This window comes from Dendropsophus ebraccatus, chromosome 9 (genome assembly GCF_027789765.1).
Source record: "Dendropsophus ebraccatus isolate aDenEbr1 chromosome 9, aDenEbr1.pat, whole genome shotgun sequence".
Classification (NCBI taxonomy): Eukaryota; Metazoa; Chordata; class Amphibia; order Anura; family Hylidae; genus Dendropsophus; species Dendropsophus ebraccatus.
The window spans coordinates 115,311,802-115,383,890 of NC_091462.1; the positions used below are offsets into that span (position 1 = coordinate 115,311,802).

Genomic DNA, 72,089 nt, shown 5'->3' on the forward strand with positions numbered 1-72,089 from the left:
TGTCAAGGGAACAGCTATGTATGGCATAGACGAAGCTGATATGGGACTGTGTGTATATCCAACAATCGGACACATTAAGGTCTTCATTTAATATTATGTGATGTTTTAGAAACGTATTGTCCCACTCATTATTAAGTGTCCTGTAAAGGTCCATCGTCAGGACCATCTGTAGCAGCTTCAGGAGAATCTTCATCTTTTGGTGTCGACATCTTCTTGCAATGTGAAGCGTGAATCCAATTAAAGGGGTTATCCAGCGCTACAAAAACATGGCCACTTTCCCCCTACTGTTGTCTCCAGTTTGGGTGGAGTTTTGAAACTCAGTTCCATTGAAGTAAATGGAGCTTAATTTCAAACTGGAAGTCAGGAGTACTTGGAAAGGACCATCAAACCTTGGCTCTAAGGCTTTTCTCATGTGTCTCTTTACCACCACGCAGTCTCCTGGTTCGAGCCAATGAGTCCCTTGTAGGGAATTAGGATTTGGAATGGAAGAAAACACTTGATCATGTGTCCTTTTTAACCTGTTCTGGAGTGCCTGCACATAAGAGGTTAATGGGCCATGTTGTATTTGCATCTGCTGAGGGTAGAAAAGTCCTAATCTTGGAGAGTTGCCAAAAATTATTTCATACGCTGACAAACCAGTTTTCTTATTTGGCGCGTACTGTACAAAGCTAAGGGAAGACTCTCTGTCCAGGGTTTCCCTGTCTCGTTCATGGCTTTTGGATTTTTAATTTTAATGTCCCATGTAGTCTCTCACTGCTCTGAGGGTGATAGGGTGTGTGAAAGGCTTGTGTTATACCCAGCGCTGACATTATGGGTCTCATAACTTCCCATCTGAACTGGTTACCTCTGTCAGATTCGATTCCCTCTGGTTCTCCATATCTACACACAACCTCACTTAGGATCTTACCAGCAGTAGTTTGAGTATTTGGACTCGTCACAGGAAATGCTTCAGCCCATCCTGAAAAAAGATCGACACAAACAAGCCCATATTCATACTTGTCCACTCGAGGAAGCTGAATATAATCTATTTGAAGTCTCTGAAACGGGTAGAGTGGCTTAGGCGTGTGCTTCCTCGGCGTCTTCACAGCTTGTCCTGGATTGTTTATTGCACCAATCATACAACCTTATACAAGTCTGGAAGCTGCTGGGCTGAATCCTGGAGCCATCCATAGTTTGTCCACTATAGTGATCATAGCTTCTTTCCACAAATGTGTATTTCCATGGACTGCTTGCGCCATCATCGGGAAAAGGGCTTGTGGCAGGCAGGTTCTGGTAGAGGTCCCCCATAGGCCATCCATCTCCCTGGCTCCCATCTCAGTCCATTTCTGTTTCTATGTTGGTGTAGCCTGTGTAGATAGAGTCTTTAAGACACTTACCTCCAAGTCTTTGGTTGTGATCATTTGCACCAGCTTTGTGTCTTCAGTCTTCTTCTTCTTCTGCAGTTTCTTGTTGCATTAAGGATACACAATCATGTTCACGTGTGGCATCATATAACGCTTCATCATTTAGAGATTTTAAGAACATGCTCTCCTCTCCCCCATTTGAATCCAGATGATCTATAGGAAGAAGAGTGGGTGGATTCAATGTGGTACACCTTTTAAAGGTGATGTTGGGGGCATTAACAAGGCACATTGCATTCTAACATGTCTGGCAAGGGAGAGAAACAGTTAGAGAAGAGTTTGGTGCTCCAAGAGCTGGAGAAGAAAGAACGGCAATCACTATAGAAATAAACAATTATTATTAATGGCAAGCTTCAGAGAGTGGATGTTGTCAACGGCCTGCGGAGAAAGAGAAAAAGGAACAGAAGAGAGACGGTCATACAATGGTCTTATCCAAGGTCTGCAATGGGAGACTAACACCCACTGTCTGCTAGGAATGGGAGCAGACTAATGGTGGCCGTCCGGCAGATTAGCAAGGTTTCTGCTCACAAAAGCAGATCATCGCCCATATTGTAACAGCACCTTGTGGCTGATCCCATGATTGCAGAAGTGACTGTAGGGCCTGAGTGTACATGTAGTGGGCCTGAGTGTACATGTAGTAGGCCTGAGTGTACATGTAGTGGGCCTGAGTGTACATGTAGTGGGCCTGAGTGTACATTTAGTGGGCCTGAGTGTACATGTAGTGGGCCTGAGTGTACATTTAGTGGGCCTGAGTGTACATGTAGTGGGCCTGAGTGTACATTTAGTGGGCCTGAGTGTACATTTAGTGGGCCTGAGTGTACATGTAGTGGGCCTGAGTGTACATGTAGTGGGCCTGAGTGTACATGTAGTGGGCCTGAGTGTACATGTTAGGGGAGTTGTGCGCCCCTTGTGGCAAAACAGTCCACGTGTATTGTTTACCCCTGAAGGAAAATGTGGAAAGGTCCCGGCACCTGATATCCAGGGGAACGCTGAAATCTGTCAAATCTATGACACTAAAATGAGTGTCAGTAGGTGGCACTTGTGCCAGGAGTGTATGTGGGTTTGGGACCACCGGTGTGTCTAACACTGTGACTTTGTTGATTTCTCTCAGATCATGTACCATCCGGAGTGTGTCTGGGGTACCTTTTGGAGTCTTTTTCTTTATTGCAGAGGACATTGTTTCCTTTAAAGCTTTGAGTTTCATAAACTCATCAACATGTTCAGCGATAGCATTCTCTTGGGCAATACTGAAAGGATATTGTTGGATTCTGGGAGGAGTACAGCCAGGTTTTAAGTATACCCTCTGGGGTGGTACCTGCAGTCTACCAATATCTGTTTTTGACCGTGTCCATAATTTGTCAGGTACCTGGGAAAGCCAGATGGACTCACCGTCAGTACCACCTAAAGAGACTGGTGTATCATCATCGTCAATGACAAGTAAGCGAGCGCTTCATTGAGGGGCGTTGGCACATTGATCGGTGTCTCGTGGAGGGGGTTGTCCAGCCTTGAAGGCTCTGCAATCCCTTTTAAAATGACCAGGTTTTCCACAATAATGACATTTAAAAGCAGGTCTTGTTGTGTTTGTTGCCCTGCTATAATTTTTCTGGCCAGAATCTCTACTCGCAGAGGCAAACAACACTTTCTTCTCCTTCTCAGACCTTAGATCTAACTCAAGTCCCTTGGCAGCTTGTAATAGACCAGGAGATTCACTATGCCGCCATTCTGGTTTACAGGCTTTTAGACCTCAGAGGCTGAAGAAGACCCTCAACAAATGTTTCCCAGGTCATCATATCCCAAATCCCTCCACCTCATCATATCCCAAATCCCTCCACCTCATCATATCCCAAATCCCTCCACCTCATCATATCCCAAATCCCTCCACCTCATCATATCCCAAATCCCTCCACCTCATCATATCCCAAATCCCTCCACCTCATCATATCCCAAATCCCTCCACCTCTGTTGTAGCCTGGCAGAGTACTGTTCTACAGACTCTCCCGTACTCTGAGTTACATCAGTGAGAGCTATAGATGTCTCTTTCAGTTTTTCCTGTGCCAAAGTCCATTACACAGGTGTTTACCACTGGAAACAGTTTTGCGTTCAGCTGTGGAGGGTTCAGGTTCTATATTACTAATGGCATCCATTATCCCTTTACCCATAGCCTCCCCAGCTTTTAATGATATGAGGGGAGCTAGGTCTGCCCAGGTTGCATTATAAGAGGCTTGAATTTGCACCATATGACGGTAGAAAGCCATTGGTCTGGTAACAGGGTCGGGCATTTGAGAAATAAGACTAGTTCGTTCAGAGAGAGACCAAGGTTTATAGTCTACGGCATGTCTAGTTAGGATGCCAGTTTGCCTGGGTGTAGAGGAAGAAGGGCTTGATACTCCAGAAGAGTCTATTCCTAAATTAATTGCACCTGCAGGGGCCACATTATCAGGTGGTGGAGCAATACCTGCAGGAAGAAATACAGTTTTGGATATTACAGGATATAATCCTGTTTCTGGTCTGGGACGGGAAGCATTACAGTTAAAGGAGAAATCCAAAGAAAGTTTTTATTAAAGTATTGTATTGCCCCCCAAAAGATATAAAAATCACCAATATACACTTACTACGGGAAATGCGTATAAAGTGCTTTTCTCCCTTCTGTACTGCATCAAGGCTTCACTTCCTGGATAACATGGTGATGTCACTTCCTGGATAACATGGTGATGTCACTTCCTGGATAACATGGAAGTGACACTTCCTGGATAACATGGTGATGTCACTTCCTGGATAACATGGTGATATCAGTTCCTGGATAACATGGTGATGTCACTTCCTGGATAACATGGTGATGTCACTTCCTGGATAACATGGTGATGTCACGATTCGACTCCCAGAGCTGTGCGGACTGTGCCTGCTGGAGAGGATGATGGCAGGGGGACACTGAGGGACACAGGGCACTAGAGGAACACTGAGCATCCCCCTGCCATCATCCTCTCCAGCAGCCACAGCCCGCACAGCTCTGGGAGTCGGGTCGTGACATCACCATGTTATCCAGGAAGTGACATCACCATGTTATCCAGGAAGTTACATCATCATGTTATCCAGGAAGTGACATCACCATGTTATCCAGGAAGTGAAGTCTTGATGCAGTAGTAAGTGCAGGGAAAAAAAACACTTTATGTGCATTTCCTGTAATAAGTGTATATTAGTGATTTGTATAACTTTTGGGGGGCAATACAATACTTTAATAAAAAATTTCACCGGACTTCTCCTTTAAGACAATCCTCCCGCCAATCAGGATTCTGCTGACCACATCTTGTACAAGTCCGTCCTCCCGAGTTACATGGAACAGATGGCATTTTATTACTTGTGTAAGGGGGTAGATTTCTCTCTGGGGGAGCATAATACATAATCCCCTTATGTTCTTTATTTTTATACCCCTCTGCTTCTATTTCTTTACTCACTCTTATCCAACTCCGCAGGATCACACCCAATTTGTGCTGTTTGTTAGGGACAAAGTTTCCCTCAGAGTATGTTGTCAAGATTCTGATTTGATATTATAATTATTTGGAGGGGGGGGGGACAGGCACTAGGAGCCCACAGGACGTGGGAAAAAAAGCATCTACATTCATTGGCTGGCTAAACCATGTGACCCATAAAGTACAAGAATAGTGGTTTTCAGATTCGTTTTCAGATGCTACTTGGAGCTAGAGATACTGGGTGAAAACTTCAGATATAAGTATACAGCTATATATCGAGAGTGTGCCAAAAAAAAATTATAATGTGGTACTACTGTTTTGCATTTTGTGCGTAACATTAACCATTGGAACGCCTGTTACCTGAAGGCATTTCTAAAAAATCATATATAGGGTATACGGCTGCATACTGGGAATGTTTGGAGTGTATAGTTGAGAGGCTGTGATAGTGGCGTAATGCTTTGGCGTGTTAGATGCAACCAGGCATGCGCCCCCTGCAGTCCCAGTTGTATCCAGAGATGTTGGCATCATTTTCTGAGGTGTCATGGTGGACTCGGAAACCTAAATTCGACCACTTGGAGATCACCAAGTCACGAGCATTTTTTCCCATAGACTTTAATGCGATTCGATATTCAAGCATAGTCTACATGAATCGAATTTTGAACTTTAGAATATTTCACTACACGTTCATCTCTACTGTTGAGCACGGCCATCATGAAACCTAAACCGAAACAATGTACCATTGCAACTTCGGCCTCCAAAGTATATTAAACAACGGCCAATATTTGGTATTTGGTACTTAATTCAGTATAACAGACGTTATTTTGAAAATTAAATAATGGCTGTTGAAAACCGTTGTGTGAACATAGCCGTAAAGAGTAACCATCATTTAAAATAGCACTATGCTCCCCAACAGGCAAAGTCGTCTTCATAACAGAGGAGCAAAGGGAAGTCAGATTTGCTAAGTCCATTATAACCTGTGGAGGGGGATGAGTCAGCAGGAAGAGCAGACAAGCAGCTGTACAGTTTGGAGACTGTCTGGGCACATAAAACACTGGATTCACAGGTCAGAAAGGTCAGTGCTTATCTGGGAGCTCGGTGAGAGAAGATTGCAGGATTTAGTGTTTTGCAATGCTGAGTTTTCTCCTCTCTGTGCTCAGCCATCCCCCTCACCCCCTCCCCTCTCCATAGAGCATAATGGACACAGAAATCCTGCTTCTTCTCAAGTGTGTGTGTGGGGGGGGGGGGGGCAGGTAGGAAAACAGATTTTTGAGTACAGAAGGAAACTCTTTTGCTCAATAAAACCTATTACAGAGTTTCTCAAAATCGTTGTACCCTTCATACTTATTGATTTCTGAAAATTGACATTTAAATGACAGGTACACTTTAAGCTGCCTGTCATCCCATCACACATAAGGAAGCGAGAACACAAGGGTTACAAGTCATTTATCTCCAGGATTTCCCTAGTAGGCGCCATGGGCTGTAGGCGGCCGTAAGAAAAGACACAGATACAGAAACCAATGATAAAAGAGACATAGTAAGAACGTCTTGTCTTCTTTATTATAATTTGTCAGAATATAAATGATTTTGATTACTAATGATTTTTTTTACTTTAATCTAAAAAACAGTTATGGCAGCTATAACATATTTTTATTGGTCAGTGCAGGATGCTGCAGAGGACTAAATCACAAATCCCAGCATGCACCTGAATTACAGCCTGGGAAGTCTTTGTGACCATAGGCCGTAGGTTTATGCCCTCAGCTTCTGATAATTCTAATTATTCATACAACAACATTTATATTGATTACATGACAATCTAGGTACAAAGTGATTAGGAGTTATTGTTCCATATATTATAGATATCTGTCATATGGCCTAAAAATAAAATCTTACATTTTTTTTTCAACAGTTTAGATGATTCTCTATTTTAATCACAATTTAGATAAATAGATATAGAGAGAGCGATAGATGGATGGATAGATAGGAGATAGATCTGTATATAGACCCGTACCCTTGACCCTAACTGCATAGGACACAGGCCTGTTGGAAAGGTTTTTTTCTGTACGCAGGCACCTAGTTTCTAACTTCACCACACACTGCACTGTTGGCTCCCATGTGAGAGGCAGAGTTTCAGACGGGGACAGGCCCAAAAATTTAAAATTTAAAGGGGTACTCCGGGCTGGGTGCTTTTTACTGTATGGCCTTGGAGGGGTTGGATATAGATGCCGCCGTCCACTTACCTCTCCGGTTCCAGCACCGGGTCCCAGGTGCCGCCCCGTTCTCCTGTCCGGTCATAGCAGGGTCCTGCTTCGGCCGCTGAATGGCTGAGCTGCCTTGAGATGTCACGTCTCAAACCGCAGCTCAGACCAAGAAGCGGCAGTGGGACGGGAAAACGAAGCGGCCCTATCCGGGAACCGACGCTGGAACCGGGGAGGTAAGTGGACAGTGGCATCTCTATCCAACCCCTCCTCGGCCATACAGTAAAAATACCCCTAGCCCGGAGTACCCCTTTAAATTGATTGTCAGTCCCTGGGCCCAGCGCAATGTGATATACTATCGTGGTATTGAAAAGATTTTTGATAACTGTATTACGTGAAGGTAAAGAGATTGATTTTTGGTGAGCTGCCGCACTTCATCTTATCCTTTTGTGCAAAGACTTTACTGGACTGTTTTCTCAAGCTGAGCACCACCTACGGTACAGTTACACAAACCAAGGGAGAGTCACGGTGAGGTCCAAGTTTGGTTTCCTAAAACTGGGGACAGTGCCAGCATACACATCTTGTGTGAATCGAAAGATTGATTTTTAAATTTCATAAAATATATAGTGATGATTGTAGAAATTATTACTGAGAGTCGACACCTGAGATTCCATCATGTTACCAAGTCAATGCACATTGAAAACCTTCTGTAGACTCTCAAGCGCTTGGAGTTTAGTGATTTGATACCAGTCATCGGGCAGGTCCGCTGGTTTGGCTTTATATTTTTCAGCAAACTTTTCGTTAAATTTGGCAAAAATGTATTTCCAGTAATCTGAGGACTGGATGCTGGGGTCGGGCTGGATGGCCCAGTCTGGATATAAGGTGCGATACTCTTTGTATGGATGCCATTTACCATCTGTGGCTGAATTTTTAAAACAGGTTGCAGACACAACAGCTGTGGTACAAATATCTGTGACTAAAACGTCTACTTCATTCCATCTATATCGTCCTATACCTTGGGGTCTATGAACAGATGCAAAGTGGTCCTTGTGATCAGCCCCTCCGGCCTCACAGGGGACTTTACAGAACGGACACTGATGTCCACATCCAATCACCTTTCTGAACAATTCGTCTTGTGGTTTCATAGCGACCCTGGAGAGTACAGAGTCGACACTCATAGACATCAGCTCCGATAGTATTTCATCTTTCATTTCTCCCAGTAAATCCTGAATCTTGGAGGAAAACTGCTCCACCTTCGCGGTGTTATGGAAGGTGATGACTTTGACTTTCAGCTCTGAAATCACCAATTCTCTGCTCAACTCCTTGCAAACGTTTCTCAAAAATAATGAAACATTTTTACTTTGAAGACAAGTTTCATCTTGAAGAACATTCAGGGTTTTTACACAAATGGAAGAAAGAATATTTTCATATAAGGTCTCTAGTAATTCGGTAAATTGGTATTTTTCCGTAATATAATTTAGTATCCACTTTTTTGAATATGACTCATAAGAATGGATGTATTGTACATATTTCTTAAAAGACATTTCCTCCAGTAAAACTGTTAATAGGTTACACTGAAAAAAGGTCCTGCTGCTGAACATCCTATTATCGACACCACTTAAAATGTCGTCCACCATCTTCTCTCCCAGATGTTTGAATGTGTATTCAGTAATGGCCGGTTTTAGGCATTCCTCACAAAACTGTCTGGCTCTATTCCAACATTCGTCCTTTTCCTTAACCTCTTAAGGACATAGGACGTATGCGTACGTCATATGTCCTCACTTGCTCTTCAACGCGGCCCCGCTTTGAAGTGCCGCGATCCCGGGTGCCGCGAGTAGCCCGGGACCGCTGCTATTAGCGGGCACGGTCTGATCGCCGTGCCCGCTAATTAGCTAATCGGAGGCAGCTGTCAAAGTTGACAGCTGCCTCCGATTACCGGAGGCAACGTTTCCCTGGGGTCTAGTGGGGGAGATCGCTCCTCCGGGACCTTGTCCCGGAGGAGCGATCTCCGTTACTGATGCCGGCCGGGGACGCGTCCAAGATGGCGCCGTCCTCGGCTCGGCACTCGTTTGTTTTCGGCTGCAGCAGCCGAAAGCAAACGAGTGCCGATCTCATGGATCTCTGCAGCATATCTATGCTGCAGAGATCTCAATGAGAGATCCAAGTGTATATACTAGAAGTCCCCTAGGGGGGCTTCTAGTATATGTGTAAAAAAAAAAAAAAAAAGTGTTGTTAATAGTAAAAATCCCCTCCCCTAATAAAAGTCTGAATCACCCCCCTTTTCCCAGGTTTTAAATAAAAGTAAACAAATAAATAAATAAACAAACATGTTTGCTATCGCCGCGTGCGTAATGGCCCGAACTATTAATTAATCACATTCCTGATCTCGTACGGTAAACCGCGTCAGCGCAAAAAAATCCCAAAGTGCAAAATTGCGCATTTTTGGTCGCATCAAATCCAGAAAAAATGTAATATAAAGCGATCAAAAAGTCGTATATGGGCAATCAAGGTACCGATAGAAAGATCACATCATGGCGCAAAAAATGACACCTCACACAGCCCCATAGACCAAAGGATAAAAGCGCTATAAGCCTGGGAATGGAGCGATTTTTAAGGAACGTATATTGGTTAACAACGGTTTGAATTTTTTACAGGCCATCAGATACAATATAAGTTATGCATGTTATATATCGTTTTAATCGTAGCAACTTGAGGAACATGCATAACAAGTCAGTTTTACCCCAGGGCGAATGGCGTAAAAACACATTTCCCCCAAATAAAAGAAATGCGTTTTTTTTTTCAATTTCACCACACTTTGAATTTTTTTCTGGTTTCGCAGTGTACTTTATGCAAAAATTCAGCCTGTAATTGCAAAGTACAATTAGTGACGCAAAAAATAAGGGCTCATGTGGGTTTCTAGGTGGAAAAATGCAAGTGCTATGACCTTTTAAACACAAGGAGGAAAAACCGAAAACGTAAAAACGAAAATGGGCCATGTCCTTAAAGGGTTAAAGTGTCACTGTCTTTAAATTTATTTTTATTTTTTTTGCAGAAATCAATAGTCCAGGCGATTTTAAGAAACTTTGTAATTGGGTTTATTAGCCAAATCTGCCATTATCTACATGTAAAAAGCCTTTTCCCAGCCCCTCCCCCCTCCTCTCCTTTCTGTCATCCACTCCTCAGAATCAGGAAATCTCGACAGTTTTTTCATCAGTCGGATCCTGTCTGGTCTATGAAGAGGGGGGGGGGGGAGGGGGAAGGAGCGAGATTAGCGGCAGCTGAGAGCCGAGAACAAAGGATTGCTCAGCGGGGGAGCTATTCAGAGCCCTAATTAGAGGTCAGAGAGGTCAGTGCTGACTGTCAGAGGAGAGAGCCCATGATGGGGATGTAAATTAACTCTTTGTTGTCCTGTTTTGCTGCTTTTGCTTTCTCTCTCCATAGGAAAACCATTAAGACAGGGGGGAGAGCTTCAAACTGCTTTCTCATGATAAAAAATCATTTTCCGGCTAATAAACCAAATTACAAAGTTTCTTAAAATCGCCTGGACTATTGATTTCTGCAATAAAAATTTTAACGACAGTGACACTTTAACCCTTAGGGGACACAGCCTGTTTTCATTTTTGCGATTTCGTTTTTTCCTCCTTGTGTATATAAGGCCATAGCGCCTGCATTTTTCCACCTAGAGACACAGATGAGCCCTTATTTTTGTGCCACTAATTGTACTTTGCAGTGGCAGATTTTTTTTTTTTGTTTTTACAATGTTCCCCCTAGGGTAAAACAGACTTGTTATATATGTTCCTCAATTTGTTATGATTACAACAATGTGTAACTTGTATAACCTTTATTTTGTGTGATGGCTTTTGAAAAATTAAAACCTTTTAAAAAAAAATGTGTGCTCCTTTAAAATCGCTCCATTCCCAGGCTTATAGAGCTTTTATCCTTTGGTCTATGGGGCTGTGTCAGGTGTCAGTTTTTGCGCCATGATGTGATCTTTCTATCGGTACCTTGATTGCGCATATACGACTTTTTGATCGCTTTTTATTACAATTTTTCGAGATTTGATGCGACCAAAAATGTGCAATTTGCACTTTGGGATTTTTTTTGCGCTTACACCGTTTACCGTGCGAGATCAGGAACGTGATTACTTAATAGTTCGGGCGATTACGCACGCGGCGATACAATATTTATTTATTTTTATTTATAAAATGGGGAAAGAGGGGTGATTCTGACTTTTATTAGGGCAGGGGGCTTTGTATTAATACATGAACATTTTTTTTCACATATACTAGAGGCCCCCCTGGGGTTAGGGTTATTCCCCCCTGGGGTTAGGGTTATTCCCCCCTGGGGTTAGGGTTATTCCCCCCTGGGGTTAGGGTTATTCCCCCCCCTGGTGTTAGGGTTATTCCCCCCCCCTGGGGTTAGGGTTATTCCCCCCCCCTGGTGTTAGGGTTATTCCCCCCTGGGGTTAGGGTTATTCCCCCCTGGGGTTAGGGTCATTCCCCCCCCTGGGGTTAGGGTTATTCCCCCCCCTGGGGTTAGGGTTATTCCCCCCTGGGGTTAGGGTTATTCCCCCCCCTGGGGTTAGGGTTATTCCCCCCCCTGGGGTTAGGGTTATTCCCCTCCCTGGGGTTAGGGTTATTCCCCCCCTGGGGTTAGGGTTATTCCCCCCCTGGGGTTAGGGTTATTCCCCTCTGGGGTTAGGGTTATTCCCTCCCTGGGGTTAGGGTTATTCCCCCCCTGGGTTAGGGTTATTCCCCCCCCTGGGGTTAAGGTTATTCCCCTCTGGGGTTAGGGTTATTCCCCTCTGGGGTTAGGGTTATTCCCTCCCTGGGGTTAGGGTTATTCCCCCCCTGGGTTAGGGTTATTCCCCTCTGGGGTTAGGGTTATTCCCCCCCTGGGGTTAGGGTTATTCCCCTCTGGGGTTAGGGTTATTCCCCCCTGGGGTTAGGGTTATTCCCCCTGGGGTTAGGGTTATTCCCCCTGGGGTTAGGGTTATTCCCCTGGGGTTAGGGTTATTCCCCCTGGTGGACTTCTATTATTACTACTAGATCTATGGAGTATAGTTATACTGCATAGATCCAAGGCAATGCGCAGTTCCCAGCTGGGTGAGGATACAGAGATCACCCCTCCGTGACCACCAGGGAAGGGCTACAGCAAGTACTTAGATGCAGCTGTCAACTTTAGGATGTCAGTAATCCACTTCATGTGGATGTTAGATGCATCACCATCAATCAGCTCTAGATCAATCAATCAGATCAATCAGCTCAGCTCACAAATTCAGCATCATTGACATTGCTGTTTTTTTGTCTCTGGGTCCACAGTCTTGTCCTTACCTGGAGTTACAATGAAATAAAACTTGGTGTCATTGGGATTGCAGGATGATAGTAATCGGAGTTGTCTCTCACACATACTCTCAATGAATATAAAGATGGCCGATGAGATGCGAGTGAGAAATGTGAACTGTTCCCAGTTGGTCTCCAGGTCTCCTCGTAGATTGGCCACAGCAATGGGCTCTGAGAAGACATCAGATTTCCCACAAGGAAAGTACCAGGACATTTCCACCAGCCCATCAGATATCTTCCTCTCAATGTTCCCTCCCTCCATGTTGTCATGTATGAAGAAGTCATGATGTTGTTGAGCTGGGTTAAGGACCTGGTTTAGTACTTTAGATTTAGATAATTTATTTGGCCCCAGTCTGACGAAGGAGAAGATCGGCATCTCAATATTCACCACATTGTCTTCTCTGAAGCTGTTAGAAGCCTGACCGCGCACTCGGCTCCTGGCTTTGCCGCAGCGCGCTGCCAGGCTGATGGAGATCCCGACGGCATCCCTGACCACCTGCCTGGATGGTTGTTAGGAGTGCGCCGACAGCATCCTAGGTTATTGCCACGGCTGGGGCTTCACTGCCCCCAGCAGAACGGCTTAGGTAAATTGAATTAAAGAGACAGTAACTGACGGCTGACATCGCCAGTCAAATCACTGTATTTGTTGTGGAGCTGGAGTCTCAGCTCCAATCAGTTTTGGGGCTGGGACTCCGGGCTCTATATAACCCTCCTCTGTCCTTAGTTCCCTGCCTGCGATAGAGCCTAGTTACCTAGCAATTTATTCTGACTTATACTTCTGATTACCCGACTTTGGCTTGTACCCCAATTATCTCTATTTGGTGCTTTGTTTGACCGGCTGTTACTTACTTGGACCTCTGACTACCCCTTTTTGTGTGTACGTCTTGTCTCTGTTCTGTGTTTTCACTTGGATCAGGTTAGGGAACGTGGCCCAATTGTCCTCTGCCCATAAGGGCTGACGAGACAAATAGGCAAGGACAGCCGGGGTGGGTGTCAGTCCTAGGGCTGCACCTGTCTTCCCAGACCCCCCTTCCTGACAGAACCCCTGAGGTTTTCATTTCTTCATAAAGTCTCTCATTGCCCAAAGCAAAAAGGTGAAATCAGTACTTTACATTGTCTGCACAGTCTCTTTCATGCGTCCGCTGTTCAATGAATAGAGGCCGCACAAAATAGACACGGCAGTTTTCTGTGCGGCTGCATGGAATCCCGGCCGGAGTGTATACAGCGTTCACACATTGTTTTTTTAGTAAAATAATGGCTGTTATTTTCAATCTTCAATGATTGCCATTGAAGTCTATGGAAACAACAACCATTGATTCGCAATCCTAACATTCACAGCAGCCCTTAAAGTAATGTTCAGAACATTTATTGGCAGCCATTCACATACAGATTTTTTGGGGGGCTGTCCTTTCACTATATTTTAAATAAAATGCAATGGTCCTGTAAAAATAGCCACATCCAAAAGGGCGTTGAACACGGCCATCATTAACCCCTAGGCGACCAAGGGCATACATGTATACCCTGGCCGCCTGTCATCAGACGACCCTGGGCCCTGGGTGTCTAATCTGCTATGCAGCTTCATAGCAGGTGGGGGCCCTCACCATTAATGACTGGCTGCAGCGATCGTGCTGCAGCCTGTCAATGACCCATTCACGGTGTGATCGCAGTGTTTAAATGTAAGTGACAGGAGCAGCTCCTGTCACTTATCGATCAGGGCCCCTGAAGTGTGACTGCGGGGGTCCTGATCGCTGTGCCGGACCGCCAAAGATCTCTTACCTTCCTCCGTGCGGTCCGATCGACGCTCTACTCATTGAGTCTGCCACAGGCAGGCTTAATGAGCAGAGCGCCGATAACACTGATCAATGCTATGTTTAAGGCATAGCATTGAATAGTGTATGCAAACTAATGATTGCATGTAAAAGTCCCCCAAGGGGACTTAAAAAGTGTTAAAAAAAAAAAAGCCAAAATGTTGTAAAAAAAAAAAAAAATAAAGCTCCTCCCCCAATAAAGATTAAAATCATCCCCTATCCCATAATATAAATAACATATAAAAAGAAATAAATAAACAAGTTATATACCGTAGCGTGTGTAATTGTCCGATCTATTAAAATATAACAATTTTCATCCTGTATGGCAAACAAAAAGTGTAAACAAAAAGAGAGAAAAAAGCGCTGTGATTACTTATTTTTGTTACATTATATAAAAAAAGATTATAAAAAGTGATCAAAACATTGGATCTACACAAATATGGTATTAATAAAAACTAGAGATCATGGCGCAAAAAATGACGCCCCATACAGCCCTGTAGGTGAAAAACTAAAACCACAATAGAGTCACAATAGATAAGACATATAAAAATAAGGAAGAGAGAACACAAGGGTTACAAGTCATTTATATTTATTTTCCAAGATAAAACGTGCAGATAAAAGGTACAAGGAGCAAAACATCTCAGTGTCAGAAAATATAACAAGTGATTATCTCCAGGATTTCCCTAGTAGGCGCCATTGGCTGTAGGCGGCCATTAGAAAAGACACAGATACAGAAACCAATGATAAAAGGGACATAGTAAGAACATCTTGTCCGTTTTTATATAAATTGTCAAATTATTTTAATTACATGTAAAAAAACAGTTATGGCAGCTATAACATATTTTTATTGGTCAGTGCAGGATGCTGCAGAGGACTAAATCACAAATCCCAGCATGCACCTGAATTACAGCCTGGGAAGTCTTCGTGACCATAGGCCGTAGGTTTATGCCCTCAGCTTCCCATCATTCTAAATATTTAAAAAAAATATACATTACATTAAGCACACAACAATCAAAGTGCAAAGTGATCAGAGGTTATTATCATTATAATTTGTTTCATATATAGAACATATATGTGATATAACATTGTGGTATAGAAAGAATATTTTATTATTGTATTAAGTGAAGCTAAAGAGATTGATTTTGTAGATTTTATTAAAAAATATATAATAATAATAATTGTGGAAATTTACTGAGAAAGTCAACACCTAAAGTCACTATTACTATTACTAAAGGACCCACTGCAGCCCCCCCCCCCCTTTTACCAGCTCGCTATTGGTGCATGAAATAGCACCGTAAGATTCCATCATGTTACCAAGTCAATGCACATTGAAAATCTTCTGTAGACTCTCGAGTGCCTGGAGTTGTGTGATTTGGTACCAGTCATCGGGCAGGTCCGCTGGTTTGGCTTTATATTCTTCCGCAAACTTTTCATTAAATTGGGCAAAAATATATTTCCAGTAATCTGAGGACTGGATGCTGGGGTCGGGTTGGATGGACCAGTCTGGGTAGTAAGTGCGATACTCTTTGTATGGATGCCATTTACCATCTGTGTCTGAATTTTGAAATCTAGCATCAGATACAACACCTGTGCTGCATATGTCCAGGACCAGTTTTTCATCTTTAAGCCACCGATATTGTCCAAGCCCTCTGGATCTATGAAAAGATGCAAAGTGGTCCTTGTGATCAGCCCCTCCGGCCTCACAGGGGACTTTGCAGAACGGACACTGATGTCCACATCCAATCACCTTCCTGAACAATTCATCTTGAGGTTTCATAGCGACCCTGGAGAGTACAGAGTCGACACTCATAGACATCAGCTCCGATAGTATTTCATCTTTCATTTCTCCGAGTAAATCCTGAATCTTGGAGGAAAACTGCTCCACCTTCGCGGTGTTATGGAAGGTGATGACTTTGACTTTCAGCTCTGAAATCACAAATTCTCTGCTCAACTCCTTGCAAACGTTTCTCAAAAATAATGAAACATTTTTACTTTGAAGACAAGTTTTATCTTGAAGAACATTCAGGGTTTTTACACAAATGGAAGAAAGAATATTTTCATATAAGGTCTCTAGTAATTCGGTAAATTGGTATTTTTCCGTAATATAATTTAGTATCCACTTTTTTTAATATGACTCATATGAATGGATGTATTGTACGTATTTCTGAAAAGACATTTCCTCCAGTAAAACTGTTAATAGGTTACACTGAAAAAAGGTCCTGCTGCTGAACATCCTATTATCGACACCATTTAAAATGTCGTCCACCATCTTCTCTCCCAGATGTTTGAATGTGTATTCAGTAATGGCCGGTTTTAGGCATTCCTCACAAAACTGTCTGGCTCTATTCCAACATTCGTCCTTTTCCCTAAGTATATTCAGAAACGTTGACAAATACTGAGGTTTCAGGTTCTCTAGACATGTTGCAGGGTCGTTCTTTTGAATAAAGGTGTCGTGCATCTTCTGAAAACTTTGTGATGCCTTCGCGAAGATAGAAAGCTTGATATCCAATTCAAACTCTGGTGAGAAGTGAAGCTTTTTGGTCTTACTGTGAAGCTGTGTGTTAATCATGTGTAGTAGCTCCTGGCAGTAGGCATCATCGTAGTCTTCAGAGGTACTTATCTTCTCCTTTACATATTTGTTACACATCTCTATTAGGGAGTTGGCAAGATCTCTCACCTTGTCATAGGGTTCATTTCTAAACCCAAAGATGCTTTTAAAATCTGAAACAAGAGACGGGTCAACGTGGGCATCATTCATGACAAAGCCTTGGTTTGCATAAGGTTCAAAACTATTTAAGTGAATTAATGTCTCATTTATGACGGGCCCTCTTCTTTTTAGGTCACTCTTTACCTGGTGCAACATCATCTTACTGACATTTCTCCGTTGCAATGTCCCTATCTGTAACTGTGATAGCGTTGTCTTCCACATGGTTTCAAACTCCCTTTGTTTTTCTTGATCGCTTATTTGCAGGTTCTTCATTTTACCCTTCTCCAGGAGTTTAGAGATCTTTTCTTCTATCAGTTGCTGATACCTTTTCTGGACTTTCTGAATCTCAAATTTCCCTTTTTGGATAGAAATTGTCTCGTTGCACTTGCCAAGGGCGTTTCTTTCAAGTTCATTTTTTAAGAATTTCACACTTTGTTTAAAATCCTCCCGATATCTTTCTATAAGATTACCATTTTCTGACCTGTCCTCGAAATACTTTTCCAGATGTTCCAGCATGTTATTTTCCTCTAGAATCAGCAGCTGTTGAAGTTCCTCCTTGTACTCGGACACAGTGTGTCTATCCAGGCTCTCAACTGATTGATTCTTAATTTTGTTTTCTGCGCTGATGATCCAGTTGAAGACTTTCTTTTGGAATTCCCATTCCCAATTAGAGAAATTCACGGACAAATTATTATAAGCATCAGCCACCAGACTGTTCATGAAACTGAAGATGAATTTCTCATGTTTTACAGCTCTCCACAAACTTTCAAGCCAAGTGATAAATCCATCGATGCTGGAAGGTCTTTTTTGGGATTTTATGAAATCAAGAAGAAACTGCTTTAGCTTATAGACATTTTCACTATAACCAGTATTTACTGGAGCCATTGGTGGAACTCCATGCCACAGCCCAGGAATGTACCAGTTATGTTTGTCAACATCGTAGTCCATGACTTCTGTAAAAGTTGTGATTCCTCTTCTGTTTTCCATTTCTGCTGCAAGTTTTGTCATTTCATCTAATTGTTCTAGAAGTTTCTTCCTGTCCCTCATGTTGTTGTCATGGGCGGACACATCACTCACATTCTGATGGACAAACTGACAATTGGGTCTCTTTCCAACTTCTTTCATTCTTAGAAATGCATGGACCACAATCTGTAATATATCTTTCATCTCGGTGGTGTTCTCCATGGCCATATTGACTATGGTGATATCACTCAACCCAATCACTAATGTGGCCAACTCATTGTCATGTTCATAACTATCATCGAGGGAAGACAATTCAGGAGCTTTCAACCCTTCAGTATCAATCACCAAAATAAATTCACAGCCAATCTCCTCCTGGATGTTCTCCTTCACTTTAATAAGAGTCATGAAGGCTCCTCGTGTGCATCGCCCACTGGCCACCGGGAACTGTAGACCAAACATGGTGTTCAGGAGCGTGGACTTCCCCGTACTCTGCACTCCCAGTACAGTTATCACTTTCAGTCTCTTCCTGCACTTTAGACCAAGTTTATCATTTAGCTCATTGAGGATGTCAGTAATCCACTTCATGGGGATGTTAGATGCATCGCCATCAATCAGCTCTAGTGGGAAGCCATCGATAAGTAAGTCTGCAGCTATTCCTGGAAGGGCACCAAACTGTTTTCTGTGTTCCGGAATGATTCCTTCTTTTATCATGGAGCATTCAGCTTCGTAAAACTGCCCCAACTCACGCAGGAAATGTTCTATCCCTAAGGAACTATCCGCTATTTGCTGGTCTATCTTTTTAAGCTCATCTGAATTATTGGATTTTGATTTTTCCTTATATTCCACCTGTAATTTTGCTAAATTTTTTCGAGCAGTTAAATCAAGTTCAAATTTCATCCACTTTAAAAAATAGCGTCTCTCTGTTTTCGACAAATGGGTGATAGCATTGATAAATAACATGATGCCATTCGGTAAGTCGTGTTGGTTCTGCTCCCTATGCAGGGAGATCCGTTGCTGGGTCAATTCATACTGATACGTTTGCGTGTCTTTTCCTCCTTGCTTTGTCATTCTACATAGTTCTTTTTCCACTTTAGACAATTGTTTCCAAAGTTCCCCTTGAAGTTTTAGTGTCTCCTTTTTATATTCTTTCACATCTTTGATGGCTAAAGTAATATTACAGGCATATGCTCTTGCTTTCTGACATTCTGGAAAGTTCTCATCAACATCAATATTGAGGTCAGATCTGTGGTTCCTTAGGCTTTCTAGAGATAAAGTTGGGGTGTCTGCACTGACAAAACTTCTAATGGTCATCTGTAACCGTTTCACAAATTCAGCATCATTGACATTGCTCCCCTTTGGTATAATGTGCTTTTTATTAGCTTTTAACCTTGGCAATAGGTTTATCAGGTGTTTTTTTGTCTCTGGGTCCACAGCTTTGTCTTTACCTGGAGTGATAACGAAATAAAACTTGGTGTTGTTGGGATTGCAGGATGATAATATTCTAAATTGTAGCTCAGATAAACTCTCAATAAATATAAAGATGGCCGATGAGATGCGAGTGAGAAATGTGAACTGTTCCCAGTTGGACTCTAGGTCTCCTCGTAGGTTGGCCACAGCAATGGGCTCAGGATAAACATCAGAGCTATTAGAAGGAAAGTACCAGGACATTTCCACCAGCCCATCAGATATCTTCCTCTCTATGTTCCCTCCCTCCATGTTGTCATGTATGAAGAAGTCATGCTGCTGTTGAGCTGGGTTAAGAACCTGATTTAGTACTTTAGATTTAGATAATTTATTTGGCCCCAGTCTGACGAAGGAGAAGATCGGCATCTCAATATTCACCACATTGTCTTCTCTGAACCCCTTACTGTCTGCTAGAGACTCAGGTCTCCATTTCTTCACAATGTCTCTCATTGCCCAAAGCATGAAGGTGAAATCCGAACCATCACCGGGAGGAAGCAGCAGGGGAACAGCAAACTGGCACATGGACATTTTAGTTATAATTTCTTGCTGAAGAAAGCTATCTGAACAGTTAAGGAGAACACAAATAACATCCAGCGGGTTGATGGGACATGAGCGATGTTGTTCGACAGAGTCATCAAACACATCTCCATAGTCCTCGTCATCTTCATCATGTGGTTCCTGATTAGAATTGTCCTTTAGCAGTTGAATATTTCGTGCGGTTTGGTTTAAAACCATGAGCTTCCTCAAAAAATACCACATGATGTCCTTAAAACCTTGCGGTTGAACATTGGTGTTCTCTTGTTCAATACTTAGAACATCTCTCAAAGAAAGCTTTGTAGTCATGTGCGTTTTCACGTCCAGCTTTTCCACCAGTTCCTGAAATTTGCTGGGTTTATCTGTGGAGATAAAAATGTATAGCTAAAATGAATCTGTTGGCTGCAATTCACGTTCCAAATTGCTGACACTGTTAGATAGCTGTTAGGTCAAGGAGACACATGGCACCTGTCATATCTCTGTCAGTGCTTCCAGAATGTAGAAAAATGCTTTTATCCTTTGATGCAAAGTATTAAAGAGGTGTTTCCAAGCCCATGAAGTGCTCAGGGGTGTAATTCCTCCTAGCATCCCTGTGTCTGCCCTCTATGTACATGAAAATAACTACTTCAACACTGCCCCCTATGTACAAGACTATCTATATCATAAAAATGAAAGTCTGTCTGTCCCATATAGACTTCCAAACGCCTGAACCGTTTGACCCCAAATTTGGCACAAAGATACATTGGGTGCCCGGGAAGGTTAGAGCGAAGGTCCCGTCCTTGCCAGATGTACAGGAGGGGAGGGGGATGCAGAAAAGCGCCCCATAGAGATGAATGGGAAAATCTCCACACTGCACACACAGGTGACATAATTAGCTGCAGCTGCCCAGGAGAAACGGCAGTTGGGAGCCTTAGCAACCAATAGGATTACTAATTTCATTTTCACAGGGAGCAATGGTTGCTAGGGCAGCTGCCTCACAACATCCACAGTAATAACTGGTAGGCCCCCTACTCCATCTATACAGTACATGTATACAGGGTCCCCTACTCCATCTATACAGTACATGTATACAGGACCCCCTACTCCATCTATACAATACATGTATACAGGGCTCCCTACTCCATCTATACAGTACATGTATATACAGGACCCCCTACTCCATCTATACAGTACATGTATACAGAACCCCCTACTCCATCTATACAGTACATGTATACAGGGCAGTATTACCAGCTGCTGTCCTAAGCACTAAACCTGAGGACGCCCCATCCTCACTCACCAATTAGTATCATGATAGATTGGTAGATAATAGCTCCAGAGGTCACATTTAACACCACCATATCAGACCTGCCCAAATACCGCCACACTGTGACTGGATAACACCACCATACCAGACCTGACCAACACCGCCACACTGTGACTGGATAACACCTCCATACCAGACCTGACCAATACCACCATACTGTGACTGGATAACACCGCCATACCAGACCTGACCAATACCGCCATACTGTGACTGGATAACACTTTCATACCAGACCTGACCAATACTGCCATACTGTGACTCACCCCGAAACAGCTGTATGTGGATGGTCACCTAGCCTTGGTTTATCCCTTGTCATTACACTGACTTATAGGGCCACTTAATATGGTGGATTTGGTGGTTTCCTAACAGTAGCTGCCCCTTGGCTGGGTCCTTCCCGGAGGGATATCTGGCTAGTCCTGTGTTTTGAGACTCTTCAATGAGGCTCCACGGGCTCTTCTTTTGCATATTCATGTTTCCCAGGGGGCAATGCACCTAGGACTTCACTGCATTGAGCGCTTTCATTAGCAGCCGGCAGTGTTGTCTTTTTGGCTGTTTTCCCTGAGTTCAGCAATCTGTTTGTCTTATATTGTGACTGCATAACACTACCATACCAGACCTGACCAATACTGCCATACTGTGACTGGATAACACCGCTATACCAGACCTGACCAATACCGACAGACTGTGACTGGATAACACCGCCATACCATACCAGACCTGACCAATACCACCACACTGTGACTGGATAACACCGCCATACCAGACCTGACCAATACCGCCATACTGTGACTGGATAACTGCCATACCACACCTGACCAATACCGCCATACTGTGACTGGATAACACTGCCACACAAGACCTGACCAATACCGCCATACTGTGACTGGATAACACCGCCATACCAGACCTGACCAATACCGCCATTGTTATGGTCAGTATGGCAAAGGCAGTCTGACAAGACACGGACAGTGAGCCCTGAGCTGACCCCACCCACTGACCCTGCCTAATTGCCACGGACGGCCCTAAACGGCCCGGACAACCACGGAGTCGGTCCCTACACTAAATAGGTGCGACACACAGAGCACGGACAGACAAACAAAACACAATAAGAGGTGTCAGACAAACCAGGTCAGCAACAGTCGAGCGGCGAAGTACAAAAACAGCAAACAGGAGAATAGTCGAGGTCAGATGCAGAAGGTCCAGAATACAGAGATCAGAGGAACTAAACAGGGAGCTGAGCAGGCGAGTGAACTCTAATAGTCAGCAGGGAAGGGAGAAACTTGCTGCTTTTTATCTGGGATCAGAGACTAAGTCCAGCAGATGATTGGACCAGCCCTGATCCCAGCAGCAAGTTCAGCTGAGAAGATCAAGCAGAGCAGTAACCCCTGCACTGCCAGGAGTCTGCCAGGAAAAGCGGGTGTGGCTGTCAAATACAACATAATTCAGACAGAGTAAAAAAAACACAGACAAACTCAGCGCTTCCTCGACCGCCCAGCATGGACCGAGGAGCGCAAAGTCATATTCCTAACAGTACCCCCCCTCTTATGAGGGGCCACCGGACCCTCACTCAAAGGACCAGGCTTAGAGGGGTTACGGGTATGAAACTGCCGGATAAGGCGTGAGGCATGTATGTCCTTACTGGCAACCCAAGTATTTTCCTCGGGACCGAATCCTTTCCACTGGACAAGATATTGGACAGAATTTTGAACTTGGCGAGAGTCCAAAATCTTGTCCACTTCAAACTCCAGCTCACCTTGGATGACCAGAGGAGCAGGGAGGACTGCTGGAAGCACAGGAACTATATAATTTTTTAACAATGATTTATGAAAGACATTGTGAATCCTCATATTATTGGGTAACTGTAGGCGGAAGGACACAGGATTAATGATTTCTGTAATCAGATAAGGACCAATGTATTTGGGTGCTAATTTCCCAGAAGGGACTCTGAGCTTAAGATTTCTCGTGGAGAGCCACACCTTGTCCCCTACCTGATATTCATGGCCAGATATACGTCTTTTATTAGCTTGTATGCTAGATGACCTCTGGGCCTTAGTCAGGCTCTCAAGAGCCTGGGCCCAGACTGTGCACAGTCTTTGATAGATAACTTCAGCTGAAGGATTTACAGACTCTGGAGAGTGAGCTGACGAATACCTGGGATTATATCCATAATTGCAAAAGAAAGGCGACATTTTGGTAGACTGACTCTCTATATTATTAAGCGCGAACTCTGCTAGAGGCAAATATTTTTTCCATTTATCCTGAGAACACGATACAAAACATCTAAGAAATTGTTCTAAAGATTGGTTTACCCTCTCAGTTTGCCCATTAGACTGGGGGTGAAAGGCAGACGAAAAGGACAACGAAATCCCCAAACGACCACATAGTTCTCTCCAGAATTTGGAGACAAACTGAACTCCCCTGTCAGAGACAATATTTTCAGGAACCCCATGTAACCTTAGGATATGGTTTATGAACAGCGTGGCCAAGGTACAAGCATTGGGGAGTTTTTTCAACGGAATAAGGTGGCACATTTTGGAGAATCTGTCCACCACCACCCAGATCACTGTTTTCCCTTTGGACAATGGCAAATCTGTGATGAAGTCCATAGCGAGGTGGGTCCAAGGTCTCCTAGGTATAGGAAGAGGGTAGAGGAGGCCCTCTGGTAACCTACGAGGGACCTTGGACCTAGCACAGACCTCACAAGCCTCAACAAATAATTTTACATCTTGGGACCAAGATGGCCACCAATATTGCCTTGAGAGGAGATACTTGGTACCAGCAATTCCCGGGTGACCAGCCAGAACAGAACAATGAGTTTCCTCCAAGACTCTAAGCCGGAGATTGGGGGGTACAAAGAGTTTTCCCTCCGGAGTATTTTCAGGGGCAAGGGACTGAGACTCTACCACCTGAGTGGCAAGATCAGGTTGAAGGATGGCAAGGACCACCCCAGGCGCAAGTATATTTTCTGGTTCACCTTTGAGGACATTACTGGCATCAAAACTCCGTGATAGGGCATCAGCTTTGACATTTTTAGAACCTGGACGATAGGTTATCTCAAAATCGAAACGAGTAAAGAACAATGCCCACCTCGCCTGACGAGGGGTTAGGCGTTTGGCCTTGTCAAGGTACAATAAGTTTTTGTGGTCAGTTAGTACCCTGACCTTGTGTTTAGCTCCTTCAAGGAAATGCCTCCATTCGTCGAATGCCCACTTGATGGCAAGCAATTCCCTGTTACCAATATCATAATTTCCTTCTGCTGGAGAAAATTTCCTGGAGAAGTAAGCTATTGGTCGGAGGTTGGTGAGACTCTCAGGGCCCTGAGAAAGAACCGCACCAACTCCCACCTCTGAAGCATCAACTTCAATAACAAAAGGTTGCTCCAGATCTGGCTGGATTAGCACTGGTGCCTTGGAGAAACATCTTTTTAACTGTCCAAATGCCTCTATTGCCTCGGGAGTCCAGTTATCTAGGTCAGCCCCTTTTCTGGTCAGGTCAGTAAGGGGTTTAGCAATTATGGAAAATCCCTTAATAAATTTTCTATAATAGTTGGCAAATCCCAAGAATCTTTGCAAGGCCTTGAGGTTAGTGGGACGTTCCCATTTCTCAATGGCTGCCACTTTGACAGGATCCATACTAAATGAGTTGGGAGAAATTATATACCCCAGAAAAGAGACCTTCTGGATTCCGAATTGGCATTTGGACAGTTTGGCAAACAAGTTATTACTTCTAAGCAAATGCATAACAGTGCGAACATGGTTTACGTGGGAAGACCAATCCGGCGAAAAAAATTAGGATATCATCCAAATACACCACCAAGAATTTGCCCAGATGTTCCCTGAATATGTCATTCACAAAATGCTGGAACACTGCAGGGGCATTACTCAGACCAAATGGCATCACCCGATACTCAAAATGTCCCTCAGGGGTATTGAAGGCGGTCTTCCACTCATCCCCCTCCCTTATTCTGATCAGATTGTAGGCCCCACGAAGATCTATTTTGGAGAACCACTGAGCACCCACAATCTGATTAAAGAGATCTGGAATAAGGGGAAGGGGGTGCTGGTTTTTGATAGTGATCTTATTTAGTTCTCGGTAGTCAATACACGGTCTAAGACCACCATCCTTTTTACCAACAAAAAAGAACCCTGCACCCATGGGAGAGCTGGAGGGACGGATGTGACCTTTGCGGAGACTTTCCTGAATGTATTCTCGCATAGCCTCCCTCTCAGGCCTAGACAAATTAAAAATTTTACCTTTAGGGTATTTAGTACCAGGGATCAAATCAATGGAGCAATCATATGGCCTATGAGGTGGCAACACATCAACAGCCTTCTCATCAAATACATCTGAGAAATCAGAAATAAACTCCGGGATCTCCCCCTCCTTGGGGAAGACATCTGCGGCATTCAGCGAAATACAATGAGGAGAGCACTCAGATCCCCATTTTACCAATTCACGAGTGGACCAATCAAAAACAGGATTATGTTTACTCAACCAAGGTAAACCCAGAATAACATCAGTAGATAAATTGTCCATGATTAAAAAGTCAAGCATTTCTTGGTGAATCGACCCAACCTGCACCTCCATAGATGGAGTGACATAGCAGACTCTACCCCGGGCCAAAGGGGCAGAATCTGCACCAGTGATGGTTAACGGATTATTGAGCAAAAGCGGACATGCCTCTAAACGTGACCAAAAACCGGAGCTAATGAAATTGGCGGAGGCCCCAGAATCCACATGAGCAAAACCCGAGACCAATTTGTCCCCCAAACAAAGTGAGATAGGTACCAATAATTTATTTTTATGTTCAAGGGATACCTGTGCGCCTGAATGACCCCCTCGATGGTCACTCAGGCGCTGGAGTCTTTCAGCTGGCTGGTCACGTCTAGCAGGACAGGACCTCACACGATGACCGAGTTTACCACAGTATAGGCAGAGGTTGTGTTGCAGGCGGAAGGCTCGTCGGGTCTTGGCATCTGAGGCTCCAAGCTGCATGGGTTCTTCTTGTGACAGAGGAACAAAAGGAGGAGGCTGAGAAACAGAGTCAATGACAGGAAGAGAACTAGAAGACTCAGAAGTTCCTTTCTCCCTATGTCTGTCTCTGAGTCGCCTGTCAACCCTAATCGCCAAAGTCATTGTTTTTTCTAAGGTGTCGGGGGTAGGGTATACCACTAATAGGTCTTTAAGCTGGTCCGACAACCCCATCTGGAACTGGCACCGCAGTGCGGGGTCATTCCAGCCAGATGACACACACCACTGTCTGAATTCCGCACAGTACTCCTCCACCGGTCTCTTTCCCTGTTTCATGGAAGTCAGTTGGCGTTCAGCTTCAGCTACTAAGTCGGGATCGTCATACAGGAGTCCTAGGGCAGCAAAAATTGATCCACAGAGGTCAACTCCATGGATCCAGGGGGTAATGAAAAAGCCCACTCCTGAGGAGGACCCTGCAAGAGGGACATAATAATGCCCACCCTTTGGTCCTCATCTCCAGAGGAGCAGGGGCACAAACGAAAAAACAACTTGCACCCCTCTCTAAATGTTCGGAAATGCTTCCTGTCTCCCTTAAACTTTTCAGGGAGCTGCACAGGAGGTTCCGGAAATAGAGGGGTGGTCATGGTCACCTGTCGGGGTGCAGTCTCTTGTTCCTGGACGCGCTCAGCAAGGTTCTGAACCAGCGTGTTCAGACCTTGCATCTGGTTCACCAGAGTCTTCATGGCGTCCATAATGCTAGGTTACCCCAACAAATATTTTAGGCTGACTATTCTGTTATGGTCAGTATGGCAAAGGCAGTCTGACAAGACACGGACAGTGAGCCCTGAGCTGACCCCACCCACTGACCCTGCCTAATTGCCACGGACGGCCCTAAACGGCCCGGACAACCACGGAGTCGGTCCCTACACTAAATAGGTGCGACACACAGAGCACGGACAGACAAACAAAACACAATAAGAGGTGTCAGACAAACCAGGTCAGCAACAGTCGAGCGGCGAAGTACAAAAACAGCAAACAGGAGAATAGTCGAGGTCAGATGCAGAAGGTCCAGAATACAGAGATCAGAGGAACTAAACAGGGAGCTGAGCAGGCGAGTGAACTCTAATAGTCAGCAGGGAAGGGAGAAACTTGCTGCTTTTTATCTGGGATCAGAGACTAAGTCCAGCAGATGATTGGACCAGCCCTGATCCCAGCAGCAAGTTCAGCTGAGAAGATCAAGCAGAGCAGTAACCCCTGCACTGCCAGGAGTCTGCCAAGAAAAGCGGGTGTGGCTGTCAAATACAACATAATTCAGACAGAGTAAAAAAAACACAGACAAACTCAGCGCTTCCTCGACCGCCCAGCATGGACCGAGGAGCGCAAAGTCATATTCCTAACAGCCATACTGTGAATGGATAACACTGCCACACCAGACCTGACCAATACCACCATACTGTGACTGGATAACACCGCCATACCACACCTGACCAATGCCACCATACCGTGACTGGATAACACTGCCACACCAGACCTGACCAATACTACCATACCCCCCTTCGAAAAGACTAGATTTTTTGGCAAGTCTGACCAGGAGGTGGAAAACTAGAAAAAAAAAAAAAAAAATTAAAAGTTGTTTCCTTCCCCCTGCTCCCTGGTGCTGCGCCCATGCAAGGTGCTGCCCTAGGCAGACCACGATTGCCTAATGGTAAATACGACCCTGCAGGTATACAGGAGCCCAAAACTATACACTACAGGTGCACGGGACCTCCACCAACTATATATGACAGGCATACAAGACCCCAAACTATACATTACAGGTATACAGGACCTCCACCAACTCTATACTACAGGTATACAGGACCTCCACCGAATATATACTACAGGTATACAGGACCCAAAACTATACACTACAGGTATACAGGAACTTCACCAACTATATACGACAGGTATACAGGACCCCAAACTATACACTACAGGTATACAGCACCTCCACCAACTCTATACTACAGGTATACAGGACCCTCAAACTATACAGTACAGGTATACAGGACCCCCGAACTATATACACTACAGGTATACAGGACCCCAGAACTATACACTACAGGTATACATGACCTCCACCAACTATACCCTACAGGTATACAGGACCCCAAAAGTATACACTACAGGTATACAGGACCTCCATCAACTATATACTACAGGTATACAGGAACCTAAAACTATACACTACAGGTATACAGCACCCCCACCAACTCTATACTACAGGTATACAGGACCCCAAAACTATACACTACAGGTATACAGGAACTCCACCAACTATATACTACAGGTATACAGGACCCTAAATCTATACACAATAGGTATACAGGACCCCCAAACTTTACACTACAGGTATACAAGACCTCTACCAACCATAAACTACAGGTACACAGGACCCTCCAAACTATACACTACAGGTATACAGGACCCCCGAACTATATACTACAGGTACACAAGACCTCCACCAACTATACACTACAGGTATCCAGGACCCTCAAACTATAAACTACAGGTATAAAAGACCTCCACCAACTATACATTACAAGTATACAGCACCTTCACCAACTATATATTACAGGTATACAGGACCCCCACCAACTCTATACTACAGGTTTAAAGGATCCTAAACTATACACTACAGGTATACAGGACCTCCATCAACTATATACTACAGGTATACAGGACCCCAAAACTATACACTACGGGTATACAGGACCCCCAAACTTTACACTACAGGTATACAAGACCTCTACCAACTATAAACTACAGGTACACAGGACCCCCAAACTATACACTACAGGTATACAGGACCCCCCGAACTATATACTACAGGTATACAAGACCTCCACCAACTATACACTACAGGTATCCAGGACCCTCAAACTATAAACTACAGGTATAAAAGACCTCCACCAACTATACATTACAAGTATACAGCACCTTCACCAACTATATATTACAGGTATACAGGACCCCCTCAACTATACACTACAGATATACAGCCCTCCCACCCCCACCCCCCAACTATACACTACAGGTATACAGGATGGATGTTTCAAGTTTTTAGTTTATTTCTAATGTGCATAAGCTACAATTTACATAAACAGTGCAGAATTGTCAGGTATATAGGGGCATATAAGGCTACTGGCGATTTCCCCTTAAACAAAAAAACAAGCCTCCTGGGCACCTTAGAATAAATCTAATTAACACACTGAAACGTTATACCCGGGCAGCGCCGGGTACATTTTCTAGTAGCTACTATATTGCTGCCACCTATATACAAGAATATAACTACTATAATACTGCTATATAAAGGGATATAACTACTATACTATATATGGACTTAGTGTAGGGACCCATGTGTATCAGATACCTGCACGATGGTACATAGGGCAGTGTGGCTTGATCAATTCATACACAAAATTCTGATGTGTTTTTTATTTAGCCTAGGGGCACTAGTATCAGCCATAGGTATGAGGTGCAGCACTCTTTTCTTCCCTGAACCGCATTTTGTTTCTCTCTTTTCTCCGTGTTTTTGCACTCCTCCTGGTGAGACCCACATGACCGCAATTAGCAGGAGACACCTGAGTGCACATCGTTTTAATCCCTCCTGTTTTTTCCCATTCTGTCTGTAGCAGCTATGGTGAGTGCAATACTTCATCCAGACTTGTGCTGTTTGGGGGCGACCTTCTCCGCCGGCGGTGCTGGCCGGGTTCTGGTGTGGTGTTTTTGGGTCTGGTCCTGTGACATGGGGGTCGCAGGGCCGTCCCATGGCCCCCGTTCCCTGACTGTGCACGCCTGCGGGGTTGGTGGCCACTGACTGGCACGGTGTGGACTTAGTGTAGGGACCCATGTGTATCAGATACCGGCACGAGGTACATGGGGCAGTATGGCTTAATCAATTCATACACAAAATTCTGATGTTTTTTATTTAGCCTAGCGGCACTAGTATCAGCCATAGGTGTGAGGTGCAGCACTCTTTTTCTTCCCTGAACCATAACTACTATAATACTGCCCCTATATACCAGAATATAACTACCATAATACTGCTCCTATATACAGGAACATAACTACTATAATACGGACAAAGAAAAAAAATAGCGCTGCACCTTACACCTATGACTGATACTAATGTTTCTCAGCTACATTTAAAAAGCAACTCCAGGATGTTGGTATATAATTTGATCAAACCATTTTGCCCCATGTACCGGCGTGCAGGTCTCCTGGCTCACATGGGTCCCTACACTAACTCACCACCGTGTCAGTCAGCGACCACCATCCCCGCAAGGCGTGCACAACCAGGGAAGGGAGGCCATAGAATGGCCCTACAACTCCACTGTCACAGGACCAATACCCAGAGGCCCCCATAAATCCCAGCATGCATCGCCGACAGAGAAAGCTGTCACTAAACAACACAAGTGTGAACAAGGTCTAAAACACTCACCACACTCCAGCAGGTAGAATGGAAAGGATAGGAGGTACAAGTCATGTGTGCACAGGTGTCTCCTGCTAATTGCGGTCACATGGGTCTTACAGGAGGAGTGCAAACACTGAGAAAAGGGATAAATGTATAATACGGTTGGCGGTCGCTGACTGGCACAGGTGTGAGTTAGTGTAGGGACCCATGTTAACCAGGAGACCTGCGCGCGGTACATGGGGCAATATGGTTTGATCAAATTATATACCAACATCCTGGCGTTGGATTTTTAAAATAGGGCCGAGAGGCATTAGTATCAGCCATAGGTGTAAGGTGCAGCACTCTTTTTTTCTCTTTGTCTGTATTTTCATTGCTTTTGTTTGCACTCCTCCTTGTGAGACCCACATGACCGCAATCAGCAGGAGGCACCTGTGCACATGTGTCTTATACCTCCTTCCTTTCCCATTCTACCAGCAGGAGTAATGGTGAGTTTTTACAGCTTGTTCATGCCTGTGCTGCTTGGGGGCAGCTTTCTCTGCTGGCGGTGCCGCTGGGTTCTGGGGAGGCCCTTGGGGAGGGGTCCTGTGACACTTTGGTTGCAGGGCCTTTCTGTGGCCCCCCTTTCCCTGTTTGTGCATGCTTTGCGGGGTTGGCAGTCGCTGACTGGCACAGGTGTGAGTTAGTGTAGGGACCCATGTTAACCAGGAGACCTGCGAGCGGTACATGGGGCAATATGGTTTGATTAAATTATATACCAACATCCTGGCTTTGGCTTTTTAAAATAGTGCCGAGAGGCATTAGTATCAGCCATAGGTGTGAGGTGCAGCGCTCTCTTTTTTTCTCTTTGTCTGTATAACTACTATAATACTGCCCTCTATCTTGCATCCTTTCCCTGTTTTTTTCTAATTCTTATCCAATCTGGATATCTAAAATCCTCTACTCTGGGTCCGCTCTGGCCATGCTTAGCTCCCTCTTCTCCTCTCCCTTTGTATTCACAGGACACGTGATCACCTCTCTGGGGGCAGGGTTAGCAGTCGATTGACTTGGTAACCCAACCCCCCGGAGACATCATCTGCATCATCTCCATGCACCTGTGCTGCTTTCATAGACTTACATGTGTCTCTAAGCCGAGGTGTCAGGAACTGGGCCGCGCGATCGCCCCAAACCCCCCCACCCCCCACCCCCTCCTGCACTACCGAAGCGCGCGCCCGGCTCACTGATTTTAAGGCTAGAGACACCAACAGCGCCCATAGCAATGAGCAGGGTGGGTTGCTAGGGGCACCCCAACGTCGTCCCTAGCTCCCGGCCTGCTAGTGTAGTGCTGAGGCGCTTTAATCTTACATATCTAGCTGCGGCCAGGGTTTCACCACCCCTGGCCGATCAGCATTAGGTGTTGGTTATTGTAGTGATTGTAGTGATTTCCCCAGGTGCCGAAAAAAGATGGATCCAGTCCTGGGAATCTGGGAGAACTGGGTCCATCCTTTCCCAACACCCAGGGAGAAGCGATAGGGAGTGGAGCAGACTTCAAAGCCCATAGCCCAAGGAGGAGAATGCTGATAGGAACAAAGGGATTTGCTTATTTCCTACTGTGGATTTTCTTATCTCTAATTTCCATTATAATAATATAGCTAACAGCGCCCTCACAAGTATTCTGTAATAGAAAACATAACTGTGTCTGACAGTATACAAATCTATAATATACAATATAGTAATTCAATCTTTGTAGCAGTTTCCCCATACCTCCCAACCGTCCCGGATCAAGCGGGACAGTCCCGATTTGGGTGTGATGTCCCGCTGTCCCGGAACGGCCCCCCTGTGTCCCGCAGGCGTCACTGAAGCCATCTGACAGTGTGAGCGGCTCCTGCAGCTGCTGACAGTGTCAGGTGGCTTCAGGGACGCTGTTTGCATAAGCAGGGAGCTTCTGGAGCAGCTAGCCGGATACACAGCTCAGCTGCTGCCCCGGAAGCTCTCTGCTCCAGCCCCGCGCGGTACCTGCATCCCTCTTCTCTCCTCTTATCTCCTGTGTGCTGCCGCGGCTTTTGGTGACGTCACAGGTCAGGGACAGGCCAGAGAAGATGAAAGCAGATACTGCGGGGCTGGAGCTGTGAGCTGCGGGGGCAGGGGGCTGTGTGTGACGCTGCCTGCTCCTCTCCTGCTCTGTCCCTGATCTGTGACCAGCTGGGATCTGACTAGGTGAGTATATGTTGTTTTTATTATTTTCTGTCAGGGATGGGTCTGCAGTGGGATTAACTGGGGAGGGGGGATTACTACAGGGGGATTAACTGGGGAGGGGGGGTTACTACAGGGGGATTAACTGGGGAGGGGGGGTTACTACAGGGGGATTACTGGGGAGGGGGGGTTACTACAGGGGGATTAACTGGGGGAGGGGGGGTTACTACAATAGGATTAATTGGGGAGGGGGGATTACTACAGTGGGATTAACTGGGGGAGGGGGGATTATTACAGTGGGATTAACTGGGGAAGGGGGGGTTACTACATGGGGATTAACTGGGGGAGGGGGGATTACTACAATAGCATTAACTGGGGGAGGGGGGATTACTACAATAGCATTAACTGGGGGAGGGGGGGATAACTACAATAGCATTAACTGGGGGAGGGGGGATTACTACAGTGGGATTAACTGGGGGAGGGGGATTACTACAATAGGATTAACTGGGGAGGGGGGATAACTACAGTGTGTCCTGGGGGAGGGGGGATTACTACAGTGTGTCCTGGGGGAGGGGGGATTACTACAGTGTGTTCTAGGGGGAGGGGGGTTACTACAGTGTGTCCTGGGGGGAGGGGGGTAACTACAGTGTGTTTTAGGGGGAGGGGGGATTACTACAGTGTGTTCTAGGGGGAGGGGGGGTTACTACAGTGTGTCCTGGGGGGAGGGGGTAACTACAGTGTGTTCTAGGGGGAGGGGGGATTACTACAGTGTGTTCTAGGGGGAGGGGGGATTACTACAGTGTGTTCTAGGGGGAGGGGGGATTACTACAGTGTGTTCTAGGGGGAGGAGGGATTACTACAGTGTGTTCTAGGGGGAGGGGGGATTACTACAGTGTGTTCTAGGGGGAAGGGGGATTACTACAGTGTGTTTCTAGGGGAGGGGGGTTACTACAGTTGGACCTTTGGGGAGATGGGGGTTACTACAATGGGATATGGGGCACAGAGAGTTACTGTGAAGCAGATGAGGATTATACTGGAGACAGGAGCCTAAAATGTTTGTCTCGCAGATGGCCGGAGAGGTTTTCAAGATGGCCGTGCATGATGGCAAAGAACCACAAAAGTGATCAACAAGAGAAGACGTCCCATGTGAGTGACTGAATAACTGCACTATAATCACCTATAAGGTCTGCAGGTGTACAGCCTCATCTACTGCTATATAGTCAGTGCTGAGGGACAGTACTGCTCTGTGAATAGTGGATGTTATGCAGTAATAGTATGGGGGGGATAAGTCACTATGCGGTGAAGATCTGGTGGTAAAATTTGTTTACTATATAATGGTAATAGGCAATGGGGGCGTGTCCATAGGGGCGTGGCACATTGCCGTGACTGTCCCTCTTTCCTCCGAGCAAAAGTTGGGAGGTATGGTTTCCCAAATAATCACTCACCACTTACTGCACTAGCGTAAAATGTGATGTTTATAGTTTGTTGCCCAGGGATACGACCTGTGGATTAGCTGTGTGGTTGCACATGCTCAGTTGCAGCACTAGGAGATATAGCTGTTTGTCTATAATACAGAAGGTATAAACTGTAGGTGGAGAACAGCCCTGAATAGATGCTAGCAATGCATGATGGGATTTGTAGAGGGAACGTATGACAATGCTATGGTAGGTATACGTGTTTGAGGTATAGGATTGGTATGTAAGGTTTCTGTGGGCTTCTTTCAAGTCTTTCTTCTGAACTCTGGAAGATTCTTTTGAGGGGAGAAGTTCACCAGGCGGAGAGGAAAAAAATAGTATAGTACTAGAAAAATCCATATTGTGGTAAGGTGGAAAGGAAATGTCAGGGAAAAAAAGAGAGATTACACGTATACATTAGAGAGAACAATGTCTGATATAGAAGGAAGAAGGAAATAAGAGGAGCGCAGTAGGTGGCGGTGGTGGTGGATCACGTTACATGGACATCTCCCCTATGGTTACTGCATAACTCACATAGAACGCCACAAATCTAAGAATGCAAATCAGCAACCGGAACAAAGCTCCGAGGAACTCGGCTGCCAAGTAGAATCAGCCAAAATACTGTATAAGGGTGAGGTGTCTGTAACCAATGCTACATTAGGAACAGAAATGAGTATATACTGCCTCCAGGACAAGGGGTAGATAAAGGCTTATAGATATTGGTATATAGGGATCATGGACAGATAAAGGTTTAAAGAAGACTTTCCCTCAAAAGTTATACAAATCACCAATATACACTTATTACGGGAAATGCTTATAAAGTGCTTTTTTCCTGCACTTAATACTGTATCAAGGCTTCACTTCCTGGATAACATGGTGATGTCACTTCCTGGATAACATGGTGATGTCACTTCCTGGATAACATGGTGATGTCACTTCCTGGATAACATGGTAATGTCACTTCCTGGATAACATGGTGATGTCACTTCCTGGTAAACATGGTGATGTCACTTCCTGGATAACATGGTGATGTCATGACCTGACTCCCAGAGCTGTGCGGCTGTGGCTGCTGGAGAGGATGATGGCAGGGGGACACTGAGGAAAAAGGGCACTGGAGGGACACAGGGCACTGGAGGGACACTGAGCATCCCCCTGCCATCATTCTCTCCAGCAGCCACAGCCGCACCGCTCTGGGAGTCGGGTCGTGACATCACCATGTTATCCAGGAAGTGAGATGACCATGTTATCCAGAAAGTGAGATCACCATGTTATCCTGGAAGTGACATCACCATGTTATCCAGGAAGTGGCACCACCATGTTATCCTGGAAGTGACATCACCATGTTATCCTGGAAGTGACATCACCATGTTATCCAGGAAGTGTAATCACTATGTTATCCAGGAAGTGAGATCACCATGTTATCCAGAAAGTGAGATCACCATGTTATCCTGGAAGTGACATCACCATGTTATCCAGGAAGTGGCACCACCATGTTATCCTGGAAGTGACATCACCATGTTATCCTGGAAGTGACATCACCATGTTATCCAGGAAGTGTAATCACTATGTTATCCAGGAAGTGACATCACCATGTTATCCAGAAAGTGAGATCACCATGTTATCCTGGAAGTGACATCACCATGTTATCCAGGAAGTGGCACCACCATGTTATCCTGGAAGTGACATCACCATGTTATCCTGGAAGTGACATCACCATGATATCCAGGAAGTGTAATCACTATGTTATCCAGGAAGTGACATCACCATGTTATCCAGGAAGTGACATCACCATGTTATCCAGGAAGTGACATGACCATATACCCTGATATATTTGTCTGCATCTCCATTGGGGTGAGCAGTCATAGAGATGTCTCACAGTGTCTACAAATCTACTCACTTGTCTGGAAGGACTGAGACAAATCGGGCAATGCCGGGAATCTGTGCACCATGCTCTTCAGGTGATCGAGAAATGTCTGACAGACGGCTTCTCCCTTCAGCAGTATGAGGTCCACCATCTTTTCACTCCTGACACCTGGCTCATTGTGATAATGGATATCTACATATTCCTCCAGAGAGATGAGCTGCAGAGAGTACATTTCATCCAACAAACCATCTGAATCTTCCTCCAAAGCTTCTATCAATTCTGATCTCAGATGTATAATCGTCCACGAAGCTCCTGTGCCAGACGTCATGGTTCATGGGTTTCACAGTCTGAAAGTAACAACGAATAACTCATCAATATACCAAGACCCCATTATCACCAATGGCATACAGCATTACAGACAGTGGTTCTCATTGGATTTAAAAGTGAATACAAATTCAACTTAAAGGGGTTATCCAGCATAGGAAAACATGGCCACTTTCTTCCAGAGACAGCAACGCTCTTGTCCCCAGGTCAGGTGTGGTTTGCAATTAAGCTCCATTCACTTCAATGAAACAGAGTTGCAAAACCTGCTCCCAACCTGTTATTACAGCGGTGCGATGATTCAGTTTCCCTGCATGTTATTAATATATCATGTCATGCGGGGAATCACTCCAGGACCGTGATTCCCCATCCGTGCGTCATGGAACGAACACGGAACGTGTGAATGCAGCCTTACTTTATGTGGTTATAGCTCCGGCATCACTTATCCATGCAATTCTTTTTTTTTTTTTTTATCAATTCTTTATTATGCAATTCTGAGAGAGTTTTTTCGGACATATTGTACTTTATGCTGGTGGTAAATTTTGGCCGATACCAGTACAATTTTCTTGTTAAATGCCCACATTTCATGAAAAAAAAAAAAACATTTTTCTAACTTTGAATTTTCTGCTCTCATCATGCAGGTTTAATTATGTGATGTTATTGCCACCAACGTTACGAACGCGGTGATACTAAATATGTGTAACTCTTTTGTTTTCTTTTCTACATTTATTATTGCATTGGAGGCCATGGAGATTGTGGGGGAGGTTTATCAAACATGGTGTAAAGTGAAACTGGCCCAGTCGCCCCCGGCAACCAATCAGATTCCACCTTTCATTCCTCACAGACTCTTTGGAAAATGAAAGGTGGGATCTGATTGGTTGCCGGGGGCGACTGAGCCAGTTTCACTTCACACCATGTTTGATAAATCTCCCCCATGTGTGCATTTTCCTTTATCACTTGTTCTCTGTTAAAAGTCTCTTCCTGGCTTTGGCTTAAAAAAATTGTCAGATAATCTGTCTGTGTAAACCCTTCTATAGCTGTGTCACTGGAGGCCTCCGGTTGTCATAGCTACCATTGGGGCTGTGCGATTGCTCTGTTCTTCCCTATAAATGTTGTGATTGCACTGACCGCAGCATCTAAAGGGTTAACTGCCGAATCTGTGCGCAGCTATGACTGACAGCCAGGACCCACTGTGGATGGCATGGGCACAGCTTCTGCGCCCGTTTCACCTGTGGACGTAACTGTACGCCAACGAGCGGGAACATATCGCAAAAATGGATGCACAGTTGCGCCCTGAAGATGTGAAAGTGAGAGCATGGAAACAGTTCATAGTTTGTCGAAACACGTTGCATTACGTAAAATTTAAATTTTTGTATTTGTTGCCCATGAAATGTTTCAATAAAAGAAGAATTTTAAACTTTCAAAATCTAAACCAAAAGTAGATGTGATATAAAGCAAGTTTGTAATTTACATTCATAATTTATTTTTTTTAGTTATCATGGAGAACACGGCACTTCCTGTTTTCTGACTTTTTTTTTCTCTCAAAAAACAAACAGGAAACCTGTCTTTCCCAGGTCATCTGAACACTTATAGAGAGAAGGCAGTCATGTGATTGATGGACACATTGAGCCGTGACTCTCTGTACTGGCCGGAATTCCTGTGTTTCGTCTCTTTTTTTTCAACCAGGACAAGTCAGAAAATCTGCCTTCAGGAGACTGGGCCTGGATACAGTAAGTATAGCTGTTATATAGCTGCCTTCAGGAGACTGGGCCTGGATACAGTAAGTATAGCTGTTATATAGCTGCCTTCAGGAGACTGGGCCTGGATACAGTAAGTATAGCTGTTATATAGCAGCCTTCAGGAGACTGGACCTGGATACAGTAAGTATAGCTGTTATATAGCTGTCTTCAGGAGACTGGACCTGGATACAGTAAGTATAGCTGTTATATAGCTGCCTTCAGGAGACTGGGCCTGGATACAGTAAGTATAGCTGTTATATAGCTGCCTTCAGGAGACTGGGCCTGGATACAGTAAGTATAGCTGTTATATAGCTGCCTTCAGGAGACTGGGCCTGGATACAGTAAGTATAGCTGTTATATAGCAGCCTTCAGGAGACTGGACCTGGATACAGTAAGTATAGCTGTTATATAGCAGCCTTCAGGAGACTGGACCTGGATACAGTAAGTATAGCTGTGACATAGCTGCCTTCAGGAGACTGGACTTGGATACAGTAAGTATAGCTGGTATATAGCTGCCTTCAGGAGACTGGACCTGGATACAGTTAGTATAGCTGTTATATAGCTGCCTTCAGGAGACTGGACCTGGATACAGTTAGTATAGCTGTTATATAGCTTCCTTCAGGAGACTGGGCCTGGATACAGTAAGTATAGCTGTTATATAGCTGCCTTTAGGAGACTGGACCTGGATACAGTAAGTATAGCTGGTATATAGCAGCCTTCAGGAGACTGGACCTGGATACAGTAAGTATAGCTGTTATATAGCTGCCTTAAGGAGACTGGACATGCATACAGTAAGTATAGCTGTTATATAGCTGCCTTCAGGAGACTGGACCTGGATACAGTAAGTATAGCTGTTATATAGCAGCCTTCAGGAGAGTCGACCTGGATACAGTAAGTATAGCTGTTATATAGAGACTGGACCTGGATACAGTAAGTATAGCTGTTATATAGCTGCCTTCAGGAGACTGGACCTGGATTTCTGGTAAGTATAGCTTTGTTTTACAGCACTATAACAAAAAAAAATGACTGTATATTGCAAACTTGCTTTGGATCACATCTACTGTTGATTTTAGAGTTTGAAAGTTATAACGACAGGTACACTTTAAGAAAGTTTTGCTGCAACCACTTCTTTCCATTGGATTTAATATTGGCACCTGGTGAGTCGCAGGGTGTTGTCTGATAACTGCTTAACTGAACAGATTGTGAACTAGAGACTGTCTAATGTCAGCTTGAATACGGCTGAGCGGTAATTCTTTTCTACAGTTTATAATAACATGGGTCACATAACACGTGCAGATTGCAGAATAGGGCGCTGGTCAGTTCCACTCACGACTATCGGTAACAATAGTAAAGACGCAAAATAGCAGCATAATAGAGGTAAGTGTGGACTCCTGTAAGCAGCCAGGCGAACAACAAGGAGGAAGTCAGCAGCCACATACTACATAGTCTATAGCTAGCAACCGCTGCGGCTGTTATATAGTCTATGAGCAAAGCAACTGACTACCATCACAGCCGCCCTCTATCTGACTGATATCTCTGCTGTTCAAAGCAGCCTAGAGTTAAAGGGGTCGCCTGGCGAGGAGATGACAGCTGAAGCCTTCTGCTCGCCCGCACGCAATGTCGAATAGCTTCTCAGTATCTCAGATATTGCAACTGTGCAGCTATTGGACGTTTTTCATCTGTATGCAACCTGTCCACCTCCCCACATATTATTTATACAGAGAGTATAGCACTGTCATCTATAGCCCACTACATATATAGCAGAGGATATAGCACTGTCATCTATAGCCCACTACATATATAGCAGAGGATATAGCACTGTCATCTATAGCCCACTACATATATAGCAGAGGATACAGCACTGGGGGGGGGGGACTGACTTTTTGCATTGTTATGAATGTTATAACCATTACTCTACATCAACTCAGTAAAGTGAGCACTTAGTAGAGGATGGTTTTGATCCATAAACCTCTGAAATATGGACCCAGCAGCTTCCGCTGTGCCACTCTGCCTATCATCTGCCCAATGGGGGGCTATAACCCACAACGCTGAGATTATAGTCTCATGCTCTACCAGCTAAACTGATCAGGGAAACAGCTAAGGAACCATCGGCTGCCCAATGTGGGGCTCGAGCCCATGAACGAGATGAGTCTCATGCTCTACCGAGCGAGCATTGCAGATACAGGGCAGATAACAGTGAACAATAGCCGTGACTCTTACCTTGTGCACAGGAGATGGATGAAGAACAGTAACCTGGAGAATGAGCAACAGCAACAAGCTAAGGAGACCGAACCCAGGGCGGGTCAGTGATGTCAAAGTTGAGAAAGTGAAACTGACATTTATGTAATTCCTGAATGTTACATAATATCCACAATAAGTCTGGATTGCTAGGTATATACTATATATAACGTGTATGAGAACAACCAGATAACCACTTATCTCTGTACTGTCTCTCTGTATTTCCCTCCTCTCTGTCCCTATATCTCTCTGTATTTCCCTCCTCTCTGTCCCTATATCTCTCTGTATTTCCCTTCTCTGCTCTCTGTCCCTATCTCTCTGTATTTCTCTCCTCTCCTCTCTGTCCCTATCTCTCTGTATCTCTCTCTCTCCTCTCTGTCCTTATCTCTCTGTATTTCCCTCCTCTCCTCTCTGTCCCTATCTCTCTGTATCTCTCTCCTCTCCTCTCTGTCCCTATCTCTCTTATTTCTCTCCTCTCCTCTCTGTCCCTATCTCTCTGTATCTCTCTCCTCTCTGTCCCTATCTCTCTGTATTCCTCTCCTCTCTGTCCCTATCTCTCTGTATTTCTCTCCTCTCCTCTCTGTCCCTATCTCTCTGTATCTCTCTCCTCCCCTTTCTGTCTCTATCTCTCTGTATCTCTCTCCTCCCCTTTCTGTCTCTATCCCTCTTCTCTCCTCTCTGTCCCTCTCTCTCTGTATTTCTCTCCTCTTGGTCTTTATCTCTCTGTATTTCTCTCTCTCCTCTCTGTCCCTATCTCTCTGTATTTCTCTCCTCTCCTCTCTGTCCCTATCTCTCTGTATCTCTCTCCTCCCCTTTCTGTCTCTATCCCTCTTCTCTCCTCTCTGTCCCTCTCTCTCTGTATTTCTCTCCTCTTGGTCTTTATCTCTCTGTATTTCTCTCTCTCCTCTCTGTCCCTATATCTCTCTGTATTTCTCTCTCTCCTCTCTGTCCCTATATCTCTCTGTATTTCTCTCCTCTCCTCTCTGTATCTCTCTCCTCTCTGTCTCTATCTCTCTGTATTTCTCTCTCCTCTCTGTCCCTATCTCTCTGTATTTCTCTCTCTCCTCTCTGTCCCTATCTCTCTGTATTTCTCTCTCCTCTCTGTCCCTATCTCTCTGTATCTCTCTCCTCTCCTCTCTGTCCCTATCTCTCTGTATCTCTCTCTCTCCTCTCTGTCCCTATCTCTCTGTATCTCTCTCTCTCCTCTCTGTCCCTATCTCTCTGTATTTCTCTCTCCTCTCTGTCCCTATCTCTCTGTATTTCTCTCTCCTCTCTGTCTCTCTCTCTCTGTATTTCTCTCCCCGCTTCAACTTACTGTACTCTCCACTATACACAGCCGACTGGCCGCCTCCAGGAAGCCAATCATCTTGCTGACACCACAGTGGGAATTTTAAGCAGAAAACTTTCCTCTACAATTCCTCAGTGTGCACATAGCCGTAGTCAGGCAGGTGGTTCAGGAACCATCTGCTGCTCAGTGTGAGGCCTAAACCCATAAGCCTCATAATAAGAGTTTCAGGATCTACCGGCCAAGCATTGCACACAGTGCAGAATAGCTATTGAATAGTCCACAAATATAGGTCTTTCTCTTACAGGTGGTGTACAGAGAACAGTATGGAGAATGAGCAACAGCAACCAACAAAGGAGGCCGAACCCAGGGCCGGATTCATGATGTCAAACAGTGGCGTCGCTAGGCAGTTTTATTCGGGGCTCATGCCCCGAATAAAATGCCTGCTGCCCCGGATCTCTTCTGCCCCGCTCTTGCGAGCCAGATGCGGCTCTTTTGATGGCCGCATCTGGCTCACAGATTGCCGCTGCTGCTGTCCTCCTTACCTACTGGCCGCCCGCAGTGGCGGTCTTTGGCACCAAGCACCCCAAGCGATCGCTTGGGGCCCCCCAACATCCAGGGGGGCCCCCACGCCCCGCTCTTGTGCTCAAGACCGCGGGACAGGGCCGCTGCCCCGCTCGCTGCTGCCAACTGAACTGTAACTATGAGCACTCGTAATGAGCGCTCATAGTTACATGCAGCAGCACTGACAGGGCGGGAGACATTGGCTCCCTTCCTGTCAGTCACTCTTGTGGCCGCAGGAAGGGTTTTCCCTGCGGTCACAAGTGGCAGCTTTGTCCTTGTGGTGCCGGCACTCCAGTGACATCACTGGAGCATCGGCGCCAGGACAAGGGGAGTGCGGCCTCTTGTGACTGCAGGGAAAACCCTTCCTGCGGCCACAAGAGTGAAGAGAAGAGGAGACGCCCAGACCCAGGTGAGTATAAGTGTTTGTTTTATTGTGTTATATGGGAAGGGGAGCACACAGGGGTCTGTTTAACTGGGGGAGCGCACATCGGGGGTCTATATAAATGGGGGGGAGCACACAGGGGGGCTATATAACAGGGGGAGCACACAGGGGGGCTATAGACTACTGGGGCTTCAAAGAGGGGTCTATATACTACTGGGGGCAGCACACAGGGGGTCTATATACTACTTGGGGCAGCAGAAGGGGGGCTATATACTACTGGTGTAGCACACAGGGGGTCTATATACTACTTGGGGCAGCAGAATGGGGTCTATATCCAAGTGGGGGAGCACACAGGAGGTCTATATCCAAGTGGGGGAGCACACAGGGGGGGCTATATACTACTGGGGGAGCACACAGGGGTCTAAATACTACTGGTGGGGCACACAGGGGGGCTATATACTACTAGGGGAACATACAGGGGGTCTATATACTACTTGTGAGGCACACAGGTGGTCTTTATATAACTGGGGGAGCACACAGGGGTCTGTATACTACTGGGGCAGCACACAAGGGGTCTATATAATACTGGTGGGGCACACAGGGGGTCTATATACAACTGGGGGAACCACACAGGGGGTTTATATACTACTGGAGGAGCACACAGGGGTCTATATCCAAGTGGGGGAGCACACAGGAGGTCTATATCCAAGTGGGGGAGCACACAGGGGGGCTACATACCCCTGAGGGAGCACACAGGGGGCAGGACACAAGGGGTATATACTATTGGGGGCAGCACACAATGAGTATATATTACTGGCGGTAGCGCACAAGGGGTATATACTACTGGGGGCAACACACAGCGGTCTATTGTTTTGGAACGCGTGTCGAGGGGGGGCCCCAGACATAACTTCGCTTGGGGCCCCAGAAATGCCAAGACCGCCCCTGGCCGCCCGCAGCGCCCAGACATGTTCCTCCATCCAATCAGCGGAAACCGGGAGTGTGGGGCCGCTGCGGTGGGCCGTGGTGCACGCATCCAATTAACGCGTGCGCCACGGCCCACCGCAGCGGCCCCACGCTCCCGCTCTGAGCTGATTGAGTTGTAGGAGCACCTCCGGCCGCTACGGTAGGTGAGGCGGACAGCAGCAGCCGCGATCTAGAAGGAGGTGAGCAGGCACGGGGGGAGAGAAACGGGCGAGAAGCAAGGGGGGAGAGAGACATACGGGAGAGAAAGAGGGGAGAAAAGCATGGGGGAGAGAAACGGGAGAAAAGTATGGGGGAGAGAAAGAGGGGAGAAAGCATGGGGGAGAGAAAGAGGGGAGAAAAGCATGGGGGAGAGAAAGAGGGGAAAAAAGCATGGAGGAGAGAAACGGGAGAAAAGCATGGGGAGAGAAACAGGGGAGAAAAGCATGGGGGAGAGAAAGAGGGGAAAAAAGCATGGGGGAGAGAAACAGGGGAGAAAAGCATGGGGGAGAGAAAGAGGGGAGAAAAGCATGGGGGAGAGAAACAGGGGGAGAGAAACGGGGGAGAGAAACAGGGGAGAAAAGCATGGGGGAGAGAAACAGGGGAGAAAAGCATGGGGGAGAGAAACGGGAGAAAGCATGGGGGAGAGAAACAGGGGAGAAAAGCATGGGGGAGAGAAACTCAGAGGGCCCGGGCCCCGGATGTTTTAGGACCCTAGCAACACCCCTGATGTCAAAGCTGAGAAAGTGAAACTGTCATTTATGTTATTCCTGAAATCCTGAATGTTACACGATATCCACAGCTAGGCTACGTTCACACAATGTACATTTTCAATAAATAATGATCGTTGCAACTAGGGCTGTGTGATATAGAGAGGGGTCACACATAGTGATATAGAGGGGTCACACATAGTGATATACAGGGGATCACACATAGTGATATAGAGAGGTCACACATAGTGATATAGAGGTCACACATAGTGATATAGAGAGGGGTCACACATAGTGATATAGAGGGGTCACACATAGTGATATACAGGGGATCACACATAGTGATATAGAGGTCACACATAGTGATATAGAGAGGTCACACATAGTGATATAGAGGTCACACATAGTGATATAGAGAGGGGTCACACATAGTGATATAGAGGGGTCACACATAGTGATATAGAGAGGGGTCACACAAAGTGATATAGAGAGGGGTCACACATAGTGATATAGAGGGGTCACACATAGTGATATAGAGGGGATCACACATAGTGATATAGAGAGGGGTCACACATAGTGATATAGAGAGGGGTCACACATAGTGATATAGAGAGGGGTCACACATAGTGATATAGAGGGGTCACACATAGTGATATAGAGAGGGGTCACACATAGTGATATAGAGAGGGGTCACACATAGTGATATAGAGAGGTCACACATAGTGATATACAGGGGATCACACATAGTGATATAGAGAAGGGTCACACATAGTGATATAGAGAGGGGTCACACATAGTGATATAGAGAGAGGTCACACATAGTGATATAGAGAGGTCACACATAGTGATATAGAGAGGGGTCACATATAGTGATATAGAGAGGGGTCACACATAGTGATATAGAAAGGGGTCACACATAGTGATATAGAGAGGGGTCACACATAGTGATATAGAGAGGGGTCACACATAGTGATATAGAGAGGGGTCACACATAGTGATATAGAGAGGTCACACATAGTGATATAGAGGGGTCACACATAGTGATATAGAGAGGTCACACATAGTGATATACAGGGGGTCACACATAGTGATATACAGGGGGTCACACATAGTGATATAGAGAGGTCACACATAGTGATATAGAGAGGGGTCACACATAGTGATATAGAGAGGGGTCACACATAGTGATATAGAGAGGGGGTCACACATAGTGATATAGAGAGGGGGGGTCACACACAGTGATATAGAGAGGTCACACATAGTGATATAGAGGGGTCACACATAGTGATATAGAGAGGGGTTACACATAGTGATATAGAGAGGGGTCACACATAGTCATATAGAGGGGTCACACATAGTGATATAGAGAGGTCACACATAGTGATATAGAGGGGTCACACATAGTGATATAGAGAGGGTCACACATAGTGATAGAGAGGGGTCACACATAGTGATATAGAGGGGTCACACATAGTGATATAGAGGTCACACATAGTGATATAGAGAGGGGTCACACATAGTGATATATAGAGGGGTCACACATAGTGATATAGAGGTCACACATAGTGATATAGAGGGGTCACACATAGTGATATAGAGGGGTCACACATAGTGATATAGAGGGGTCACACATAGTGATATAGAGGGGTCACACATAGTCATATAGAGAGGGGTCACACATAGTGATATAGAGAGGTCACACATAGTGATATAGAGAGGGGTCACACATAGTGATATAGAGAGGTCACACATAGTGATATAGAGGGGTCACACATAGTGATATAGAGAGGTCACACATAGTGATATAGAGGGGTCACACATAGTGATATAGAGAGGGGTCACACATAGTGATATAGAGAGGTCACACATAGTGATATAGAGAGGGGTCACACATAGTGATATAGAGAGGGGTCACACATAGTGATATAGAGAGGTCACACACAGTGATATAGAGGGGTCACACATAGTGATATAGAGGGGTCACACATAGTGATATAGAGAGAGGTCACACATAGTGATATAGAGGGGGGTCACACACAGTGATATACAGGGGGGTCACACATAGTGATATAGGGAGGGGTCACACATAGTGATATAGAGAGGGGTCACACATAGTGATATAGAGAGGGGTCACACACAGTGATATAGAGAGGTCACACATAGTGATATAGAGAGGGGTCACACATAGTGATATAGAGAGGGGTCACACATAGTGATATAGAGAGGGGTCACACATAGTGATATAGAGAGGTCACACATAGTGATACAGAGAGGGGTCACACATAGTGATATAGAGAGGGGTCACACATAGTGATATAGAGAGGGGTCACACATAGTAATATAGAGAGGGGTCACAAATAGTGATATAGAGAGGTCACACATAGTGATATAGAGGGGTCACACATAGTGATATAGAGAGGGGTCACAAATAGTGATATAGAGAGGTCACACATAGTGATATAGAGAGGTCACACATAGTGATATAGAGAGGGGTCACACATAGTGATATAGAGAGGGGTCACACATAGTGATATGGAGAGGTCACACATAGTGATATAGAGAGGGGTCACACATAGTGATATAGAGGGGTCACACATAGTGATATATAGAGGTCACACATAGTGATATACAGGGGGTCACACATAGTGATATAGAGAGGGGTCACACATAGTGATATAAAGAGGTCACACATAGTGATATAGAGGGGTCACACATAGTGATATAGAGGGGTCACACATAGTGATATAGAGAGGTCACACATAGTGATATAGGGGTCACACATAGTGATATAGAGAGGGGTCACACATAGTGATATAGAGAGGGGTCACACATAGTGATATAGAGAGGGGTCACACATAGTGATATAGGGGTCACACATAGTGATATAGAGAGGGGTCACACATAGTGATATAGAGGGGTCACACATAGTGATATAGAGGGGTCACACATAGTGATATAGAGGGGTCACACATAGTGATATAGAGAGGTCACACACAGTGATATAGAGGGGTCACACATAGTGATATAGAGGGGTCACACATAGTGATATAGAGAGGTCACACATAGTGATATAGAGAGGGGTCACACATAGTGATATAGAGAGGGGTCACACACAGTGATATAGAGAGGGGTCACACACAGTGATATAGAGAGAGGTCACACAGTGATATAGAGGGGTCACACATAGTGATATAGAGAGGGGTCACACATAGTGATATAGAGAGGGGTCACACACAGTGATATAGAGAGGGGTCACACATAGTGATATAGAGGGGTCACACATAGTGATATAGAGGGGTCACACATAGTGATATAGAGAGGTCACACATAGTGATATAGAGAGGGGTCACACATAGTGATATAGAGGGGGGTCACACATAGTGATATAGAGAGGGGTCACACATAGTGATATAGAGAGGGGTCACACATAGTGATATAGAGAGGGGTCACACATAGTGATATAGAGGGGTCACACATAGTGATATAGAGGGGTCACACATAGTGATATAGAGGGGTCACACACAGTGATATAGAGAGGGGTCACACACAGTGATATAGAGAGGGGTCACACATAGTGATATAGAGAGGGGTCACACATAGTGATATAGAGAGGGGTCACACATAGTGATATAGAGGGGTCACACATAGTGATATATAGAGAGGTCACACAAAGTGATATAGAGAGAGGGGTCACACATAGTGATATAGAGAGGTCACACATAGTGATATAGAGGGGTCACACATAGTGATATAGAGAGGTCACACATAGTGATATAGAGGGGTCACACATTGTGATATAGAGAGGGGTCACACATAGTGATATAGAGGGGTCACACATAGTGATATAGAGAGGGGTCACACATAGTGATATAGAGGTCACACATAGTGATATAGAGAGGGGTCACACATAGTCATATAGAGAGGTCACACCTAGTGATATAGAGAGGGGTCACACATAGTGATATAGAGGGGTCACACATAGTGATATAGAGGGGTCACACATAGTGATATAGAGGGGTCACACATAGTGATATAGAGGGGTCACACATAGTGATATAGAGAGGGGTCACACATAGTGATATAGAGAGGTCACACATAGTGATATAGAGAGGGGTCACACATAGTGATATAGAGAGGTCACACATAGTGATATAGAGGGGTCACACATAGTGATATAGAGAGGTCACACATAGTGATATAGAGGGGTCACACATAGTGATATAGAGAGGGGTCACACATAGTGATATAGAGAGGTCACACATAGTGATATAGAGAGGGGTCACACATAGTGATATAGAGAGGTCACACACAGTGATATAGAGGGGTCACACATAGTGATATAGAGGGGTCACACATAGTGATATAGAGAGAGGTCACACATAGTGATATAGAGGGGGGTCACACACAGTGATATACAGGGGGGTCACACATAGTGATATAGAGGGGTCACACATAGTGATATAGAGAGGGGTCACACATAGTGATATAGAGAGGGGTCACACATAGTGATATAGAGGGGTCACACATAGTGATATAGAGAGGGGTCACACATAGTGATATAGAGAGGGGTCACACACAGTGATATAGAGAGGTCACACATAGTGATATAGAGAGGGGTCACACATAGTGATATAGAGAGGGGTCACACATAGTGATATAGAGAGGTGTCACACACAGTGATATAGAGAGGGGTCACACATAGTGATATAGAGAGGTCACACATAGTGATACAGAGAGGGGTCACACATAGTGATATAGAGAGAGGTCACACATAGTGATATAGAGAGGGGTCACACATAGTGATATAGAGAGGGGTCACACATAGTAATATAGAGAGGGGTCACAAATAGTGATATAGAGAGGTCACACATAGTGATATAGAGGGGTCACACATAGTGATATAGAGAGGGGTCACAAATAGTGATATAGAGAGTTCACACATAGTGATATAGAGGGGTCACACACAGTGATATAGAGGGGTCACACATAGTGATATAGAGAGGGGTCACACATAGTGATATGGAGAGGTCACACATAGTGATATAGAGAGGGGTCACACATAGTGATATAGAGGGGTCACACATAGTGATATAGAGAGGTCACACATAGTGATATAGGGGTCACACATAGTGATATAGAGAGGGGTCACACATAGTGATATAGAGAGGTCACACATAGTGATATAGAGGGGTCACACATAGTGATATAGAGGGGTCACACATAGTGATATAGAGAGGTCACACATAGTGATATAGGGGTCACACATAGTGATATAGAGAGGGGTCACACATAGTGATATAGAGAGGGGTCACACATAGTGATATAGAGAGGGGTCACACATAGTGATATACAGGGGATCACACATAGTGATATAGAGAGGTCACATATAGTGATATAGAGGTCACACATAGTGATATAGAGAGGGGTCACACATAGTGATATAGAGAGGGGTCACACATAGTGATATAGAGGTCACACATAGTGATATAGAGAGGTCACACATAGTGATATAGAGAGGGGTCACACATAGTGATATAGAGAGGGGTCACACATAGTGATATAGAGGGGTCACACATAGTGATATAGAGGGGTCACACATAGTGATATAGAGGGGTCACACATAGTGATATAGAGAGGTCACACACAGTGATATAGAGGGGTCACACATAGTGATATAGAGGGGTCACACATAGTGATATAGAGGGGTCACACATAGTGATATAGAGAGGTCACACATAGTGATATAGAGAGGTCACACATAGTGATATAGAGGGGTCACACACAGTGATATAGAGAGGTCACACATAGTGATATAGAGGGGGGTCACACATAGTGGTATAGAGGGGTCACACATAGTGATATAGAGGGGTCACACATAGTGATATAGAGGGGTCACACACAGTGATATAGAGAGGGGTCACACATAGTGATATAGAGGGGTCACACATAGTGATATAGAGGGGTCACACATAGTGATATAGAGAGGTCACACATAGTGATATAGAGAGGTCACACATAGTGATATAGAGGGGTCACACACAGTGATATAGAGAGGTCACACATAGTGATATAGAGGGGGGTCACACATAGTGATATAGAGGGGTCACACATAGTGATATAGAGGGGTCACACATAGTGATATAGAGGGGTCACACACAGTGATATAGAGAGGGGTCACACACAGTGATATAGAGAGGGGTCACACATAGTGATATAGAGAGGGGTCACACATAGTGATATAGAGAGGGGTCACACATAGTGATATACAGGGGTCACACATAGTGATATATAGAGAGGTCACACAAAGTGATATAGAGAGAGGGGTCACACATAGTGATATAGAGAGGGGTCACACATAGTGATATAGAGAGGTCACACATAGTGATATAGAGGGGTCACACATAGTGATATAGAGAGGGGTCACACATAGTGATATAGAGGGGTCACACATAGTGATATAGAGAGGGGTCACACATAGTGATATAGAGAGGTCACACACAGTGATATAGAGGGGTCACACATAGTGATATAGAGAGGTCACACACAGTGATATAGAGGGGTCACACATAGTGATATAGAGAGGGGTCACACATAGTGATATAGAGGGGTCACACATAGTGATATAGAGAGGGGTCACACATAGTGATATAGAGGGGTCACACATAGTGATATAGAGGGGTCACACATAGTGATATAGAGAGGTCACACGTAGTGATATAGAGAGGGGTCACACATAGTGATATAGAGAGGGGTCACACGTAGTGATATAGAGAGGGGTCACACATAGTGATATAGAGGGGTCACACACAGTGATATAGAGAGAGGTCACACATAGTCATATAGAGAGGTCACACATAGTGATATAGTGAGGGGTCACACATAGTGATATAGAGAGGGGTCACACATAGTGATATAGAGGGGTCACACATAGTGATATAGAGAGGGGTCACACATAGTCAGGGCCGCCATCAGGAATTTCGGGGCCCCATACAACCAAAGTGTCTGGGCCCCCCACATTAATAAAAAAAAAAATAGTGTGTTCGCCCCACGCCTTGCTGGGAGGTATAATTTGGTTCCGATCAATTCTAGAGAACTGGCTCATATTCCCCATTTTCCCAGTGGCTTAAAATGTAACCTCTGTTATATAGTTATAGAATTGTAGAAACTAAGGTGCAATTTAAATGTCACCATACAGACACTTACTTGTATAGCTGCCTCTTGTGCTCTGTATACAGTGCATTATATTCACCCTTGCAACGTACAATTTATAGCGTGTCTACAAGCCCAGCGGGGCTCATTATGATGGAGACTAAAACTTATACAAGAGTGGGGTAGGGGTTCCCCTGTATTCAGAATGCTGTTGAGTACTAGGCAACCCTTTGGGGTTATTGAATTTCGAGGGTCTGGGGGGCTGTTTGATTTGTATATGTTCACCAATAATAATGCCCCCAGAGGTGCCCCCATATACTAATAATGCCCCAGAGGTGCCCCCATATACTAATAATGCCCCCAGAGGTGCCCCCCATGAACTAATAATGCCCCCAGAGGTGCCCTCATATACTAATAATGCCCCCAGAGGTGCCCGCATATACTAATAATGCCCCCAGAGGTGCCCCCATATACTAATAATGCCCCAGAGGTGCCCCCATATACTAATAATGCCCCCAGAGGTGCCTCCATGAACTAATAATGCCCCCAGAGGTGCCCTCATATACTAATAATGCCCCCAGAGGTGCCCCCATATACTAATAATGCCCCCAGAGGTGCCCCCATATACTAATAATGCCCCCAGAGGGGCCCCCATGAACTAATAATGCCCCAGAGGTGCCTTCATATACTAATAATGCCCCCAGAGGTGCCCCCATATACTAATAATGCCCCCAGAGGTGCCCCTTTTGAACTAATAATGCCCCCAGAGGTGCCCCCATATACTAATAATGCCCCCGGAGGTGCCCCCATATACTAATAATGCCCCAGAGGTGCCCCCATATACTAATAATGCCCCCAGAGGTGCCCCCATATACTAATAATGCCCCCAGAGGTGCCCCCATATACTAATAATGCCCCCCGAGGTGCCCCCATATACTAATAATGCCCCCAGAGGTGCCCCCATTCACTAATAATGCCCCCAGTGGTGCCCCCATGAGATAATAATGCCTCCAGAGGTGCCCCCATGAGCTAATAATGCCCCCAGAGGTGCCCCCATAAACTAATAATGCCCCCAGAGGTGCCCCCATATACTAATAATGCCCCCAGAGGTGCCCCCATATACTAATAATGCCCCCAGAGGTGCCCCCATATACTAATAATGCCCCCAGAGGTGCCCCCATACACTAATAATGCCCCCAGAGGTGCCCCCATACACTAATAATGCCCCCAGAGGTGCCCCCATATACTAATAATGCCCCCAGAGGTGCCCCCATATACTAATAATGCCCCCAGAGGTGCCCCCATTCACTAATAATGCCCCCAGTGGTGCCCCCATGAGATAATAATGCCTCCAGAGGTGCCCCCATGAGATAATAATGCCCCCAGAGCTGCCCCCATATACTAATAATGCCCCCAGAGGTGCCCCCATATACTAATAATGCCCCCAGAGGTGCCCCCATATACTAATAATGCCCCCAGAGGTGCCCCCATATACTAATAATGCCCCAGAGGTGCCCCCATATACTAATAATGCCCCCAGAGGTGCCCCCATATACTAATAATGCCCCCAGAGGTGCCCCCCATTGAAACTAATAATGCCCCCAGAGGTGCCCCCATATACTAATAATGCCCCCAGAGGTGCCCCCATATACTAATAATGCCCCCAGAGGTGCCCCCATATACTAATAATGCCCCCAGAGGTGCCCCCATATACTAATAATGCCCCCAGAGGTGCCCCCCATGAACTAATAATGCCCCCATACAGTAATAATGCCCCCAGAGGTGCCCCCCTTGAACTAATAATGCCCCCAGAGGTGCCCCCATATACTAATAATGCCCCCAGAGGTGCCCCCCATGAACTAATAATGCCCCCAGAGGTGCCCCCATATACTAATAATGCCCCCGGAGGTGCCCCCATATACTAATAATGCCCCCAGAGGTGCCCCCATATACTAATAATGCCCCCAGAGGTGCCCCCATATACTAATAATGCCCCCAGAGGTGCCCCCATTCACTAATAATGCCCCCAGTGGTGCCCCCATGAGATAATAATGCCTCCAGAGGTGCCCCCATGAGCTAATAATGCCCCCAGAGCTGCCCCCATATACTAATAATGCCCCCAGAGGTGCCCCCATATACTAATAATGCCCCCAGAGGTGCCCCCATATACTAATAATGCCCCCAGAGGTGCCCCCATATACTAATAATGCCCCAGAGGTGCCCCCATATACTAATAATGCCCCCAGAGGTGCCCCCATATACTAATAATGCCCCCGGAGGTGCCCCCATGAACTAATAATGCCCCCAGAGGAGCCCCCATACACTAATAATGCCCCAGAGGTGCCCCCATACACTAATAATGCCCCCAGAGGTGCCCCCATACACTAATAATGCCCCCAGAGGTGCCCCCATACACTAATAATGCCCCCAGAGGTGCCCCCATATACTAATAATGCCCCCAGAGGTGCCTCCATATACTAATAATGCCCCCAGAGGTGCCCCCATTCACTAATAATGCCCCCAGTGGTGCCCCCATGAGATAATAATGCCCCCAGAGGTGCCCCCATGAGCTAATAATGCCCCCAGAGCTGCCCCCATATACTAATAATGCCCCCAGAGGTGCCCCCATATACTAATAATGCCCCCAGAGGTGCCCCCATATACTAATAATGCCCCCAGAGGTGCCCCCATATACTAATAATGCCCCAGAGGTTCCCCCATATACTAATAATGCCCCCAGAGGTGCCCCCATATACTAATAATGCCCCCAGAGGTGCCCCCCATTGAAACTAATAATGCCCCCAGAGGTGCCCCCATATACTAATAATGCCCCCAGAGGTGCCCCCATATACTAATAATGCCCCCAGAGGTGCCCCCATATACTAATAATGCCCCCAGAGGTGCCCCCCATGAACTAATAATGCCCCCATACAGTAATAATGCCCCCAGAGGTGCCCCCCTTGAACTAATAATGCCCCCAGAGGTGCCCCCATATACTAATAATGCCCCCAGAGGTGCCCCCCATTGAAACTAATAATGCCCCCAGAGGTGCCCCCATATACTAATAATGCCCCCAGAGGTGCCCCCATATACTAATAATGCCCCCAGAGGTGCCCCCATACACTAATAATGCCCCCAGAGGTGCCCCCATACACTAATAATGCCCCCAGAGGTGCCCCCATACACTAATAATGCCCCCAGAGGTGCCCCCATATACTAATAATGCCCCCAGAGGTGCCCCCATTGAAACTAATAATGCCCCCAGAGGTGCCCCCATATACTAATAATGCCCCCAGAGGTGCCCCCATACACTAATAATGCCCCCAGAGGTGCCCCTAAAAAAACAAACATCCTACTCACCTAATCCGCGCTGTGCAGGCAGCAGCTCTTCTTCCTCCTCTTCGGGCTCCATCTTGCGAGCCGCAGGGACGGGACTTCCGGCAGACGTGATGACGCCACATCATCACGCCTGCCGGAGAGGTCACGGCCCGGCCTCCCATAGGCTGCTGGTATGAAGTGCCGGCAGCCAGGCCTGTATTTAGAGTTTATGCTGCCCTAGGCACTTTGCACGCTGAGGCGCCCCCCCCCCCCCACCCCATTACTGTACATGCATGGTATATACCCTGGCACTTGGGTGTCGCTCTGCTTGATGCCCGCTGTTCTTATCAAACAAATGTGATGGAGGAAGGAAGGAGGCCGGGGACGTCTTAGTTTGGGGGCCGCTTCTGTCCAGTGTCGGACTGGGGGACCTGGGGCCCACCAATATAGAACCAGTGAGACACGACATGCTGACCCGCTCCTTTCCTGAATTCATCTGTATCTGTGACAAATCCCTACATTTATACAGCTCTCAGGGTATGCTGGGAGTTGTAGTCTCTGAGAGGACAACCCTGTAATAAATCACTGTGTGCAGAGGCTCCTGGTGGCTGCAATCTGTGGGTGACAACCATCAGCCCTGAAGGTCCAGCAATACATCTGTCTACACTGTACTACAACTCCCAGCATTTACTGACAGTCTGCAGCCCTCAGCATATGCTGGGAGTTGTAGTGCCTGCAGCTGTTGTAGTTGGGTCCTATACACTGGATGCTTTGTGGCATATAAGAATACATAGATCTGTAGGGGCTCAGTGCAGGGAAGTGACCCCAGAACATCACTAATAGGGGATAGAACAACAACATCTCCCCCTACCCCCTATTAGTGATGTTCTGGGGTCACTTCCCTGCACTGAGCCCCCACAGATCTATGTATTCTTATATGCTACAAAGCATCCAGTGTATAATGCACCTAGGGCCCAACTACAACAGCTGCAGGCACTACAACTCCCAGCATTTACTGAAAGTCTGCAGCCCTCAGCATATGCTGAGAGTTGTAGTGCCTGCGGCTGATGTAGTTGGGTCCTAGTTTAAAAGTTTGCGCTAGTGTACTGTAGTGACCGCGGGGCTGTGTCAGTACACTACTGCAAACAATACACTGACCCATTTAGACCCCAATGGTACACAGGCTCTGCACACTATAGAAGTGATTACAGTGCAGTTACTAATGACTCACCGGTGACGTCTTCTCCGATTGCCGTCGCTTCTTGCTTTCTTCTCCATCTGGCGCAGCAATCAAGAAGACTTCTCCGACCACAACTAGTCTGCAAGCAGGCAGCTGGGGGTGACTGGGGAAGGGAGGCAGCTGGGTGTGCCAGGGGAAGCAGCTGGGGTGAAGGGGAGAAGCTGGGGTGACAGGGGGAAGGAGAGCAGCTGGGGTGACGGGGAGGGGGAGCAGCTAGGGGGGGCAGGGGGAGAATCTGGGGAGGCAGAGGGAGCAGCTGGGGGCAGGGGGAGTAGATGGGGGCAGGAGGAGGAGCAGATGGGGGGCAGGGGGAGCAGCTGGGGTGAGAGGGGCAGGGGTAGTAGATGGGGGGCAGGGGAGCAGCTGGGGTGAGAGGGGCAGGGGGAGCAGCTGGGGGGGCAGAGGGAGCAATGTGGGGCAGAGGGATCAGCTCGGGGCAGCAGCTGGGGTGGCAGGGGGAGTAGATGGGGGGCAGGAGGAGCAGCTGGGGTGGCAGGAAGGGGGAGCAGATAGGGGGCAGCTAGGGTGGCAGGGAGAAGATTGGGCAGCTGAGGTGCAGGGGGAGAAGATGGGGGACAGGCGGAGGAGCAGATGGGGCAGGGGGAGAAGATGGGGGGCAGGAGGAGAGGCTGGGGGGCAGGGAGAGCAGCTGGGGGTGCTGGTGGAGAGGCTAGGGGGTGCAGGAGGAGAGGCTGGGGGGTGCTGACAGAGAGGCTGGGGGGTGCTGACAGAGAGGCTGGGGGGGTGCTGACGGAAAGGCTGGGGGAGAGGCTGGGGGTGCAGGAGGGTAGGCTAGGGGGAGAGGTTGTGGGGTGCAGGAGGAGAGGCTTTGGGGTGCAGGAGGAGAGGCTGTGGGGTGCAGGAGGAGAGGCTGGAGGAGAGGCTGGGGGTGCAGGAGAAGAGGCTGGGGGAGAGGCTGGGGGGTGCAGGAGAAGAGGCTGTGGGAGAGGCTGTGGGGTGCAGGAGGAGAGGCTGGGGGGTGCAGGAGAAGAGGCTGTGGGAGAGGCTGTGGGGTGCAGGAGGAGAGGCTGGGGGGTGCAGGAGAAGAGGCTGTGGGAGAGGCTGTGGGGTGCAGGAGGAGAGGCTGAGGGGTGCAGGAGAAGAGGCTGGGTGAGGCTGTGGGGTGCAGGAGGAGAGGCTGGGGGGTGCAGGAGAAGAGGCTGGGGGAGAGGCTGTGGGGTGCAGGAGGAGAGGCTGGGGGTGCAGGAGGAGAGGCTGGGGGGTGCAGGAGGAGAGGCTGGGGGGTGCAGGAGGAGAGGCAGGGGGGTGCAGGAGGAGAGGCGGGGGGGGTACAAGAGGAGAGGCTGGAGGGGGGGTACAGGAGGAGAGGCTGGAGGGGGGGGGGTACAGGAGGAGAGGCTGGAGGGGGGGTACAGGAGGAGAGGCTGGAGGGGGGTACAGGAGGAGAGGCTGGAAGGGGGTACAGGAGGAGAGGCTGGAAGGGGGGTGCAGGAGGAGAGGCTGGAGGGGGAGTACAGGAGGAGAGGCTGGAGGGGGGGTACAGGAGGGAGGGTACAGGAGGAGAGGCTGGAGGGGGGGTACAGGAGGAGAGGCTGGAGGGGGGGTACAGGAGGAGAGGCTGGAGGGGGGGTACAGGAGAAGAGGCTGGAGGGGGGTACAGGAGGAGAGGCTGGAGGGGGGGTACAGGAGGAGAGGCTGGAGGGGGGTACAGGAGGAGAGGCTGGAGGGGGGAGTACAGGAGGAGAGGCTGGAGGGGGGGTACAGGAGGAGAGGCTGGAGGGGGGGTACAGGAGGAGAGGCTGGAGGGGGGGGGGTACAGGAGGAGAGGCTGGAGGGGGGGTACAGGAGGAGAGGCTGGAGGGGGGGGGGGTACAGGAGGAGAGGCTGGGGGAAGAGGGAGCGGCCGGGGGAGCAGAGGCAGGTGAGGCAGGCTTGGCAGGTCCCCCTTCCCATGCAGCTTTGGTGCGGTGAGCTTCCGGCACACGCTGCCTCTATCACTGTCCGGAAGCTCACAGCTGCAGCCCCGCGGTCCAGGAACTTCTCTCCTGCTCGGCGCGATGACGTCACGTGCGCCGCTGCCGAGCAGGAGAGAAGGACCGCAGGGCTGCAGCTGTGAGCTTCCGGACAGTGATAGAGGCAGCGTGTGCCGGAAGCTCACCGGACCGAAGCGGCACAACCCCCCCCCCCCCCCAGGTGGCAAGGTGCGGGCCCCCCTAGCGTAGCGGTCGGGGGCGGTAGCGGTCGGGGGGGGGGCCCGCCGGGCCCCCCCCCATGTCTCTTAGGGTCCGGGCCCCATACGGCAGTACCGGTTGTACTGCCCTATCGGCGGCCCTGCACATAGTGATATAGAGAGGGGTCACACATAGTGATATAGAGAGGGGTCACACATAGTGATATAGAGAGGGGTCACACATAGTGATATAGAGAGGGGTCACACATAGTGATATAGAGAGAGGTCACACAAAGTGATATAGAGAGGGGTCACACATAGTGATATAGAGAGGGGTCACACACAGTGATATAGAGAGGGGTCACACATAGTGATATAGAGAGGGGTCACACACAGTGATATAGAGAGGGGTCACACATAGTGATATAGAGAGGGGTCACACATAGTGATATAGAGAGGTCACACATAGTGATATAGGGAGGGGTCACACATAGTGATATAGAGGGGGGTCACACACAGTGATATAGAGGGGTCACACATAGTGATATAGAGGGGTCACACATAGTGATATAGAGAGGGGTCACACATAGTGATATAGAGAGGGGTCACACATAGTGATATAGAGAGGGGTCACACATAGTGATATAGAGGGGGGTCACACACAGTGATATAGAGGGGTCACACATAGTGATATAGAGAGGGGTCACACATAGTGATATAGAGGGGTCACACATAGTGATATAGAGAGGGGTCACACATAGTGATATAGAGAGGGGTCACACATAGTGATATAGAGAGAGGTCACACATAGTGATATAGAGAGGGGTCACACATAGTGATATAGAGGGGTCACACATAGTGATATACAGGGGGTCACACATAGTGATATACAGGGGGTCACACATAGTGATATAGAGAGAGGTCACACATAGTGATATAGAGAGGGGTCACACATAGTGATATAGAGAGGGGTCACACATAGTGATATAGAGGGGTCACACATAGTGATATACAGGGGGTCACACATAGTGATATACAGGGGGTCACACATAGTGATATAGAGGGGGGTCAGCCTTAGACCCAGATGTATCAGCTCTCTGTCAGTGTCCGCGCTCCTGAATCATTGCGGACCCACAGGAACTACCCAATGAGCCAGTAAGTGACTATAGCTGTGCCTCGCCTTACTCACTGATTGGCTGAGTGGGGCCGTGACATCACAGGATTGGGAGCTCATTGGACTTTGCACTGTGGGGGCACAGGGATGGGTAAATAGGACTTCTTTATTATGAACCAACCACCCCCTGTCCTCCCTGGATTTTTAACTGTTGCCCAGATTTCCCCTTTTATTTCTGCCTCTCTCACACACAGCCTGCTGCAGCCATAGCACACACACACACACACACACACACACACCCACACACAGCCTGCTGCAGCCATAGCACACACACACACACACACACAGCCTGCTGCAGCCATAGCACACACACACACACAGCCTGCTGCAGCCATAGCACACACACACACACACAGCCTGCTGCAGCCATAGCATACACACAGCCTGCTGCAGCCATAGCACACACACACACACACACACATCCTGCTGCAGCCATATCACACACACAAACAGCCTGCTGCAGCCATAGGAGACACACACACACACACACAGCCTGCTGCAGCCATAGCATACACACACACACACAGCCTGATGCAGCCATAGCATACACACACACACAGCCTGCTGCAGCCAAAGCATACACACAGCCTGCTGCAGCCATAGCACACACACACACACATCCTGCTGCAGCCATAGCACACACACACACAACCTGCTGCAGCCATAGCGCACACACACACACACAGCCTGCAGCAGCCATAGCACACACACACACAGCCTGCTGCAGCCATAGCACACATACACAGGCTGCTGCAGCCATAGCACACACAGCCTGCTGTAGCCATAGCACACACACACACACACCCTGCTGCAGACATAACACACACACAGCCTGTTGCAGCCATAGCACACACACAGCCTGCTGCAGGTAAAGCACACACACACACACACACAGCCTGCTGCAGCCATAGCACACACACACAGACACCCTGCTGCAGACATAGCACACAGGGCCTGCTGCAGCCATAACACACACACCCTGCTGCAGCCATAGGGCACACACACTGCCTGCTGCAGCCATAGCACGCACACAGCCTGCTGCAGCAATAGAATGCACACACACAGCCTGCTGCAGCCATAGCACACACACCCTGCTGCAGCAAAAGGACACACACAGCCTGCTGCAGCCATTGCACATACACACAGCTGCAGCCATAGCACACACAGCCTGCTGCAGCCATAGCATACACACACACAAAGCCTGCTGCAGCCATAGCACACACACAGCCTGCTGCAGCCATAGCACGTACACACACACACACACACAGCCTGCTGAAGCCATAGCACACACACAAACACAGCCTGCTGCAGCCATTGCATACACGCACACAGCCTGCTGCAGCCATAGCATACACACACAGCTTGCTGCAGCCATAGCACACACATACACACACACACACAGAGCCTGCTACAGCTATAGCACACACACAGACATACACAGCCTGCTGCAGCCATAGCATACACACACACACACAGCCTGCTGAAGCCATAGCACACACACACACACAGCCTGCTGCATCCATTGCATACACGCACACAGCCTGCTGCAGCCATAGCATACACACACATAGCCTGCTGCAGCCATAGCATATACACACACACACATTCTGCTACAGCTATAGCACACAAACATACACAGCCTGCTGCAGCCATAGCATACACACACACACAGCCTGCTGCATCCATTGCATACACGCACACAGCCTGCTGCAGCCATAGCATACACACACATAGCCTGCTGCAGCCATAGCATATACACACACACACACACCCTGCTGCAGCCATAGCACACACACGCACACACCTTGTTGCAGCCATAAAACACACACACACACAGCCTGCTGCAGCCATAGCACGCACACACACATACATACACACACACACCATGCTGCAGCCATAGCACGCACACGCACACACCTTGTTGCAGCCATAAAACACACACAGACACACAGCCTGCTGCAGCCAAAGCAAGCACACACACATACATACACACACACACCCTGCTGCAGCCAAATGACACACACACACACAGCCTGCTGCAGCCATAGCACACACACACGCAACCTGCTGCAGCCATAACACACACACACAGTCTGCTGCAGCCATAGCACACGCACACAACCTGCTGCAGCCACAGCATATACACACACACATTCTGCTACAGCTATAGCACACACACACAAACATACACAGCCTGCTGCAGCCATAGCACGCACACACACGCACACACACACACCCTGCTGCAGCCATAGCGCATACACAGCCTGCTGCAACCATAGCACACATACACACACACGCCCTCCTGCAGCCATAGCACACTGAAGAATAACTCACAATCTTCTCCCAGAGATAAAACACAACACTGAGGACAGAGGTTACTGCTACACTACTTATGTCTCCTCCTCCTCCTCTATATTACACAGGATATCTTCATATTACACTGCTGCTCATATACAGTCATCCAGCATCCAGGAAGAGACCAGCACAGATCTCCCCCCACACAATGGACTCTTCCAGCTCAGAAACAAGCTGCCAAATAGTGATCAACAATCTCTCCCCGACCACCCTTATGTAATAGTGTCCTATTACTAATATATATTCCATAACCACCCTTATCTAATAGGGCCAGTGATGTATTACTGATATATTCCCCGACCACCCTTATCTAATAGGGCCAGTGTCCTATTACTGATATATTCCCCGACCACCCTTATGTAATAGGGCCAGTGTCCTATTACTGATATATTCCCCGACCACCCTTATCTAATAGGGCCAGTGTCCTATTACTGATATATCCCCCGACCACCCTTATGTAATAGGGCCAGTGTCCTATTACTGATATATTCCCCGACCACCCTTATGTAATAGGGCTAGTGTCCTATTACTGATATATCTCCCTGACCACCCTTATGTAATAGGGCCAGTGTCCTATTACTGATATATTCCCCGACCACCCTTATCTATTAGGGCCAGTGTCCTATTACTGATATATTCCCCGACCACCCTTATGTAATAGGGCCAGTGTCCTATTACTGATATATTCCCCGACCACCCTTACCTAATAGGGCCAGTGTCCTATTACTGATATATTCCCCGACCACCCTTATGTAATTAGGCCAGTGCTTTATTACTGATATATTCCCCGACCACCCTTATCTAATAGGGCCAGTGTCCTATTACTGATATATTCCCCGACCACCCTTATGTAATAGGACCAGTGCTTTATTACTGATATATTCCCCGACCACCCTTATCTAATAGGGCCAGTGTCCTATTACTGATATATTCCCCGACCACCCTTATGTAATAGGACCAGTGTCCTATTACTGATATATTCCCCGACCACCCTTACCTAATAGGGCCAGTGTCCTATTACTGATATATTCCCCGACCACCCTTATGTAATTAGGCCAGTGCTTTATTACTGATATATTCCCCGACCACCCTTATCTAATAGGGCCAGTGTCCTATTACTGATATATTCCCCGACCACCCTTATGTAATAGGACCAGTGTCCTATTACTGATATATTCCCCGACCACCCTTATGTAATAGGGCCAGTGTCCTATTACTGATATATTCCCCGACCACCCCTATCTAATAGGGAAAGTGTCCTATTACTGATATATTCCCCGACCACCCCTATCTAATAGGGCCAGTATTCTATTACTGATATATTCCCCGATCACCCTTATGTAATAGGGCCAGTGTCCTATTTCTGATATATTCCCCGACCACCCCTATCTAATAGGGCCAGTGTCCTAGTACTGATATATTCCCCGACCACCCTTATGTAATAGGGCCAGTGTCCTATTACTGATATATCCCCCGACCACCCTTATGTAATAGGGCCAGTGTCCTATTACTGATATATCCCCCGACCACCCTTATGTAATAGGGCCAGTGTCCTATTACTGATATATTCCCCGACCACCCCTATCTAATAGGGCCAGTGTCCTAGTACTGATATATTCCCCGACCACCCTTATGTAATAGGGCCAGTGTCCTATTACTGATATATTCCCCGACCACCCTTATATAATAGGGCCAGTGTCCTATTACTGATATATTCCCCGACCACCCTTATGTAATAGGGCCAGTGCTGTATTACTAATATATCCCCCGACCACCCTTATGTAATAGGGCCAGTGTCCTATTACTGATATATTCCCCGACCACCCTTATCTAATAGAGCCAGTGTCCTATTACTAATATATCCCCCGACCACCCTTATGTAATAGGGCCAGTGTCCTATTACTGATATATTCCCCGACCACCCTTATGTAATAGGGCTAGTGTCCTATTACTGATATATCTCCCTGACCACCCTTATGTAATAGGGCCAGTGTCCTATTACTGATATATTCCCCGACCACCCTTATCTATTAGGGCCAGTGTCCTATTACTGATATATTCCCCGACCACCCTTATGTAATAGGGCCAGTGTCCTATTACTGATATATTCCCCGACCACCCTTACCTAATAGGGCCAGTGTCCTATTACTGATATATTCCCCGACCACCCTTATGTAATTAGGCCAGTGCTTTATTACTGATATATTCCCCGACCACCCTTATCTAATAGGGCCAGTGTCCTATTACTGATATATTCCCCGACCACCCTTATGTAATAGGACCAGTGTCCTATTACTGATATATCCCCGACCACCCTTATGTAATAGGGCCAGTGTCTTATTACTGATATATTCCCCGACCACCCTTATGTAATAGGGCCAGTATTCTATTACTGATATATTCCCCGACCACCCTTATGTAATAGGGCCAGTGTCCTATTACTGATATATTCCCCGACCACCCCTATCTAATAGGGAATGTGCTACATAGCAGGGGAACATCCGCTCTGGGACCCTGCAACAGGAAAGGGTTAAAAGTTATTGAGAGAATTTAACTCCTCCCCTTTGCATTAACACCTCCTGAGTGTTTCCTATGAGGTCTGTGTAAATAGGCTGGCTTCCTATCTTGCTTCAACCTCTCGCTGCATTACAGGGGGCAGCGGTGGGCAATGAGGGGTTAATTCCATGGGGGCCCCATGTGGCATGATAATTCCACCTGTTATGTCATTGGTAGGCTCTGTTGAATAAGTTATATTACACCACAATATCACCTGCTCCAAAAGTAATGAGTGTTTATAAAGAAGCATTCTTCTGTGGAATTAGTCCCCGCCACACGTGTAGATGAAGATACAAAACAAAAAAATCTGGTCAAACTAGTATATAGATATGTGTCTTAGGTTACAGTAAATCAACACTCACCAGACAGAGAAAGAAGAGCACATTCTGATAAAGGCTTTGAAAGGAAGGGAAAGGTAGCTAAAACCATATATACCTGTATAACTGGCTACGAGCTTTTCATTACTGGGTTGTATAATGGAGGGAAAAACACATCCATTAGGTGTCAGAGAGCAGGTAGAGTGGGGGCCATGCCAGCAGCGACTGCTGAGGGGAATGAGTCCAGTGAACATGGGTAAAAGGATCTGCTCATTACTGGCTCAGCCTGCTTCTGCTTCAGGATATGTTCACACAAGGTATTTTTTGAATTAATAATGGCTGAATTAACACCATCCGTTATTAATTGAAAAAATACATTGCACTCTGTATACACTCTGACCAGGATTTCACATGGCCGCACTGAAAACTGACATCAGTTTTGTGATGCTGCTATTCATTGAATAGCAACCACACAAAACTGGCAGTGCACACAAGGTAAATTGTCAGCTATGGACAACTGGAATGCAGGCACACCCGAATGTAATATATATACCCAATTGTAATATATATATACACCCGAACAGGGCCGGTTTTAGACTAGATGTGGCCCTGGGCAAAGTTAAAGGTGGGGCCCCAAATGCTGAAATATTTTAGCAACAATTTAAGGTCCCCATACATTTTACTCCTTTGTTGGTGGTACCTGTTGCTCGTGGTGGGTTCGGCCATCAGTGTAAGGTGTATGGGGCTCTCTGGACAGTCCTCTGACAGATGATATCAGTGGACATAGGGGGTCGAGCTTGATGGAAAATCAATGCCCAACCTCTTTGTTCTAAGAGAGATAAGCCGCCATCAGATCTGTATGGCTATGGCTTTCCCCTCTCATAGAAAACACAGGAAAACTCAGATGTGCCAAATTTCTGTGTATGGGGAGGACGGGACCGGATGGGACAGATAATTGTCAGCTGAAGGATTGTTCAGCCAGCAGTTATTGGAAGCATACGGCCACTTTTAAGGCCGTATTACACGGCCTGATATTCTGCAGAAGTGAGCGCCAATCTGGTAGAATGGAGCTCGCTTAGAGAGCCTACTACAGCAAAAGCTATGGAGGAGATTCATCAAACTGGTGTAAAGAAGAATTGGCTCAGTTGCCCCTAGCAACCAATCAGATTCCACCTACTTAGAATCTGAGTAATGAAAGGTGGAATCTGATTGGTTGCCGGGGGCAACTGAGCCAGTTTCACTTTACACCATGTTTGATAAATCTCCCCCTATGTGTATATATACAGTATATCATTAGTGATGTGTGTGCAATCCTTGCTGTATATAGTAAACAATAAAGATATATATACTACCTGATCACGTTCCCCGGTGTCCTCAGGCCTTGTCTGTGATATATACTACCTGATCATGTTCCCCAGTGTCCTCACAGAGCGATAGCATCCTGATTCGGACAATTTTCGCTCCATGTATTAGGGCCCTTACTCAGTTCAGAAGTTTACATGCCGGGACTGCCGCTACATGCCGGGACCGCCGCTACATTTTGGGACCGCCGCTACATTTTGGGACCGCCGCTACATGCCGGGACCGCCACTACATTTTGGGACTGCTCCTATATGTCGGGACCGCCGCTACATGTCGGGACTGCCCCTACATGTCGGGACCGCCGCTACATGTCGGGACCGCCGCTACATGCCGGGACTGCCGCTAAATGCCAAGACTGCCGCTAAATGCCAGGACTGCCGCTAAATGTCAGGACTACCGCTAGTGGTGTAAACACAAGAACTATTTATATGAATTGCTTTAAAAAAATAAATTTTAAAAAATCAGTATAATCAGGACCAAATATTACCTCCATAACGTTATTGAAGAAATTACACTATATATAGGCCAATATTACCACCATAAAGTGACCACTACATAATGACTCTATATACAGACCAATATTACTGCCATACAGTGACCACCACATAATGATTCTATATACACGCCAATATTAGCACCGCACCATGACCGCCACATGATTCTATATACACTATATACAGACCAATATTACCGCCATAGAGTGACCACCGCATAATGACTCTATATACACTATATACAGACCAATATTACTGCTATAGAGTGACCACCGCATAATGACTCTATATACACTATATACAGACCAATATTATTGCTATAGAGTGACCACCGCATAATGACTCTATATACACTATATACAGACCAATATTACCGCCATAGAGTGACCACCGCATAATGACTCTATATACACTATATACAGACCAATATTACCGCCATAGAGTGACCACCGCATAATGACTCTATATACACTATATACAGACCAATCTTACCGCTATAGACTGACCACTATATAATAAATGAATCTATATACACTATATACAGACCAATATTATGTGTCTGTCACCCTATGGCTGTACTATTGGTCTGTATATAGTGTATATATAGAGTCATTATGTGGCAGTCAATCTATGGCAGTAATGACTCTATATATACGCTATATACAGACCAATATTATTGCCATAGGCTGACCCCTGTATAATGACTTTATATACACTCTATATACAGACCAATATTACCGCCATAGAGTGACCACTGCATAATGACTCTATATACAGACCAATATTACTGCCATAGACTGACCCCTGTATAATGACTCTATATACACTATATACAGACCAATATTACTGCCACAGACTGACCCCTGTATAATGACTCTATATACACTGTATGCAGACCAATATTATGTGGCGATCACTCTATGGCTGTACTATATATACTGTACTGTGGCTGTACTGTATATAGTGTCATTATGTGGTAGTCAATCTATGGCAATAATGACTCTATATATACGCTATATACAGACCAATATTAATGCCAAAGAGTGACCACTGCATAATGACACTATATACAGACCAATATTACCGCCATAGAGTGACCACTGCATAATGACTCTATATACACACTATATACAGACCAATATTATGTGGCGATCACTCTATGGTTGTACTATTGGTCTGTATATAGTGTGTATATAGAGTCATTATGTGGTGGTCACTGTATGGCGGTAATATTGGTCTGTATATAGTGTCATTATGTGGTAGTCAATCTATGGCAGTAATGACTATATATATACGCTATATACAGACCAATATTAATGCCAAAGAGTGACCACTGCATGATGACACTATATACAGACCAATATTACCGCCATAAAGTGACCACTGTATAATGACCCTATATACAGACCAATATTACCGCCATAGACTGACCCCTGTATAATGACACTATATACAGACCAATATTACCGCCATAGAGTGACCACTGCATAATGACACTATATACAGACCAATATTACCGCCATAGAGTGACCACTGTATAATGACACTATATACAGACCAATATTACCGCCATAGAGTGACCACTGCATAATGACACTATATACAGACCAATATTACCGCCATAGAGTGACCACTGCATAATGACACTATATACAGACCAATATTACCGCCATAGAGTGACCACTGCATAATGACACTATATACAGACCAATATTACCGCCATAGAGTGACCACTGTATAATGACACTATATACAGACCAATATTACCACCATACAGTGACCACCACCTAAAGACTGAATACCACCTTATTTTTTTCTCAATAAAATACACCGTATTGCCTTAGTGATGTCATCATACACTATACATAGGAGCTGCAGCAATTACATAGGACTGATGAGGCCGGAGAATGGCTGCAGCTCCTATATACAGTCTATTCACCTCAACACTTGGAGTCAGCAGTGCTTATACACACACACCATTATATATGTATATGTATATATATATATATATATATATATATATATATATATACACACACACACACCCATGAAAACACATTATACAGATACAAACCATCCAGCCCACACACTATACACAGGACATGTAACACACACTACATTCATCCATTATACACCTACATTCATACACATTACACACTACATGTACAGTATACTTACCCCCTCTAGCATGCTGGGTGTAGTGGTGAATCCCCCTCATGTTCCTTAGAAGCAGCAGGCTGTCATCCTCACCCGGCAGCCCTCTCCTCCATCGTCCCGACAGCTCCACCAGAGGAGGAAGTCACGTGCAGTGAGAGGAGTGAGTGGAGGGAGGGGGAGGGGGAGCAGACACGGAGCCCAGCGTCCTGCAGCCTCTGCGTGACCCCTGATAGCAGCAGCCGGGGATCACTGCCAGACGCTGCAGGACGCTGTCTGTGCTCTCCTCTCCACTGGAACTGCGGTAGGGGGCCCCTGGGGGATGGGGGCCCTGGGCATTTGCCCTGCTTGCCCCCCCCTAACGCCGGCCCTGCACCCGAATTCGCCAGCATTTCATTTAAAAAGGTCTTGTAACAATGGAAACTTCTTCTCCTCCTTCTCCATTTCTGCATTAATAAAAACTTATAGTGCAATAGCCACCTGCTGCAGCGCTGCTGAAGAGGGCCGCTGACAGACACTGAGGGCAGCGGCCGCTGACAGTGTCAGAGCAGTGACTGCACACATTGCCGGACGCTGTCGGCTAGGAGGAGCAGGAGATCATGTTTTTTATAGTAGTGGCACCAGGTGGCTGCCTGCTGCCTGTGTGTGTCTAGTGTGGTGTGTTTGCTGCTGTGTGCATGATGTCTAGGGCTGGATAGCCAACCTCATGCTGCTTAACCCCTTCATGACCAAGGTCATTGATGCCAAGATGTCAAATTAATGCAATGTTCCTCTTCACCCTCTAAGAGACATAGCGCTTTTATTTTTCCCCCTACAGGGCTAGTTGGGGTGTCATTTTTTTGCGCCATGATCTCTAGTTTCTATTAATATCATATTGGTGTAAGAGAAAAATTTAGATTGCTTTTTATAAATTTATTCCTGATATGTAATAAAAAAAAAGTCAGCAATCCTGGTATGTTTTTTTTTGTTTGTCTTTTTTTTTTACTTTTTTCATTACTTGGACTCCGTTATCCTTTCCTCAGCATCAGCACCTATCCACACTAGCCGCACACCTTGGGTTACTTCCCCTTTCTGTGGGTGGCGGTACCGATAGTTTGGGTAGGTCGACTGCCACTTAGGACTACCGTGACAGGAGGCCAGGGGACCCATCACAGCCCAGCAGGTCACCAACCATTTTGGGGATACAAACACATCTGTGTGCTGGACTAGCACTGGCATCATGACAACCACCATCACTGGCCGAGTAAGCACTAACCAAAGGGTCACCACACATGTGTGGTGCTGTCTCTGATGACTATGTCTATGAGTGGTGCTGTCCCTGTCTGTGTGGTGCTGTCTCTGCTGTGTGGCTATCACTATGTCTATGTGTGGTGCTGTCACTGTATGGTGCTGTCTCTGCTGTGTATGTCTGTCACTATGTCTATGTGCTGTGCTGTCTCTGCTGTGTTTGTTTGTCACTATGTCTGTGTGGTGCTGTCTCTGCTGTGTGGCTATCACTATGTCTATGTGTGGTGCTGTCACTGTATGGTGCTGTGTATGTCTGTCACTGTGTCTATGTGCTGTGCTGTCTCTGCTGTGTATGTTTGTCACTATGTCTATGTGCTGTGCTATCTCTGCTGTGTGTGTCACTGTATGTGTGGTGCTGTCTCTGCTGTGTGTGTAACTGTATGTGTGGTGCTGTCTCTGCTGTGTGTTTGTCACTATGTCTATGTGTGGTGCTGTGTATGTCTGTCACTGTGTCTGTGTGGTGCTGTCTCTGCTGTGTGTCTGTCACTGTCTCTATGTGCGGTGCTGTCTCTGCTGTGTGTCTGTCAGTGTGTCTGTGTGGTGCTGTCTCTGCTGTGTGTCTGTCACTGTGTCTATGTGCGGTGCTGTCTCTGCTGTGTGGCTGTCACTGTGTCTATGTGCGGTGCTGTCTCTGCTGTGTGTCTGTCACTGTGTATGTCTGTCACAATGTCTATGTGTGGTGCTGTGTATGTCTGTCGCTGTGTCTATGTGCGGTGCTGTCTCTGCTGTGTGTCTGTCACTGTGTCTGTGTGTGGTGCTGTCTCTGCTGTGTGTCTGTCACTGTGTCTGTGTGCCGTGCTGTCTCTGTTGTGTGTCTGTCACTGTGTCTGTGTGTGGTGCTGTCTCTGCTGTGTGTCTGTCACTGTGTCTATGTGCGGTGCTGTCTCTGCTGTGTGGCTGTCACTGTGTCTATGTGCGGTGCTGTCTCTGCTGTGTGTCTGTCACTGTGTATGTCTGTCACAATGTCTATGTGTGGTGCTGTGTATGTCTGTCGCTGTGTCTATGTGCGGTGCTGTCTCTGCTGTGTGTCTGTCACTGTGTCTGTGTGTGGTGCTGTCTCTGCTGTGTGTCTGTCACTGTGTCTGTGTGCCGTGCTGTCTCTGTTGTGTGTCTGTCACTGTGTCTGTGTGTGGTGCTGTCTCTGCTGTGTGTCTGTCACTGTGTCTATGTGCCGTGCTGTCTCTGTTGTGTGTCTGTCACTGTGTCTGTGTGTGGTGAAGTAAGGCTGGACGCGACCCCCTCCCCCCCAGTGAGCGGAAAGCTGCCGTGACGGGGAAATGGCCTGACAGGGTTAAATTGTAGGATCAGGGTAGAGAGTGGGTGTTACCAAGGGGTTGCAAGGGGGTGGGAGTAGGTGGAGCAAGAGGGGTTAAATAGGGGCTGGTGCTCTCCTCATGCAACTCTTGTGAGGAGAGCTGCTAGGGAGCTGAGTGTGCTACTGTGCTGTGTGCTGCGTTACCTGATGTCACTGTCGGCGTTGCTGGAAGATCTTCGGTAGGCGGCTGCCTCCACCGATGACTGGAGCAACAGGTCCTGGCCATCCTTCGCCCCCCTGCTTCTTCCGACGCTGGCGAGGGGTCCCGGGCGGTAAGCATTGCCGGCTGCAGCTGCTCCCCCGCCCGCTCATCACTCCCCCTCTTCTCCTCCCCTCCGCCAGCGTAGTGCCTGGCGGTCCCGGACACCTGTGCGGCTGAGCCCCGATGCGGCTCCCGTGACCCGGCGACAGCGCGGGGACCCTCCAGGTCAGATGCCGCCTCCTACTGCCCAGGGTCGCGGGCCCCGGCCTAAGAGGAATCCCAGGAAACGGCCAGGTTCAGCGAAGAGGGGTAGGCCTAGGCTGTGGGCTCGCGGCCCCCTACGCTCCTTCAGTCAGCGCCTTGTGGGTCCTGCGGCTGGCTCCCCTGGTGATGAGCCCGCCTGTCTCCCGCCCCCTCGTAGTGGGCACCTGAATCGTTCGCGCCGGCCTCAGTCGGGGACCGGGCGCAGGGATGAAGGCGGCCTGCATGGTGACTGGCGGGTCCCGTCCCTCCAGGCGTTCCACGCGTGAGCAGCACAGGGTGAGGGGGCATGGTGGCTCCTGCCCCTCCCTTGGGCTCCGGCTCCCCTGCTCCCTCGCAGATGGATGACGGCGTGGACGAGGAGGACGTTGCTGATCGGCGAGGAGTTCCTGACCCTCCGGCTGGCGGAGACACAGCACCCCCGGGCAGCCTGGTGAGTTTTCCCTTGTATTGTCTGGGGGGTGGATAGTTCCCG

General features: G+C 46.8%; 2 protein-coding genes across 2 annotated transcripts; both read right to left on the reverse strand.

Moving 5' to 3' along the window:
- Positions 1 to 7,748: 7,748 nt before the first annotated feature.
- Positions 7,749 to 16,055, reverse strand: LOC138801874 (uncharacterized). Its single transcript, XM_069984973.1, has 3 exons — positions 15,592 to 16,055; positions 12,396 to 12,904; positions 7,749 to 8,803 (listed from the first exon to the last, which is right to left on the reverse strand). The coding sequence occupies exons 1-3, from the start codon at positions 16,053 to 16,055 to the stop codon at positions 7,749 to 7,751; spliced, it is 2,028 nt and encodes a 675-aa protein (XP_069841074.1).
- Positions 15,444 to 40,448, reverse strand: LOC138801622 (up-regulator of cell proliferation-like). The gene is made up of 3 exons (XM_069984636.1): positions 40,381 to 40,448; positions 36,134 to 36,447; positions 15,444 to 20,242 (listed from the first exon to the last, which is right to left on the reverse strand). Exons 2-3 carry the CDS (start codon positions 36,426 to 36,428, stop codon positions 16,338 to 16,340), a joined length of 4,200 nt encoding a protein of 1,399 aa, XP_069840737.1. The 5' UTR covers positions 36,429 to 36,447; positions 40,381 to 40,448; the 3' UTR covers positions 15,444 to 16,337.
- Positions 40,449 to 72,089: the final 31,641 nt, after the last annotated feature.

Coding starts and splice junctions, on each gene's coding strand:
- LOC138801874 (XM_069984973.1), bottom strand. CDS start 16,055: ATGAAAGATGAAATACTATCGGAGCTGATGTCTATGAGTGTCGACTCT. Junction 12,905..15,591: donor GCGGACCTGCCCGATGACTG/GTACCAAATCAC, acceptor ACAACCATCCAG/GCAGGTGGTCAGGGATGCCG. Junction 8,804..12,395: donor TTATTTCATTGTAACTCCAG/GTAAGGACAAGA, acceptor TATGTCCTTAAG/AGGTTAAGGAAAAGGACGAA.
- LOC138801622 (XM_069984636.1), bottom strand. CDS start 36,428: ATGACGTCTGGCACAGGAGCTTCGTGGACGATTATACATCTGAGATCA. Junction 20,243..36,133: donor GTCTCAGTCCTTCCAGACAA/GTGAGTAGATTT, acceptor TTATCTCCACAG/ATAAACCCAGCAAATTTCAG.